Source organism: Rattus rattus, chromosome 12 (genome assembly GCF_011064425.1).
Source record: "Rattus rattus isolate New Zealand chromosome 12, Rrattus_CSIRO_v1, whole genome shotgun sequence".
Classification (NCBI taxonomy): Eukaryota; Metazoa; Chordata; class Mammalia; order Rodentia; family Muridae; genus Rattus; species Rattus rattus.
The window spans coordinates 71,955,438-72,025,225 of record NC_046165.1 but is presented as its reverse complement, the minus strand read 5'-3'; the positions used below and the strand labels follow the sequence as shown (position 1 = coordinate 72,025,225).

Below are 69,788 nucleotides of genomic sequence, written 5' to 3'. Positions count from 1 at the left end.
CCAGCACAAGGGTGAGTGGCATTACAGAGCGCTACTGGCTAAGAAGTGGCTTTAAAAGACAAAACTGCTACTGAAAAAAAATCACATTGGGATAATGGTGCCCTAATGTGGTCACATTTTTAACTGTTTTAAGGCAAATCAAGAATTCATATTTTCAAACTGAATAATGTCTTGGAAAGACTTATCCAGAAATCGTTTTGAAAAAGTTTCTTGAAAATAGCACTGTGGCCACAATATATAATTTCCCCCTGATATTATAAACATTTTCATAGACAGGCTTGATGGTTTACTTCTGAACTGGGAAGCGAAGGCAGGAGGATTGCCATGAGTTCAGTGCCAGCAAAGGTTATAAACTGAGATTCCTTCTCAAAAGAATAAGTGAAATAAACACTGGTATATTTCTTTCCATCTATTTAGCTCATAAGTAACCCAAGGTGGCTGCACCTCGTCCATCTCTATACCCCTGTGTTGTATAAAAGGCTTCCCACATCGCTTGGTCACTGAAGGAATCAAGTCATTCCGCAGAATAAGGTACCAAAGCTGGGTCTGTATTCAGGCCTATCTCGGTCAATATTTATGTCTATATCGATACGAATAGGAAGACATTTTCAGGTCACAAGGACAGAGAAAGAGGAGACAGAAAGATGGCTCAGTGGTTGAGATCATTGTTCTCTTACAGAGGACCCAGGTTTGGTACTCAGCACCTACATGGTGACTCAGAACCGTCTGCAACTCCAGTTCCAGGGGATTCCGTACATCCTGCTGACCTCCATGGTGTACAAGCATCTCTGCAGACAAAACAATCATACACAAAATAAAATAAAATAAGCAAGAAAAAATGTTTTCATCGTCTAGAGAACAAGGGCCAGCAAGATGGAGAAGCTGACTGCCACGTCTGACAGTGTGCGTTCAGTCCCTGGAACTCACTTGGTGGAGGGAAAGAACCGACTCTCACGGTTTGTCACAGGCACACCCTCTCCTTCTCCCCGCCTCACTCACACACGCACACACACTCACACACACACACACACACACACACACACACACACACACACACACACGCTCAGTTTATGTTAAAGAAGAGAGAGAAAGTAAAAATGTACATAGATTAGTTTTGCAGGAAGATGACACGGCCCCTCCCTCAAGGGTCTAATTTCAGTGTCTTATCTGGAATATGGAGCAGGGATTTCACAGGCTTTTAACTTCAGAACTCTGGAGAGCATGGGGATGGGAGATGCTGGTGAGGTGGAGAAGGTGGAGGTGGAGAAGGTGGAGGTGGAGGAGGTGGAGGTGGAGAAGGTGGAGGTGGAGAAGGTGGAGGAGGTGGAGGTGGAGGTGGAGGAAGGTGGAGGTGGAGGTGGAGGAGGTGGTGGTGGAGGAGGAGGAGGAGGTGGAGGAGGAGGAGGAGGAGGTGTAGGAGGAGGTGGAGGAGGAGGTGGAGGTGGAGGTGGAGAAGGTGGAGGTGGAGGTGGAGGAGGTGGAGGGGAGGTGGGAGGTGGGATGTGGAGGTGGAGGGGAGGTGGAGGGAGGTGGAGAAGGAGGAGGTGGAGGAGGTGGAGGTGGAGATGGAGGTGGAGATGGAGGAGGTGGAGGTGGAGGGGGAGAAGGTGGAGGTGGAGGTGGAGAAGGTGGAGGTGGGAAGGTGGAGGGGGGAGAAGGTGGAGGAGGAGGTGGAGAAGGTGGAGGGTGGAGATGGAGGTGGAGATGGAGGAGGTGGAGGTGGAGGTGGAGGTGGAGAAGGTGGAGGTGGAGGTGGGGAAGGTGGAGGAGGAGGTGGAGGTGGAGGTGGTCATGGAAATAGTGGGGTGGGTGATGGTGCAGAGATTGTAATGACAGTGGAGATGATGATGGTAGAGGTGATGATGGTGGTGGAGGCTGTAGGGGTGATGGACTGAGGTGATGGAGGGGGTGAGAGGGAGGGTGAAGGTGGTTGTAGGGGTGATGTTGGTGGAAGTGAAGGTGATAAAAGTGGTAGTCAGGATGGTGGGAGGTTACGGTGGTGCAGCGTTGGGGGTGGGGTGACTGTAGGGGTGACTGTGATGTGCTGGGGCGGGGTCTCACTCAACCCAAGCCTGGTTCTCTCTTCTTTTCACATTTCTTCCTTTTCTAGACAGTGTTCTCAGATGACAGTACTGATCACTTTAGGTGATTAATAAATATTGATAGATCCTTCCAGCCATTTCTCTGTTGTCTGTTTCTGTGCAGGACTGCGTATCGGGTCATCAGGTTTGACACTTAGGCATCTTGCGGGCTTCCTAACAATAACCATCTTCAGACATCTTTCCACCGCCGAGACTGTTTGGTCTCCAGGTCAGAATCTGTTCTCCAGGAGAGCCGTGGGAGACTCCCAGTGCTTGTCCACTACTCAGTTCTTCCTCTAGGACATGGATAGAACATCGTCCATGATGAGTGCCCACGACTGCTCCGAAGATCAGGGGTCAATTCATGCCATCTTAAGATGTCTCCCAGTCAACACTGGAGGGACAAAAGCGTGCGGTCTCTCGGGAATCTCTGGGGCAGGGAAGTTTTACTCTCTGTTCTCAATCCTCTCTAGACCAATAGAAAGCTCAGGACAAACTCCGATCCCCTCTTGCAAAAACATTGTAACCTCCAGTGTAATGGTATCAGAAACTCGGGACTTTGGGAAGTAAATTAGTCATGAAAGCGGAGCCTGCTAGCCCTTTCTACCAAGTGCAGGTAAAGCAAGTAGCTAGCTGTCTGCCGTGTCCGAGGGCCCTCACCAAACCTAGTCATGCTGGCATCAATTTCAGAATTTGGCAGTGTGTAACTATTACACATTACACGGTGAGGTTAGCATGAGTCTCTCTCTCCTCTCTTTCTTTCTCTCTCTGTATGTATGTATGTGTGTGTATGTATGTGTGTATGTATGTATTTATGTGTATGTATGTATGTGTGTATGTGTGTATGTATGTATGTATGTATGTATGTATGTATGTATGTATGTATGTGTATGCTGCTAGGACCTGAACCCAGAGTCTTGTCATCCTAGGCAAGCTCCCTCCAACAGAGCTATATCCAGCCCTCTTTTTTCTCCTTAACAAGTTTACAAATTGATCTATTCGTGACATAACCCATAGAAACCTTGCCACACAATGAAGATTTTCTTAAGTCAAAATTTCGTATCTTCCTGCTTAAAAGGAGGCACATTGTGGCTTCTGTCCATATCACCAGACAGTGATGTGTCACTAGGAATGTGACTTTTTTGATTTTTTTAAATACTTTTTTTTCTGCCTGTCTATGTGTAGGACCTCCATGTGCACATATCACAGCACACTTGTGGAGGGCAGAAGACAATCTGTGAGAACTGGTTCTCTCCTTCCACCAAATGCCTTTATCTCTGGACGGTCACAGATAAAGTCTCATGGCCCACTCATGAGTGGGAGCACCATTAACTGACACGAAAGTTATTCGGATCCTAACACAGTGAAGCCTTGGCAGCCGACCTGGTAAGGCTGACAGTCTGAATTAAGGAACTGGAGGGCAAGGGGTACAGACAGTGTGACACCCTGGAGGGGGGTGACTCATGACCCAGTGGAACTGGGGAAGACTGGGTAACACATGCATGACTTCAGCACATGGCCCAAAGCAGTGTGAAGTTTAAAGCTGACCAATTATTTATTCATCTATTTGATATTTTTCAGAACGTGTTTCCTATGCATAACTGAAACCACAAAAAGATGTAACTGTGGATAAGAGATAAGAAGGAGGTACTGTCCTCTGAAAATAGTAACATCCAGAATTCCTTATGGCCAATGACACAAGCCCATATGGGTGTCGCCAACCTCCAGCTTCCACCACTCACACATGGGAAGGCACTGTGCTGGCATGTACACACACACAGACACACAGACACACAGACACACACATACAGACACACACGCACACACACACACACACACACACACACACACACACACACCACTGGTCCTAACAAAGACCATGCATATACTTAAGCATGTTTATAGACACATGTGAAGGGCAGCAAACATACACCATGCATATACTTAAGCCTGTGAAGGGCAGCAAACATACTGCCTTTAGAAAACACTGGATCCTAAAAAACAAAGACCGGAGGATGTGGTCTGTGAATAAAGTTGCTTTCTTCTATCAGACACTTGCAACATGTCAATTCTGCCACAGCAACATATGTGGGGCTTCCTCTCCACGAGCAAACAATCCATCAGATCCATCAGATCCACTAGGAGCAGCCACTGACCGGCCTCACTATCATCCTCCCAAAGACAGCATCAAATCCCACAGTGTGAGAGCTCAGTCCCCAAAATTACCTCAACTGACTTTCTGGTGTGGTTGTGATTCCCCGGTCACTTTGGCTATGCTTCTGTCAAATAACTGGAAGTGACAGAAAGCCTTCCTCGAGCAATGAATTTACTAAGTGGCTCACAGAACTCAGGGAAGCACATCCACTGGTTTGTTATAAATACTGCAAAGACGGGGAGGTGCTTGGGGTGAGGCAGTCCTGCTGGCTTTCTCACAGGGATGTCATTCCATGGCCGTGACTGAAGCTCATGTAACAATGTATATGATTAGGCAAAAAGGTCATGATCTGATGATAAAAGCCTGCGGGGAGAAATCCACAGGGACCTGTCTGTCCACATTCCCAGCTATTCTCTACATCCCTTCCTCCTATCAGTGCAGCAGCAGCCATATCTCTCCTGAAGTAAATGGTCCTAACATATCGTATTATACAAGGTCATTCAGAAAATGGGTTATCTATCTACCTATTTATTTGAGACAAGGTCTCTCTGTGTAGTCCTGGCTGTCCTGGAACTTACTCTGTAGACCAGGCTGGCCTCAAACTCAAGAGATCCAACTGCCACTGTCTCCTGAGACCTGGGACCAAAGGTGTGCACCCCCACACTGGGCCAGAAATTTTCTTTATGGCCATCTCTAAGATAGAAAATGCAAGGAATTTGAGATCTGATGCCCCATTTTAGGAAAGAGAAATTGTAGTGCGTATGAACTGCCTTGGAAAGAAAATTTTAAGCCACGGATAACAAAAAAATGCATGTGTGTCTAAGTATCTGTGTGTCTGGATGTCTGTGTGTTTGTGTCTGGGTGTGAAAAACATTCGTTTCATTGTACACAATTAATTTACAGTATACGTGTAGTATTAAAAACATATAAAATGCCATGTATCTTTTTACTGTTTATACTTCCTTACTATATGCATGCACTATGTATGTATAAAATGGAAATAAAAACCCAACTGTTTTATACTCTCCCTCGAGCCTGCGAAGAGGGTCTGTGGTAACAGTAATCCCAAACCTGAAAAGCTTGTGAAACGAAATGTGATATTATCATGGTGAGCAGCACAGATCTGACCTTGCCCTCACCCCACCCCCAGCCATACCTCAGAGCCTCAGCTCTTCCACACAGCACGGTTCTCTGCACCACTCCCTTCCTCTTCTCCTCTCCTCTCCTTTCTTAGGTCCGCTCCACTGAGGTGGCTGACGATCACGAAACAAAGGAGGAGTCTTTCAGATCTGCCTGTCTTCTGGAGAACAGGATAAATTTCCTGGAGCGGTAGGCAGATTGAGCCTGAGGCCTAGGGACTGCGGAAGGACAGACAGCCCTGTACTTGACCCCGCAGTATCGATGATGAGCACAAGTTTCTCATGGGTTATTCCCACTCAGAGAGCAAGGAAACAGATTACAGCAAATGCTGGTGAGCGTGTACCAGAGGGATCCTCTGTATACTGCTGGTAGGAGTACAAGCTCCTGCAGATGCTATGCGAGTCAATACTGAGGGCTCTCAGACAGCTGTCAAGGAGATCCCATGACACAGGCGCTGAGAATGTGCCAACTTCTCCAGGACAACATCCACACCTACGGTGACAGGACTAGAACCCTGCTAAGAAAACCATGCATTGGTTACCCCGAGTTCTTTAGAGTAACCATTGTTCGTGGAAGGATTCGAAGATCTGGTAGGTGTGGTGTGCATGTCCTTTTCTCTCTTGTACTTGAAGGTGTTCGGGTGGGCTTGCAGACCCTGGAGACCCTTCTCCTACTCCTGATGACAGCACTGGTTGAAACTGTCCCAGATCCTGCATGCCAGTAGGCATGACAGTTAGTCAACTAAGAACCTCCCACACTCCAGAAAGAGTTGCTCCCCATCCCCCCACTCTCCCTTTAATGACTCAATGCCTACAACCCACCATCACTAATGACCAATGCAACAAGTTTCTACTGTCACCATCATTATATTGTCCCTAAGCCATGTTCCCCCACCTCCAACCCCCACCCTGACCCCTGCCCATAAATGACCTGGTCTGCCGCTGTCTCCATCACTGCTCAGCGGCGGCCATATTGTGCCTGCCCCCAATAAACCTCTTGCGTGAAGTCTGCCATGGACTGTGATTTTTGTGGTATCCAAGATACTCTCTCACTGCAAAACCCTCTCAGTGACCATGTCTGCACAAGGTTAGGGCTGAAGAAACACATGATCCAGCAGCAGAAGAAAGAGGAAGGTTGCTGTGCAAACTGTATTTTCTGTGAAAGTTGTGAAGTAAGGATTAGTCCCTGTCTCAGAGATACAGTGTCTCCTGCCAGTGCGATGCCTCAGTAGGTAAAGGGGCTTGCTATCTAGACCAATGACCTGAGTTTGGTCTCCAGGATATACATAGGGGAAGAAAAGAATCAACTCCCATATGTGTTCTGACATCCACACATGTGCTTGTGTATAGAGTGCTCTCTCTCTCTCTCTCTCTCTCTCTCTCTCTCTCTCTCTCTCACACACACACACACACACACACACACACACACACACACACACACAGATACACAATGAATGGATGTTTAAAAGATGTTTTAGGGGGTTGGGGATTTAGTTCAGGGGTAGAGCGCTTGCCTAGCAAGCGCAAGGCCCTGAGTTTGGTCCTCAGCTCCAAAAAAAAAAAGATAAGATGTTTTAAAGGAAAGAAAAATACCTTATACAAAATGGCTCTGCTAGAACTCCTCCCTCCCCAACCCCTTTCCAACTCTCTCTTCTCCATCTCAGAAAATGGCTTAGTCCCCACTTTTCCATCGCTTCTTCTGTGCACCCTCTTTGCTTCTGTGCCTCTATTCCACAGCATGGAATAGTTTTGTAAAAAGCAGTTCACACGTTTTCTTTATGATTTATTTACTTTTACTTTATGTCAGTGTTCTTCCTGCTTGTGTGCATGAAAGTGTCAGATCCGAGGGAACTGGGGCGTTACAGACGGGTGTGAGCTTTCATGTGGATGCTGGGAATTGAAGTCCGGTCTCCTGAAGGAGCAGCCCAGTGTTCATAACTGAGCTATGTCTGCAATCCTGGCCCAGAATATTCTTAGACACATTTCTTTAAAAGAAAGAAAGAAAGAAAGAAAGAAAGAAAGAAGAGAGAGAGAGAGAGAGAGAGAGAGAGAGAGAGAGAGGAGGAAGGAAGGAAGGAAGAAAGAAAGAAAGAAAGAAAGAAAGAAAGAAAGAAAGAAAGAAAGAAAGAAAGAAAGAAAAGAGAGAAAGAAAAGCGTCTCTTCAAGAGAGAGGGTGTGTGCATGTAACTGTAGGTGCTCACAGAGGCCAGAAGAGGGCATGGGATCCCTTGGAGCCACAGTTAGGGTTATTTCAAGTTGCCCATTGTGGGCCCTGGGAACTGAATTGCAGTCCTGTAAAAGAGCAAGTACTCTTAACTCTCTTAACGGCTGAGCCATCTCTGCGGCCTCTCCTAATCATGGCTCTTGCTTCCAGATCTGTTCAGAAAACTAGAGTGGATGGGGCTGCCCCCTAAGAAAAGGGCCACATCCTTGTAAAGAGAAGACAAGAGACTCCCCCATCCCAAAGGATACTTGATGCTCACCTGAATCACTCAACAAATACCAAATGTGCATTTGAAATTTGCTTGGGGGATTAGAAAGTTTTTTCTTTTAGGGTGGGGTTTGAATCGGGTTCTGTGGGGGAGATAATGGTGTTTCCCAGGCAGGAAATTCGGAATGCCAACAAATCCAGGATGGAACACAGAAATGGCTGCGGCCCTCCTGGACTTGTAGAGAACCGTTAGGTCCAGGGATGTTGCCGTGCTAAGAAGTCTTTCTGAAGAAGAGTAAGTAGCCTTGCTGTGCATTGTGTAAGCCTGAATGTGCTTGCCTGATTATTGGGGTTCCTTGCTGGAATGGGAATGCTTAGCTCTGTTATGGAAGGACCTGTTACGATAAAACGAGCCTCGTGTTGAACTTCGTACCTCTGTGCTCGCTTGCTTTCAATGTCCTGGTTTCCTGAGTCAAGCATCATTCAGGATAGATGATTTGACTGGCCACTTATACTTTTAAATCGGATCTCCCCCACATCCTTGTAAATTAAGGGAAGTATTTCCCAATCCCATCATATAAGGAGGTAACAGAGCCTCGGGATGTTTCAATGGCTTACCCATGGGCAGACAATGGTGAGCCTCTCAGATCTCCCACGAAATAAAGTGTGCTGGCATGTGCATTCAAAACGTACTTCATTCTGCTCAGCCTGCTGTGACACAGCCTGCAATCCCAGCTACTCTGGAGCCCAAGGCAAGGGGAGCACAGGTTCAAGGCCTGCCTTTCACAAACTTAGCAAGATTCTGTCTCAAAATCAAAAAAGATAAAAAATAAAAATTGCAGAGTTGTGATTCTGTGGTAGAGTACTTCTCAAGCAAAGGACAGGGAGGGATAAAAAATGGAAGTCGAGGAGAGGGAAAGGAGAAAAAACAAGAGACAAAGGGAAAGAGAAAAGGAATGGGGAGGGAGAGAGAGATGGCCTAACTCTATTTTCTAACTGCTCTCTCAGCCCCTTATCCAGCCCTGCCTTCTTCCTGCCCACTGTTCTCCTCAGGACCACAGCTCCATGGGACCCCACAGATGCCTCCAGTGAGAATTCCTCACACTCAGTATTAATGTCCTGCCCCCTTCTTTACCCTCTCAAGGTTGAGGATCGCACACGTGAAGAGCCAGGGATTCTGTATGTGGAGAGGCATTACGCCTGCGTCCTCCTGAGATGTATGTAATAGTTCCCAGCAGTGACGAGATGAGGAGCAGCCCAGGGTGAGGCTGCCTACTGATTTGTTATCTTTCAGGGAGATGAAACTGAATCCAGTGGTTGTGTGAGTTCTCCCGTGGTGTGTGGGAGATAGCACTGCTGAAACCTAGCAATCCAGGGGTGAGTCAGACACACATGCCTGTCAGGTGAGGGAAATAAGTAACCCTGGCACTGAGGTTCTCTATAGAACTGTCTCTGCTCCCTAATCCTGGCTTTCCTCATAGGTCATAGGGGAAAATGCCTCATTTACTGTTTGTTTTCTGTTGCTAATAACACAATACCACAGACTAGGTAGATTTAATTTAACTCACAGTTTGGAGGGGCTCCAAAGCTGAGGGACCATATCTGGTGGTAGCCATCTTGCTAGCAGACTCCTGAGGCAGAGGAAGATGGATCTCTAAATTCAAGGCCAGCCTGTTTTACAGAGTGAGCTCAAGGACAACCAGGGCTACACAGAGAAACCCTGTCTCAAAATAAAATAAAATAAAATAAAATAAAATAAAGCAAGCCATCAGGATTCAATCATGACATCATCTAATCCTTATCACTTTTCGGGTCTTGTACACCAGCGCCAATCACTCTCCCTGGTCAGTCTGTTAGCGCTATTTGGCTCTTTGAGATGGCCCACTCATCCCTGCCTGGCCTCCTTTTTCTAGGATTCAGAGTTTCTTTTATAATTAAGAAAGGTCCCAACCTGATCCGACAAAAGGTCAAGAAGGGGTTATTATTTTCCCCATTTCAAAAATTAATGCAAAAACTCATGTGACCTGTAAGTATCCATGCTGGTCCATAAGTATCGCAGCTATGCACTTCTTTTCTAGAAGAAATGAGGATGGTTCATGGAAAAAGGCTGTCTCGGTCCTTAAAGCAGATGTCTTCCTCGGTCTTCCAGCCTCTTGTCACATGGCAGAGTGATGGCAGTGCTATTGTGAGCTCTCCCACCTCCAAGATCCCTGTTTGATGTCCATGTGGCTCTTCTCTCTAAGCAAGCACTATTTTATTTTATTGTATATTTCATTTTATTTTGAGACAAGGTTTCTCTGTGTAGCCCTGGCTGTCCTGGGACTTACTCTGTAGACCAGGCTGGCCTTGAACTCAGAAATCTGCCTGCCTCTGCCTCCCGAGTGCTGGTTTTAACAGCGTACACCACCACCATCTGAGCAGCAAGCACTTCTTTTTAAACATACTCCTCTTCACCTGGAAGCCTTGTGACAATAGGACAACTGTAACATTCTTCAGTTTTTCAATTTTCAGAGGACATTTAAATATAAAAACAAACTCTATGTCCTCCTTTGGTGTGGCAGAACTGCCCTTCCTTCTCCAAAACTTTTTAAAATCCCTTTATAAAAATCATTCTGTTGGATTTGTAATTCTCAAACTATCAGTCATGTCCACAGTCCTTCTGAAAGGCACTCCTGCCCCATCAGGGCCTCGTCAGATAGGAAGGCCGTGGACGAGCTTCTGTCTCAGGCTTTGGGCTCCAGACGCCTGCCAGTCTTTCTTAGTGGAGCGGCCATCTCTGCTTCAGGCTCTCAGAGAGAGCAGAGGTCCTTTGTGGTACCAAGGAGCAATGGAATGCAACTCCTACCTGCCAGTCTACCCCAGGGAAGGATGTAGACGGGACAGAATTGGAACCAGTGGATCAAAGGAGCATGGGCACCCCTTTGGCTCATGAGAAGCTCACCCCTGCTCACAGTGCAGGGCAACGCTCCTGCACACTCGTGTTTAGCCTGCCTTGCCTCACCAGTCAGGCTGAGCAGTTTCCCATACTCTTTTCTGTATGCTGGTCTTAACAACACAGTAATTATTTCCCAACAACTTTCGAGGGCTAAAACCAAATTTCCTTTTCTTTTTTTTTTTTAAGATTTGTTTTATTTTAATTATATGAGAGGAGGCAATGTGCCCATATGAGTTCAGATGCCCGGAGAGGTGAGAGACATTGGACCCCTGGGCATGGAGTTACAAGCCGTTGTAAGCTGTCTTACGTGAGTGCTCAGAACTGAATACCAGTCTTTTGCTTTAAGCAAAACATCTCCCGTTCAAACCTGTAGCTACAGGAAGAGCTTTTCCCCAACCTTGGTAGAGCCCTGTCAGAGTTCTGCAGAACAGCACTGTCTTAGCCCGGCTTTCCACTGCTGTGATGAAAGCCGTAACCAATGAAACTTGGGGAGGAGAGGGTTTATTTTACCTCGAAGATGGCAGCCCATCCCAGAGGGCAGTCAAGGCAGGAACCCGAATGTGGGAAGTGAAACAGAAGCCATAGACGACTTAAGCATAGAGTGCTTAAGGGTGACACCAACCACAGTGGTGTCATCAACCATTAGTTAAGAAATACTCCCCCAGCCTTGGCACTCTATAGGGACATTTTTTTCAGCCAAAGGTTCCCTCTTCTAAAATGATCCTAGCTTGTGTCAAGCTCTGTCAAGTCAAAAACAAAACAAACAAACAAACAAAAAACCACCCTAGCATAAGCAGTAAGCACATAATCTATATAGCACCTAGGTAGCCAAGCTGTCCCCAGCAGGCTCCATTTTCTTGATATGAAATCTCAGTCATTATATTGCCTTTAGGGCTAGAGAGAGAGACACGGCTCAGTCCTTCAAGGCTAGGTTGACAACCAAACAAAGTGCTAGTAATTCCAGCACTTGGAGGAACTCGGGAGGCGGAAGCTTTCAGATCTCTGTGAGTTACCTGATATCACCTACTAGGTCATTAGCAGGAAAAAGGAAGGCACATGTCTATTATGTTTGACAGGGAAAAGAGGAATGTCCTTCACAGACACCAGCAAGTCTCTGACCTCATCCCACTCCCCAGTGCTCAGTCTCACTTGGCCCCCAAACTGCTGCTCTTTCTTGTCTGGTTTGTTTTTTTTTTTTTTAATGATATGGATGAAGAATATCAATTTAAATATATAGTCATGTCTCTTCGAATCCCAAGAGTACATATAAAAATAGCAACATAGGTTTATTGAAGGTTTACTTTGACCCAGACATCATCATATTGAATCATTATGACAATCCTTTAAAGGCATCCACTGTCACTGCTCTAGAATCTCACTACCAAATGCCAGACCCCAGAAGGTTCTCCATATCCTATGTTCTGACACCTGCCTACGACTACAACGACAAAACCAACCCAATCCATCTTCCATCAGGGTAGACCTGTAAGTGGCAGTGATATCTTACTGTTTCAGCATAAGCCAGTAATTTAACATGAAACAAAAAGTATAAAAACTGCAAAACGTAGGCTGGGCATTGGTGGCACAGGCCTTTAAACTCAGCACTTGGGTGGCAGAGGTTGGTGGGTCTCTGTAGTTCTAGGCCAGCCTGGTGTAGGCTGTGGTGCGGCAAGGGAAAGGATAGAGGTGAGGGGGTAGGGGGCGGGGAGGGGGGTGAGGGGGACTTGCAAAAGACTGCAGTAGGTAGCACATTTTCCACAGCTGTCATGCACATTCCAGCTAGTCTCCAGAGACTCGTTTGATAAAATCAAACCTCTACTACCCACATGCAAACCAGTCATCTAAGTATCCAGCTCATACAGTTGCCCATATGTGGTCCTGTAATTATTCCATTTGGACTGAAGACTGTAGATTACTCTTTGTCCTGTCAGCAGACTTCTGCCCCCAGGAGGCTAAGTACGAAACCACAGCAAGGTAAAGTACTGCTGCCAGGACCCGAGGATTTACAAAAAGGCATTTTTTTTTTAATGCCATCAGTTAACCCTTCGGAACGTTTAGCATAAAATTCTCCATTTGTATTTCAAGGACCAACACTACCCAATTTGGTGCATTGTTTAAAGGTTTAACTCGGATTTTCAATTCCCTAGCTGTCACCTAATATGTTCATGAACTTGGGTAAATTAACCACGGGAAAAATTAATTAAGTCGGCAACAGAGGTTTGTGGAGACAGGATTGTGGGAATTCGGTGTACTATGCGGAAGCTCTTAACGGAAAACCTGGAGCAATTTCGCAGACGACAGCTAACAAGTGTAAAAAAAAAAAGTTTTATATTTATTAAACTGCAAACTATAATAATTACTAGCTCTCATTACCGATGGTCGCTTTAATCTGACTTTTGTTATTGGTATTGTCCGGCTTCATAAAGGGAAACTAGCCAAGGCTCAGAATTCTGCAGCACCAAGCGAAAACAAAGAAAGTCAACAACACTTTGCTTTTCACCTGCCTACCCTACGCTCAGCTTCACTCTTGCACCCGCCCCTATGTCGGCCACTGCTCCGCTGGTCCCCACCCCCTGCCCAGCCCAGAACCCCCCAGCCCAGCCCAGCCCCCCCCCAGCCCAGCTTAGCCCACACACCCCTGGCCCAGCCCTACCCCCACTCTCCCAACCCCCACACCCTGCCACCACCACCACCCCCCAGCCCTCTACCCCATCTCCACCCCCAGTGAGACTGCTCCCTCCCCAACCCCTCACAAAACACGCTCCAGCCTAGTCCGGTTGGCCCGGCCCCAAGCTACGCGCAGCACTGAGGTCACGCCCCTTCTGGAGACTAAGCCCCTCCCACATACAGCTTCCGTCGCAGAGAGGTACATAGAGGTTGCTTATTGGCTGCTAGCAAAAACTCTCCTCTTTTCATTAGTAGATACCGTCCGGGTCGAAGTTCCACGGAAGATGCACTTAGCAGCTTGGGCTGAGGGTCACAGGCACGTGTACTTCCGTTTCCGGTGTGTCCTGCAGCCATGGCCACCGCCAGGGCACCGAGATTTCTGCTGCTGTTCTGCAGATCGTGCCGCAGCCTTCGAGGACCCCAGTCCCGAGTAAGTGCATCTTCCTCTGCTAGCGGAGAACTGGGTTTCCAGAGACATCTCTCGGAGGAGCAGCGACCTCGGCGATGCCTCGGACAGCAAGCACCTGTAACCTTTCTGTTTCTTTCGCTGTCTGCAGGCATTCGCTGCCCTTGTGCCCGGTGTGTCCCAGGTAGACAACAGGTCCGATTTCCTGGGGAAGAAGCCCCATCGTAAGCATCCCGGCATCCTGCATCTTCCGCACGTACATCTGCCGCAAGCACTGACTGACGCCGCGCAGTTACTGCTTCTTGGTGAGAAACTGCGGGAAGGGGAAACCAGGAAAACAAAACGAGGTCAGCACGATGCGGTGACTCTTTCCATCTGTGACCGCAGAGAGACCCAAGCGCAGTGTAGAGAAGCAGGTGCAAGCACTCACCAACTATCTCTGGAGCCGACATTTACCAGTAGAGCCGGAGGAGTTGCAAAAACGGGCCGCCTATCTTGAGAAGAAATTTCTGAAAAAACAAGGTAGGGGCTTAAGGCTAAAAGTAAACCAGATAGAAATGTCAATGAGAAGTTAGGATTAAGGACTAATTTAAATCTCTCAGATGAATGCTGCCGTTTCTTATTTGATGCTGTAGTAACAGCCCTACTAAATGATGCCCTCCTAGAAGGCAGATAGAGCCACAGGTTGGGGAAAGAGATTCGGGAAAGGTCAGAAGTTTAGGTCTTTGGATTTTCTTGATTTTTTTTTCCCCCACCTCTGCAAGTAAAATAGATTACCACTATATTTTGAGTCAGGCGACTAAAGGCCATATGGCTGTCCAGTAAGTGCGAAACACACTTCAGGGACAGAAAATGATTACATTTCAGATTAATTTTTAAGACTATGAACTTATTGCAAATTTGCCCTTTACTAACCCTGTACTCCCTGCACTCCCCACAGTACTTGGTTCAGGGTAGTGTCTTAGTGTTCTGGTTTTTTGTTTGTTTGTTTTATTATTTACTTATTATATATGAGTACACTGAAGCTGTCTTCAGACACACCAGAAGAGTGCACCGGATTCCATTATAGATGGTTGTGAGACACCATGTGGTTGCTGGGATTTGAACTCAGGACCTCTGGAAGAGGAGTCAGTGTTCTTAACCACTGAGCCATCTCTCCAGCCCGTGTTCTGTTGTTGAAGAGCCACAACCATCACGGCAACTCTTAGAAAAGAAAGCGTTTGACTGGGGCTGGCTTACAGTTTCAGAGGTTTAGTCCATTGTCGGCGTGACAGCATGCAGGCAGACGTGGTGCTGGAGAAGTAACTGAGACTTCTACGGGATCTGTAGGAACAGACAGTCTCTGGGCTTGCCATGGCCTTTTGAAACCTCAAAGCCCACCTCCTAATCCTTTTAAATAGTGCCACTCCCTGGTGACCTAGTATTCCAATCCACGAGCCAATGGGGAGACAATGGGGACCAAATCGGGGCCATTCTCATTCAAACCACCACAGTAGGTGTTTGTAGAACTTTGCCCAGTGGTATAGATCTCCACACAGTCACGAACGAGACTTGGATTTTCAAGCCCCTCTCTATGGTAATAATCGAAGATGTCTCACTCCTAAGTGTAAGGGGGCGGAAAAGTCCATAAAGGCGCCCTTATCGTAGCTTTTAAATTTTTACCACATGGGCAGGAGAGGTGATACAGAGTGGAAAAGTATTCACCACCAAGCCTGATAATGACCTTCTCTGCCAAGTGGGTGGACGTGAGAACCGAACCAGACTTCTACTCACACAATAAATAAATATAAAGAATGTTTTCATTTTTATCAGGCTTCTGCCTGCTGTGAAGCAAAACTCGGAAGGGTTAAGTTGGGTAAACTAGTATTCTAGCAGTCCGGATACTATTAGGTAGGTACTGCGTAGGCCAGATACTGTTGGATACACTCTGACGGTGGTGGCCCTCAGTCTTACCACTCTTCCCTGAAGTTTTGGCCTCTCTCTCAGACTTTGAGCATTTTCTTGGGGCGGGGAGGTGTGCACCACATGAGATCTGAGCGGTTCTCTGAGGTCCTCACCTCCAGTCCTTTTCGCCCCAGACTCAACTCAGACAGAGGAAAAACTTCGTGAGGCGGTACTGCACGCCCTGCGCAAAACTACCTACCACTGGCAGGAACTCAGGTAAGGACTTACAGGAAGGGTACAAAGAAGACATGTTTTGAGCAGAGCTGAAGAACCCGTCACCTCTCTGTTTGAGAAAACTGTTAGTGTTCTGTACTGACCGGAAGAGTCCTTGACATGTACTTTGTTTCATAAACTTTAGAGGGTATCTGGGGCTGGGTTATTTCCTAGGGAGGATTGACACTCTGACATTATTATTATTATTATTATTATTATTATTATTATTATTATTATTATTATTATTATTTTGGCAGCTACAATGAAGAACTGAGTCTGATCTATATGGCAGCAAGATTGGATGGTGGTTTTGCTGCAGTTTTCAGGGCGTTCCATGAGGTAAAAAATCTCTCAGCGTCCAACCTGACCCCCCTTTATCATTGGTTTTGTTTTCTGTAAATTAGTCTTCTGTGGTAGGAGTTCTTAAACACATTAATGGTTCTATTTATCCTTTGGGAAAAAAAAAATCCTGCAGCCCAAGAAAGGTTAGAATCACACAGGTGTTTCCTAACTGAGAGTATGTTTTAGCGAATCTCACAAGTACGTTCATCTCTCACCTCTGTCACAGTTCCCTGATAGTCGCTAAAGCCCTAATTGCTGTTCTGTGTCTCCTTCAGATCCAGGCTCGAATCCCAGAGTTCCAGCCACAGACGTTGATGGACTTCGGGTCTGGCACTGGTTCTGTTGCCTGGTAAATAACTTTGTTAACCCTTAGCCCTGTCAGGTCCAACTCTAGAGCAGTAGTTCTCAACCTGTGGGTCGCAACCCCCTTTGGCAGTTTGACTACCCTTTCATGGGGGTTGCATAACAGATACCCTGCATATCAGATACTTCCACTGTGATTCATAACAGTAGCAAAATTACAGTTCTGAAGTAGCCACGAGAATAATGTTATGGTTCAGGGGCGGGGTGTCACCACAATGTGAGGAACTGTATTAAAGAGCTGAAGCATCAGGAAGGCTGAGAACTACTGCCCTATGAGTCAGATTTCATATTCCACCTCATTGTCAGGAAACTGGGATACTACAAGAACAAAACAGTTGGACCTAAAACTGTCGCTGCCCTCAGATTAGAAGGCGGCATTTGGGTTAAGGTCAGAAGGAGCACAGGAAAAAGGTTCAGTACTTGAGTTAAAAGAGAAATAAATTTAGGGGAAGGAATGGACTTTTTTTATATACCATCAGAATCTTTACGTCTACAGATCAGTTTTTGAATCATCGCCCTTCTATTTCAGAAGTTGTAAATCCCTTCAGGAAGTAAAGTCATACTATTAGATGATCTGTTTTAAAGTAAAGCCATGATTCCACAGAGGTTAGATGGTCCAATGATCTGTTGTAACGCCATGATTCCCGAGGGTAGGGTTGAGGACAAGCGAGACTCTTGGAGGAATGAGTCTGACATAAGAACTGGTATTTTTCACCTTGCCCACCTCAGGGCTGCTCATAGTACTTGGGGCCAGAGCCTACGTGAATACGTCTGTGTGGACCGTTCAGCTGCCATGTTGGGTCTAGCTGAAAAGCTCCTTAAAGGTGAGCCAAGCTGTAACCCAGGACTTTCCAAAGCTAAGGGGGGAGAGGGAAGCGTTTCATTGGGACACTGAGAACACCGTGGATTAAGACAATCAGGTCTCCTTGCATTGCTATAGTGGACCAGTGCTAGAGTCCTTTGTGGGACCGCACCGCGGTTGGATGGCGTCTGTAGATCGCCCGTTTTTAGTGATGCTCCCTTCCAGCCCTGCACCTCTCGTCCCAGGCATGTATCTTAATGGAGTCTGAACTTGTGGCTGTAAAGTCCATGTTCACTCTTGGCTTCCATCTTTCTTCCATAGGTGGTTCAGAATCAGGGAAGCCCTGTATCCCAGGTGTCTTTTTCAGACAGTTTCTACCTGTGTCACCCAAGGCAAGTAGCAAGTAGGCTGTTGTCAGATACACTGTGACAGACAGACAGCTATGGCTTCTGCCTCGAAATCCTTCTGTGTTAGAAGATAAAAGAAGCAATAGAAGACATTTAAAACCCACATGCACGGCTGTAATCGCAGCACTCGGGAGATGAGTCAGGAAGATTGCTGGGAGTTCAAGTCCAGCACGGTTACGTAATACAGACACCAGGGTCAGGAGGATTTAGAGGCCAGGACTTTGCTGTACTTTTGGATAGGGGGATATCAGGTCTGAGTGTCCCTCGTCTTGGTCCTCAGGTCCAGTTTGACGTAGTAGTATCAGCCTTCGCCCTCAGTGAACTACCCAGCAGGGCCGATCGCACTGAGGTACTTCAGAACTTGTGGCGTAAGACAAGCCATTTTCTGGTGAGTTGAAATCCCTCCGCCACATGTTTTTAAAGCGTCTTTGTGGTCCTGTGCCTTTTCCTCTCGCCATCATCTAGTGTCTTTCCCTTTATAGATGTGTGCGCTTCCTTATGGTATCCGTCCCCCTTTCACACAGTGCCAGTGCCCCCTTTCACACATTCCCTCTGCCAGTGCCCTGTCCAAGCCACTGACAACTGTTTCATGGGATGCCGAGTGGCTGCTTATTTTCTGTCTTTTTAAACAGGTATTGGTGGAGAACGGAACAAAAGCTGGGCACCGACTTCTCATGGACGCCAGGAACCTGATCCTCGGGGTAAGGTCCCTTGTGTTCAGTCCTTACCTTTCTGACATGTTACTCTTACTCCCTGGCGAGCTGGCGACTGTCACACACTTACACTGATGACTCAAGGATGAGACACACAAAGTCATGATTCAGCAAGTAGTTGGCAAATGAGGGTTTCTGGGTCAAATGCAGCCCAGAACCTGTTGCCTTAGGAGCTGTACATGTTCATGAATGGGATAACTTTCACACAGCAGGCCGCAGCGCGGAGCACCTTAGAAACAGGTGTTGCTTGCTCTCTGGACGACTTAAAAACTACTTTGCTGACTACTGACTGAAGGTGTTGGTGAACCTTGTCTCAGGGAATCAGTGTGAGCCAATATGGAATCCTAAATGTAGTTGTGCCAGAGTGAGAGTGTTTCGGCTGGAGGCTGCTGATGAGAGAGTAGGTCCGTGTGTCAGCTTACCTCAGTGAACACGGTTTGTCAATATTGGAATTACTGTGAGGCGGCTTCAGTTCGCCAGCCACATAGGGTGGACTGTGAAGACAGATCCCACAGGTTCAGCAGCACTTCTTGATTTCAGGACAAAGAGAAGTCGCCCTGGACCCTCGACCTAGCTTTGTCTTTGCCCCAGTAAGTACTGCTTCCCCCTGTCCTGCTGCCCAGATCCAGGCTTCATTGTAGTCCGTGAAGAGCACTCTACACCCCCTCCAATGGTTCCCTCTGCCTTCCCAGCCCCTTGTCCCCCTTGCTCCCTCCCTCCTGACCCCTCTTGACTTTAAATGTATTTAATTTTACTTTTCGCTGGTGCATGAGGTGTATGGGGGTGCGTGTGAGTCATGTGGAGGTTAGACAGCTTTCAAGAGTGCTCTTTCCTTCCTCTGGAATTTGAGGGGGTCAGATCCAGATGAGCCTTCTCCCCAGCCTGTTACATTACTGATGGATCTTACATGTGTTTGCAGTGTCCCCATGAACTTCCTTGTCCTCAGCTGAACGCCGCCAAGTCCCTGGCCTGTAGCTTCTCCCAGGCCTATCAGCCTATCCCCTTTCACTGGGTATGTATCCCTGGAGTGCTGTGACAGGTGAGATGGCCTAACCTAGGCAAACAGAATAACCTGGAGCTCTGTGTGACTTATAGTATGAGGAAGGACTTCAGGCATGCAGAGGGAAGGGAGATACGGTTCATTCCCTCTGAACAGCTCCATATTCTTCTTGTAGAATAAGAAACCAAAGGAGGAAACGTTCTCCATGGTAATCCTTGCCAGGGGTTCTCCAAAGGAAGCTAACCGCTGGCCCCGAATCACGCAGCCTGTCCTTAAACGGCCTCGCCATGTGCATTGTCACCTCTGTTGTCCAGATGGGCACATGCAGCACGCTGTGGTCACAGCCCGTCGGCACGGCAGGTAGAGGAGATACGGCCATCTGAGTGAGTGTAGCAAGAGTCCGCAGCCCACTGAACGCCTCTCTCTCTCTCACGCCGCAGGGATTTATATCGCTGTGCCCGCGTCAGCTCCTGGGGAGACCTTTTACCTGTGATCTCTCCATCCGAGTTTCCTCCTCCATCCCCAGCTGAAGAGCCCCCTGAGAGTTGACAAGGATGGTCCTCCGTCACACCTGCCAAGGGCAAAGCTACCTGGTCCAGGAAGACAGCTCTGGTACCCCTGTGCTTGTATTTGTTTGAAATTTTAATAATAAATGTTTTTAAAGAACAGAGGTGGATTTTATGACTGCTTAAAGATATAGGGTCGGTTGTCCTGGCCTGTCTGTAATGAAGAGAGTGCAATGTCAGTGTGGAGAGACCTCACTGCTTCAAAGAGACACTTCCTTGAAAGACATGGAGGATGGTGGGGAAAGACACACTGGCCCTGTGAGAAGCGGCTCAGCAGGGCTCACCCACTGGTCATGTGGGCCTCCTAAGAGGGAACTAGCAGTTAGCTGACTCCTTTGCTGGTTTCTTTCCCTGGACTTTGCCTCATATTTCCCTCAAGGTTAATCTAGTCAGACACTTCTGTTTGTTTGGTTTGTTTCCATTTCCTGTTTCCATGCTAGAACAACTCCAGTTCACAACAAGAAACGTTAAGCCCCAAAACAAGAGGCTACCTACCAGCGAGGCAAGGGCACCTCAAGTCTGCCCCTGCACAGCAAGCATAATTCCGAGCTATAAGGGAAGGCACGGAAGAGGGCTGGGGGCAAGCAGATAATATCACAGGCTTTGATAAAGGTCAAGGCTTTTAGATCTCTTGGCACTGAGGGACATCTGGTAGACCATTCAGGTCCAGCAATCTGAGGTCCAGCACGTAAAGCTTGTAAATTTTCTTGTATGATGAAAGTGACAAGATTAACAGTTGATAATTCTAGGACTAGATGTCAACAGGGGCATGGCAGAGCTTACCTTGACTGAAACAAAGAATGTGTTGTTTATTTGAAGTTTGTGGGTTTCCTCAAACTTTAAAGATTTAAAAAAAAAGTGTTTAAGTTTTTATATAAGAGAAAAAAGCAATTGACTGATTTCACTGGGGGATATGGGGAGGGCTTCATCACAGAAACAGAAGTGACAGGTAGGGCATAGTAGCCCAAGGCTTTGGAGAAGCAGAGGCAGGTAAATCTCAGTTTATCAAGGCTAGCCTGGTCTACATAGTTCCAGGCTGGCCAGGGCTACAGTGAGACCCTGTGTCAAAAAAAAAAAAAAAAAAAGTGACAGTATCCATGTTGTAACAGTAGGGAAGAGAGAGAGAGAGAGGGAGGGAGGGAGGGAGGGAGGGGAGGGGAGGGGGAGGGGGAGGGAGAGGAGAGGAGGGAGGAGAGAGAGAGAGAGAGAGAGAGAGAACAGCTCCCTGGGAATTTCCATGCCTGGAGCTATTTTTCTAGAGTTAGAGGAGAGGGGACTCTCTTTGCTTGCTAATTCACACAGAAGAGTAGCAACTCCACCCCCTTTACCCTCAGGTGGCCCCAAATCCTCTCTGAAAGGGTTCAGTTCAAGTATCAGCAGAGCAACCTGTAAGACTTAGGATGGGATAGAGCAAGCCTATGGAAGGCTTATATTAAATGTCCTGACCATGGCAGGACCAAATTAACATAACTGGGACCTAACTACCATAGGTTGTTACACTTGAGGTCAGATCAACCCCAGACATGAACTAAGAGTCCTCAGAGCGCTTGGATTAGTCACAGCATAGAAGAGAAAACTTCTCTGAGCTGTACCTGGCAGGGAGTCTGGAGTTTCTGGTTTGGAAGCTCAGGAAGGTGTGAGGCAGGGGAGGGGCCTCCAGATAGTGGGAGGGTTGGTGGCTGGGGCTGAGCCCTTGTCAGCTATGCGGCTGAGGGCTGTGTAAACCCAGACAGTCCAGGGACAAGAGGGTTAGCAACAGTCCTGAAATTCACGCAAGGGAATACTCCACTTTGGCTGCTTCAACCGTTCCTCGCTGCTTTTGCCTTTCTGAGGTCTCTGCTTACCCTACACCCCAAAGATGGAGGTGCTACTAGGAGTTAAAATTGGCTGTCTGCTTGCCCTTCTGGTCTTCACACTGGGCTGTGGCCTTACTCCCATCTACGTCAAATGGTTCCAGATGGATGCAGCAACAGGTATAGCCCCCACTCTGACTCTGTCCCTCACACTGTCTTACTTCAGACCTCTCCTAACATCTGGCTCTGATTCTCTCACATTCCTCCAAAGACGGCGGGGAGCGCTGTCTGTTGCTCTTCATTCATTCCCATGGACCTCGTTGCTAGCTGGAGAATAACCTCGGCTCTTTTATTAGGTCACCACCACAGGGTTCTCAGCCTTCTGGGCTGCACCTCTGCCGGTGTCTTCCTGGGAGCAGGGTTGATGCATATGACTGCTGAAGCCCTGGAGGGAATTGAGTCAGAAATTCAGAAATTCGTGGTGCAGGTGGGTAGCACAGAAATCAAGTATCAGGGTTATGGAGCCGGGCTGATAGACAGAAGCTGGAGACATCGGGACCGCTTAGAGCGCAGCCCACGGGTGGGACAGCAGCTGTTGGGTAGGAATGGGAGCGGTGGTCGGGGTGAGCATCCAAGGAAAGCTTGGTGCTTGAAAGGGCAGGCAGGACAAGGACTAGAGCTGCCTCAGACTCAGTCTAATTTCTGTTTCTGCCTTCCTAGAATAGTACAGGAAGTAAGGGGAATTCTTCTCGTGATGCTGCTGCCAGTTACGTAAGTATCTATTAGCCCCCGTCCGGAGAGTGAGGAGAGCCTGGACTTTTCATGCCCCCTTTGATAAGTGAAGGATACCAGGACTCTCTTCTCTCAGCTCAAATAATTTAGAGAAAGCCAGTGCCGGGCCTAATCCCTTGTTCGTGGACCTTAGAAAAGGCTCTTGCTTGACTCCACCCTTCCTACCCAGGACACTCTGATGGGCTGCCCTCAGCCCCCTGGGTCTCTCTCTCTCCTCCGTACGTCTATTCTCGGGCTCCGTGCGCCTTTTTGTCCTTTTGCCATTTTTTTCCATTCTCCTCTCTCTCCTGGTCCCGTGTCCACTCCGCGTATTGTCTCCTTCCGCCCCTGGCTTATGGTCCCTCTCTCTGTTCCTAGGTGGAGTACCCCTACGGAGAACTTGTCATCTCCCTGGGCTTTTTCTTTGTCTTCCTTTTGGAGACGCTGGCCTTGCAGTGCTGTCACGGTGCTGCTGGAGGATCGACAGTACAGGAGGAGGAATGGGGAGGGACTCATGCCTTCGGATTCCACAAGCATCCACCCCTACCCTCACCCTCACGGGGGCCCCTCCGCGCCCTCATCCTTCTGCTCTCGCTGTCCTTTCATTCCGTATTCGAAGGCCTAGCTGTGGGACTGCAGGCAACCGTGGCGGCTACTGTACAGCTCTGCGTTGCTGTGCTGGCTCATAAGGGGCTTGTGGTGTTCAGCGTGGGCCTGAGGCTGGTGAAGATCGGCACTGGACCACGATGGGCCACGTTCTGCATACTGTCCTTAGCTCTCATGTCTCCTGGGGGCCTAGCCCTAGGGCTGACCGTGGCTGGCGGAGCCTCGGGACAAGGACAGGAATTAGCCCAGGCGATATTAGAGGGCATAGCAGCTGGCACGTTTTTATATGTCACCTTCCTAGAAATTTTGCCCCGGGAGCTAGCTTGTCCCGAGGCCCCTCTGGCCAAGTATGGCTGTGTGGCCGCCGGGTTTGCCTTCATGGCCCTTATTGCTTTGTGGGCCTGAAACATTCCTCACTGCCCTGATAGACCTAGGATAACTCCTCCTGAGGACACTCCCTCAATAACTTCAGTCCTCAGACATTATTTTCAGTGAGACTAAACATTTACTAGGCACGGACTAACCCAGATTTTATATACGTGAGATCCCGTCCTTGCTTGGGACTTAGAAAGAATGTTTTGGTTACATGCCTATTTAACTGGAAAATTGGTATCAAGACCATCACTCCAGATTTGTTATTGTGTGTAATAAAATTCCCATTTTACCCGTTGTTCCCTTCAATCTCACTGTAATCCTGTCTCTGGTAGAGGAAAGGGGGGTGGAATAGAATTGGGACCATAGTCATTTTAGTGGCTATAGGCCATTTCCCCCCCAAACATAGGACTGCTAAAAATAAATGTCAACAACCTTTTACTCCCTTACCCATGATAGCTGAGAAGCAAACCAGCATTTAGAGGAAAATGGACGTTTAGAAACAGAAACTAGGGGAGAGATATTTTTCCTTCATGAACTACTTCACCCGACTCTCAGTGTCTGCTGTCAACCCCAGTGAGTTTCTATTTTCACACTGAGTCTTGTGTAGCCTCCGGGACACTACTGCTACCCTCTGAGCTTCTCTCTTTCTGGCTGCCACGGGCTGAAGGATTAAAAACCAGTGTTTGCAGAAGGGGACCGGCGCCAGATAAATACCTAGTGTGATTATCTGAGGTGTAACCACCTAGTGACTTTTCTTCTGTCTCCCTGACCAACTGCTACTAAAGATAGTGCAGAAGCCAGCTACCCCTGAATCAAGGACAGACGGGAGGACGGCTCCTCTGCCCTCGCCTGGTTGGAGTATCTCACGTAGGGAAGAATTGGGGAAGGACAAACGGATTCTGCAGCTCAATAGCCCTCACCAGTTTGCCCTTTCTTGTGATTTTCAATATGATGGCCCAGACAGTCTTCGCATGAAAAACTCTCCTGAGTTCATTCATGTCAGTCTTCTCTCTGCCGTGTTCCCCTCCTGGAAAAGTAAGAAATCTAAACCCAGTCTCCACACAACCAGGGATCAATGGGAAACCAAATAGGTGGGCAATGATAGGAGAGAGAAGAGGGGAATATTTTCCCTAGAGCACAGTCTGTCCCGTTGTGTGTGTGAGCATTAGATGCACTGGAGTAAGGTCCCCGAGAGAGGCTGGTGTGTGCCAATAGCACGGGCTCTGGCAGAGAACACCTGTGATGTGACAGGTGCTGCACTGCTGTTTGTACACAGACTGCCTTGCTGGCACAGCTCCAGCAGTGCCATTATCCCGGTAGTAACCTAGGAAAACCGGCATCCAGAAAAGTTAAAGAACTTGATCTCTCAGCCAGTGGGGCCTCAAAGCTCATTTTCCTATAACTATAAAAAGCTCGCATAGAGTCTCTTCTTCCTTGTGCTTCCTCTTCCAAACGTCCATTTGTGTTAGAATCCCAGAGCGGAGCAGAGAGTGTGGGGCATAATTGAGGAAGCTGAATGGGAGGGTATTCGGTAAGATGTGTGTGGGCAGGGTTTAAACAAAGCAAGAAGCCTGCAATCCCCTGAGCTGAGTAATAGCACGCTCTCCCGTAGAAACTAGAAAGGACCAGCCCTGAGAGCTGTGTCCTCCATCTAGGGAGGCCCAACCAGGAAGGCGCTAGAATAATCTTATTTCCCTGCTCTGATGTGCTAACGTCTTACTGAGTAAAGCCAAACAGAAGCCTGGGGATAGAAATGGCTGTTAGTGCTCTATAAAGACGGGTCAGCCTGCGGGGACACAGATCTGTCCCCTGCATGGCATCCAGAACTCTGGCGGGATAAGTTGTGTGGAAGCTAGAGAACTGTACCCATCACAGGAATGCGTGTAACTAAGAAAGGAACCTGATACGGAAGTGCCCTGGCCTGCCTTGGCTCCCTCCATGTTTCTGGATCGCTGGTGCCATTAGCATTGGAGGCAGAGGAGGTGGGGTTTGTTACCTCAACTGGCTGATGAGGCGTGAATTCTTTGTGCCATCCCAGAAATCCTGGATTCCCCTTTGGCCTCCGCTCCAAAGCCACCAATACTTTCCTTTCCTCGCCTTCTTTTTCCCCAAATTCTTACCAACCGGGGCCAGACATGTGTTTAGTGTAAAGGATCTTGTGTCAAGAACAGACAATAAAGCTAGAGGGCGGGCCCATCTGGAGAGCACCAGGGAGAGAGTGTCTGGACCAGGAGAAGGACTGGGTGCTTTCTGAAGGCACAAATTAAAGCAACACTGGGAACAGGGGCAGGCATAAGAACCAGGGTGGGAAAGAACTGAGGCAGCTCTGCCTGCTCGGCCTGACGGAGCTTGTAACAGAAGATGACTAGGAAGAACAATGAGTCTTAAAGACAAAGAGGAGAGGTGATTCAAGCTGGAATAAAGTGTGTGTGTGTGTGTGTGTGTGTGTGTGTGTGTGTGTGTGGTGTGTGGCAATTTTCATGTCTTCCTGTGATGATGTAAAATACAGAGGGAGTTGGGAGTTTTCTCTGGGGCCACATAGGCGTGGCTGTGTCCCAGAAAAGATTGAGGTCACCTCACATTCCGTGTTCCACCATGGTGACATCCGCATGGAGTTTGTTGCTGCTTTTGGGTTGGTTGATGGTTTGGTTTGGTTTGGTTCTTGTTTCGACGCAGAGACTCTCTATGTAGCCTTGGCTATCCTGGGACTCACTCTGTAGACCAGGCTGACCTCAAACTCATAGAGATCCACCTGCCTCTGCCTCCCAAGTGCTGGGTTTAAAGGTGTGCAAAACCATGCCAGAAATCAGTGTGTTTTAATAGTGACAGGACAGAGTCATAAATCAAAACTTCAAAGGCTTCAGTTACTGTCTGATGACATTCTTAACCCTGTTGACATCCAGGGTGAGCGAAAGCCAATGGTCTATTAATTCATCCCAGAAGATTTTACCTGATAGAAAGATGTCAAGGTGAGTAATGAATGGCTATTTGGGAGGGGAAGGGGCTAACGATAGCCTAAAATAAACTGTAATTAAGCACCAGACCTGCAACATTCCAACTTCTCCACAGTCATTTAAGTTCTAATCAGTCAATCAGCCTGCTAGAATGTTCAGTGTGTGAACGTCTTTCCAGGAACTGTTGCTTATGCCCTAGGTCACCTTTCCCATCTCTTACAGCCACTTCCTCGGATATTTTGTATCTTATTCTGCCAAGCACCAGCCTCGGCTTGGAGAGGGCTTCAAGGGGTGGCCGGGAGCAGGGAAAACAAACCACGTGAAGTCAAATGGTGGGTCCATGCTGGTGGCCTACGTTCTTTCAGCTTGAGACAGCTCTCTCTGCTAGTAAAAAATTCTAAAAGCTCTCTGGATGGCTCATGGGTTTTTTTCGACCAAAGTCAGAGAAGCTGCTGTAAGAAATTCTTGAATGTTCCAACCAAGTCAGGAATCCTGTTAGGAAAGTTCTACAAGTAATGCTTGGGTTTTCTGATCAAAATCAGAAAGCCAGAGAAAATTCTTCAAGAGCCGTGTTCTCTCTTCAGATAGCCTTCTCTGGTTAGCTGCTAACAGGCATCCTGAAAGGTCTGTCATCTCTCTAAGTAGTTATTTATCCCAGGTTCCCTCTGGACCAGCCCACCAATCAGCATTCCGGGACTTCAGCCCCTTGACTCTTAGGAAGAGACAACAAGCACAACACACGCAATAAAATGGCTGGGTAGGACCCCACCCTGGAGTCACCACCTCCTGAGTTCCCTCTGTCCCAGGCTGATCTAGAACTCGGGAATCTTCCTGACTTTGTATCCGCCTGACTTTGTATCTTTCTGACAAACTGGCTTGCTCACAGTGTAGCTGCCTCTGTTCCTTTAGATCTGTGAAGCCCCTTATACAATTCATATTGCCTCCTTACATTTTTGCAAAGTTGAAAAATTATGTATTTTTGAACTCATATCTTTGGAGTTCCTTTCCACAGCCTTAAGGGCTGTCCTGAAGGTCCCAGTGTTTACCGTTTGGCTGAGACATTGGCCACACCTTTGCCTCCTGGACGCATGCTGTCTCTGATTATCATGGAGTCATTAACATTAGCAGGAAGAACATTCCTCGGAAGAATGTGAAAATATGTACATTATTATATAAACAAACCTTACGCCCATAGCAGCCATCAACACTCTTGGAGGCCCACACCTGCTGGCCCTGTCCCAGGGGAGGGGACCAGTCTTTCTGTCTCTTCCAAGATCATGTCAGTCTCAGCAATATATGCCTAAGAAGAAAAATCAAGAATTAGGCTTCCAACCAACGTCCTTCAGAGAGCTGGCTTTATGTTTCTGGTACCAATAAGCTGTTGTCTGAAGTAACCTTTCTGGGACCTTTCCTGCCTCTGCTTTAAGGCTGAGGGACTGGTTTGATTTGGTTTCCACATTGCAATCGCAAGAAGACCGTTTGCGAGGAATGGGAGAGAAACTTGAGTTCAGAGAGTTTACTGGAGCAGAGCAGGTCCTCAGGCAGAGATCACCATTTGACAGCTCCTTGCTTAGTACTCATGAGGACTTGGGTTTGATCTCCAGTACCAAAGAAAGAGAGGGATGAGCTAAAACCCCAGATTCACTCTGCTGGGGTAACCTGTGCCTCTTGGTCTTTCCTAAAGAAATGGTGACTCATCCTGCTGGGGTAACCTGTGCCTCTTGGTCCTCCCCTGAGGAAGTTGTGGAGTGTCTTGCCTCCCTCACAGCAGAAAATAGACCCTGGTTTTGGATACAAAGGACAGTGCTGGAGCTTAGAAGGATGGGAGTGTGTACAGACCCCCTAGGCAACCTGAGGAGATGCCCATTGCCCTTAGCAAGAGGAAGCAGAAATAGATTATGTATCAGGGATAATCTGTCAGGATGCTATAGAATATGGTTTGGGGTTTTGGGTTTTTTTCTCTCTGTGTGTGTGTGTGTGTGTGTGTGTGTGTGTGTGTGTGTGTGTGTGTGTGCCTTTGTTGACTCTCCATGGTCATATCAGAGTGTACCCTATATCTTCTATGAACTCAACATTATGAGGGAGAATCTGCAGGCAGACAGATCTGGTAAAACTAAGCTATATTGCTCTGGGCACCGCATATCCTGGCTAAACCCTGAGCCTCGGGTCAGAAATCATTCCTCTCTTCAGGCTACTCCTGGCTTACATCTCAAAAGTTCTGTTTCCCACTCTGACCTTTCTTCTAACCATGGTTTTACTTCTGCCTACTGTAAAGCCACTGTTCTGTTGGTATCATATATTGCTCAAAGACAGGGCTATGTTCTGAGAAACATATACTAGGTAATGTTTTTCTGTCATTGAGCAAACCTTGAAGAGTGTGCTACACTACCCAAGAAACCCTTGGTCTCTGTAAGAGAACACTGTGAGTCTATTGTCACGTATGTGGTGCTATATGTTGGGCTGGCCGAAATGTCATTGCGAAGCTCATAAGAACAATCCTTCGTGATTTTCCAAACTGAAACTGTAAGGCCCTTTTTCACTCTGTTCTGATTTCTCGTTCTCTGGAGCTGTCTCTCACCTCACCTGCCCCTAATGTCTGAAAGACTCTCACATTCCTTAGGGGCAAAACAAGATTCAAAGCAGGGCTTGGTTTCAGGACTGCCTTATGTTCAACTTTGACGAACAATAGGGCTGTAAGACTGGGATCTGACCACAGGGCGGTGCTGTGTCTCCATGGATAAACTAGACCATGTAAGACCAAAAACTAGGGTCAACCGGGGACAGCAAATGTTCTCCCCCCAAGTTCCTGTAAAATACCTTTTCTCCTGCCTTAGATTCTGGAGCAGAAACACCTATAGTTGTATACACATACGTGTACACTTAAGTGAAATTTGTTCCCAGTTGTGAAAATTTCTCTGCTAACAGTACAACCTTTGTAACCAATAAAAGCTGGTTAAGGTCTTGGTCTTCACTTTTTCCTTTTGTTCCACTAAGTGACCCCAGTGATTACAGCCGTGCTTTGCTTTTGTTCTGTGTGCCATTTCAGCCATCTTTATTGTCTGACCCAACACCCATCCAACAGCTAACCCCAACCCGCTAACACCCTCTTCTGACACTGGCCTACAACATCTAAACAGGCTTAGGGGTAGGGCTGTAGCTCAGTAGTGGACCACTTGCCTAGCATGCACAAGGTCCTGGGTTCAATCCCTAGTACAAGAAAGAAAAGGAAAAAGGGGAAAGCCTCAGCATCGAGGACGTAGCTTGGCTCGCTACCATGTAGGAATGTGAGCACTTGATGCCAAGGGGCTCAATCTGCCACCCACTGCCACTGAAGAAATGGTACAATTGGGACTTCCATAAAGCAAGCTTTAATGACTGCAAATATCCTCTCCACATTATTCATAAAGTGCTTTCTCCTTTATAGTTGTGTGGGTGGGTGAGTGCGTGTGTGCACACACATGCGCATGTTTGCAGTGCACTAAGTGTTTATGTTCACATACCTACATGTGAAGGCAGAGGTGGACTTTGGATTGATTCCTCCATCATTCTACACCTAATTTTCTGAGACTGGGTGTTGTCTGTCACAACCCTGTAAGTCAAACAGCCACCATTGTCCTGCCTGCTTGTAAAAGATCGCCATAGCTAGGCTTGTTGACATGTAGGAAGGAAGCAGGGTCATAGGATCCTGACCTGAGAACTCAACCCTATGTGCCCACATCCCATGAGGCCTTGGATCTCAGAGAGGAGCTAGGATACATAGCCCAGGGAAGACTAGAAGGGAGCTGTGCCTGCATTGGGGAGTCACCACCTATGCTGGGTACAGACCTTCCAGTGCGCCTGCCTTAAAGCTGCCCACAATCTCTAAGGAAGCTTAATTGGACTCATTAGCTTTGTTACTGGGGCCTCCTGAGGGGGAGACACACATTGCTTAGTTCCACACCCTCAGGAAGAAAGTACTCTCAATACTAGGTCCCAGTGGCATCCACTGATTGGCCAGACCGGACAGCTAGTGATGTCCACCGATTGGCTAGACTGACCAGCTAGTGATGTCCACCGATTGGCTAGGCTGGCCAGCTAGTGATGTCCACCAATTGGCTAGACTGGCCAGCTAGTGGTGTCCACCGATTGGCTAGACTGGCCAGCTAGTGATGTCCACCGATTGGCTAGACTAGGCCAGCTAGTGGTGTCCACCGATTGGCTAGACTGGCCAGCTAGTGATGTCCACCGATTGGCTAGACTGGCCACCCGATTGGCTAGACTGGCCAGCTAGTGATGTCCACCGATTGGCTAGACTGGCCAGCTAGTGAGCTCAGGGAGCTCCTGCCTCTGCCTCCCAGTACTGGGATTATAAGTGCACAGCCAAACCCAGACTTTTTAGTGTGCTAGGGATCAGAACACAGGTCTTCATGGCTGCATAAGGACTTTACATGCTGGGCCATCTCCCCAGCTCCTCCTTTCCTCTCAAGAGTCCAAGAAGGAACCTGCATCAACTACAAGACATCTGAATCCCCATGGCTGTTACACATATTTGGCTGACAGCCTCTTACAGAACCATAGCTTTGCTCCCAGATGCCCTGGAACCCATCAATGAATAAAATCCTCAAAGGAAGTCCCTTTTGCTGTGACCTTCTTGAATCACAAATGAAGTTATAAGCAGCACATCCCCTGTAGTAAAGTCGCATTCCAAGTCTGGGTTTACTACTTTGCTGAATGATCCATCTAAAATGTTCTCTGGGCAACTCAAGGAGGATCCTGAAAGATGAGTCTTTAGGGAGTTCCATTCCTTTGTCTTTTTTTTTTTTTTTAATTTTAGTTCATGTATGTGTATGATTTCTCTGCATGTTTGTCCGTGGTACACAGACATGGCCTTTAGTGCTCCTCCAGGACTAGAAAAAGGCACGCATCCCTGGGGACTAGAGTTATGGATGGTTGTGAGCTGCCATGTGGGTGCTGGGAATTGAACCCAGGTCCTCTGGAAGTATCAATTGAGCCATCTTTTAGATTAGGATGACCTCGAACTCAGAGATCCTCCTGCCTCTGCCTCCCAGGTGCTGGAATTAAAGGTGTGTGCCACCATCACCCAGCTTTCTTTCTTTCTCTTATTTAAGGTATGTAAGTACACTGCAGCTGTCTTCAGACCCACCAGAAGAGGGCATCAGATCTCATTACAGGTGGTTGTGAGCCACCATGTGGTTGCTGGGAATTGAACTCAGGACCTCTGGAAGAGCAGTCAGTGCTCTTAACCACTGAGCCATCTTTCCAGCCCCTCAGTCAGTTTTCTTAAAGGGCACGATATTGATGACATCTCTGAAATCCTACAGTCTTTCTCAATGACCCACAAACAACAAGAAAGCCTTCTACGATCTACAACAGCTCCTCTTTCCCAAGCTTAAAAATGCTATTAGTAAAAAGAACGACACTGTTTTCTTGGCTCCCATGGTCACACTCTGTGAAGCTTATATACCCTGCCAGCCATCCCAGGTTATCGTTGCTTTAGGAGGAACCGGGGAAGGGTAAGAAAGGGGTGGGGTACAGGCACATTCAGACCTGGATTAACAACGGTGTTCAGTTTCCTCTATCTTTTATTGTCACAGCAGAAATTGTGTGAGACAGGAGGTCACGCCCCTACACACAAGAGTATGGTCAGAGCCTGAGGTAGCCCTTCCCACCCTGATGCCAAGCCCCAAGCAGTCGGACCTAAGTTCTTTCCCCCAGTCCCACTTTAGGTGCACACTGACAGCTATTAAAGTTAGTGCGGCCAAAGGACCCGGGCCCCTCCCTACTGCCCCTGCTTCAATGTGTTTACCATTGTTCTTCACTGGCCACCATCTCCCATTCTGACTTTCTTTTTACATGCTGGATATGTCTATCATGTTAAGGATCAGTAACACACCAGCAAATATTCCCCTGAGAGACATCCATTTAGGAGCATTGCCTTCAGAGGCCTCACACGTCAAGGCACTGTGTCAGCTTTGGGGAATGGAGTTCCTCATATCCCACCACCAACCCTACACATACACACACTCTCCTACCCTTGCAAATATGGGCTAAAGAGGGGGAGTGATGGCATCCCCGTGACAGCTAAAACAACTTATTGTTCCTCATCTATAGAACCCAGGTCAGAGAGTGAACATAAAAGCCTTCTCAAGACCAAAACGGGAGGAGGAGATGACTTAGGGGGCCTGGATCTCTAAGAGATATTAGGACACCTCACCGAGGAGCTAGAGGATATCACAGGTTAAAGGTCAAGGTTAGGGTAGCAATTAAAGATCAAGGTCATCATCTCCCTGCACAATCTGCCCATTTTCCTTGCTGACTCTGGCCCATTGCCCTGAAAACACCTCTTAAGTTAGTGCTGCGGGAGGTGAGGGCTGGGTTCCACACCAAGGCAAAGAGGGTCGCTCAACAGGAGACTTCCATGGTGTGCCCCGGGGGTCCAGAAGGGAGAGTCCCAGACTCGCTACTCTGCGACAGGGTGCGGGATCGGGACCGACTGCCATCGATGGATGCCGCACTGGTCAGAGATGCTGTGCGAGACCTCGACAGGCGAGTCATACAGGATGAGGCCACTGTAGATACAGAATCATAAGCCATCAGAGAGGAGTGGGGAAGGCGGCCGGTAACTTCCGGTGATGCCTAGGTGAAGACAAGCTGCGGCCAGAGAATCAGCGAGCTTGCCTTGTAAGACAACGAGTCCAAGGATTAGCCTAAAATAGGTCCACCCCATAGTGCTCTTATCAGCCTCTGTCCCAGTACTCACTGTAGCCCATGCCTTGCACGAAGTACTTGAAGGCTTCTGTCAGCTTGCCTGGCTGTGGGGGCAAGGAAAGAGGAGAGATGGTTGGGCACCGTAAAAGACACAGCAGTGGCGAAGGGCACTGCTCAGCAACCCTAATGAGCCGTCCAGTTTCCTCATCCCAGGACCAGCAGGGTGCTCGCTCACCTGAGTCAGCTGCGGCTGACCTCCAGAGTCCGCCATCTGCTCAGGAAAGAAACGCCCAGAAAAGAAGGATCCATGGAGATATCAAAAGATTCATGCAGAAGGAGAGGGGCTCGCTCCTCCCTGCTCCCTCTCTCTGTTCTTCTCTTCCTTGACCCATAATGAACCCACAAAGCTTAGACGCTGGAATTTAGAGTATGTATGCCCCTGCCCTGGGGGCCGGGGAGCAAGTGAGGCTTAGAGGAGGCCCACTAACCTTGAGGAATGAGGTCTGTGTGGGGTCCAGTTTTGAGTTACATTCCACCTGGAATAAGTAGGAGGCGGAGTGAATGAGGTCGCCCTCTCCACAACCCTCCAAGGGGCCCTGATCTTTTCCCCTCTCCTTGTCAGCCCCCACCCAATTACTTCTTAACAGAAGTCAAATTCCTAAGGCCCTAGAGTTGCTCCTCCTGTCCCGGAGTTTTCGAGTCTGTAGCTCGCCAAGACCCACTGCTTGGGTGGACCCAGTGTTGGCAAGACCCCAACATCCCCGAAAGCCACTACTGACCACGGCATCTTCATGAGGTGCTTGGTCTCCTACCACCAGCATCACGGGGCACCTAGAGGCACAGGGTCAGGAAGAAGACAGTGAGCCTTGTACCCTCTCACCCACACTTCCCAGAAAAGCAACCAAACAGGTGTCTGGTTCCAAGGAGGAACCAGTTGCCTTCGTCCTGCTGACTCAGCAAGGCGATCAACGAGGGAAGCCCCAGAGGGAGCCAACTTGTTACACAAGATGGGATAAGGGAGACCGGTAACTTCTCTACAAAGGTTAAGGGATGTTGGTACCCAGGGGCAGTGCAGAGACAGGACAAAGCCGCATCTACCAACGTCTTACTTGAGGGTCATCTCACCACCTCGCTCAAAGTTCAGGTCTCGGCGGCTGCGGAGGGTTCAAAGAGAAGTTGTTTTTGACAGGCATGGTTGTCTACCCAGATAAGCTACCTCCTCCGTAGGAAGCTAGCTCCTATCTATAGTCAGCTGTTGGTGATTAAAAGTAAATACCAGGGGGAGGATTTATAACTTGGTAGGGTTCCTGCTTAGCTAGGAACCAGGTTTGAGCCCCGCAGCAGTCAAAAAGGGAGGAGGGGATACCATAAAAAATGGCAGGCGCAGGCCAAGAGCACACCACCTGTAATCGCCTGTGCCCTAGATCTCTGGTCAGAGGCAGCTAAGGGAGAAGAAGGGCCCAAGAATGAGAGATGCCCTTACCCCTGCCCTGAAGCTGCCCAGCCAACCCTGCCCGCAGCGCACACTGCTCACGGCCCACTCACTTGTTGTAACTGTTCCAGTACAGTTCGATGTTCTCCAGGTTGGGCGCGTGTGTGATGAGACTTCTGTACTTCTGTATCAATTCAGAATTTCCAGAAAGCTCTTCCTGCACCACCGAAGGGATGAATCAGGGTGGGAAAAAGAAGCCAACGGTGACGGAAACGGTCTTAACACCCTCAGGGTCTTGTGCCGGCTGAGGAAGTCCTCCCAAAGCATTCGTGTCCCCGCTGTCCACCTCTACTTCTTCCACCTCCCACAACCAATTACCTGGCTGAAAAGGTGCCCAAGAATCATCTCCGGAATGGAAGACGTCAGGCCGGTTAACTGCGAGGACAGGTGAACAAGTTCAGGATATTGTGGAGAAAGAGACCCAGGCAAAGCAACACAACTTCATTTTTGGGCCCCACCATTCCCCCTTTGAAGGTCCAAATCTATTCAGTTAAACCGGTAGTGCCCTCCAAGGAAGAGTCCCCACCCTAGACGTCAGCACACAAGGCCCTCCGAACCTTGTGGGCTGCCCAATCCATCCAGCCCTTGGCGTTGGGATCAATGTTGATGAGAACAAGACCTTCAACGGTGTCCGGGTGGTTCAGCTAAGGATGACATAAAGGAGATCAGAACCGGCCACTTTGTCCCCACTTATCTCCCCAGACTCCTATATGACCCTGCTCCCTACTTCCTTCCAAAATTCTGGGGTGACAGGAATGTGGACCATTCATTCCTGCAATATTCCATCTAATATGGGGGACCCACCACTCCCCAGTCTAGCAGTTTTCGCTTCTTACAGCGTATCGTGACAGAATGTAGGCTCCGGCTCCAACGCCAACCCCGATTATCGTAGAGAAACTGTAAAAGGTAAATGTGCATGTCACGGGTTCTAGCAGCCAAAAATCTGTCACAGCCCAATTTCCTCAAACTCATCATCTTCCTGAGGTCATAACCACAGAAGAGGACAGCGAAGGACGTTCAGTTCGGGGTGTAAAACGGCACCAAGAATGCCTGATACTTGGTGTAGATGCCTGAAGTCTACCCTCAGCTTCCTCCCGGAGAACTAGTGTCTTGAAAAGACATCCCTGCCTACACACACAGCTTATCGATTCTCAACTCTCTCAACCCTGGCTCTACAGAGGAACTGGGATTATGGACCTTAGAGCAAACTATGAAACAAGTGAGGTGTTAGTCATTTGGGAGAAATGGAGGAGGCAGGAAAGGAAGAAAACCAGAGTTGCTGAGAGCTGTGGTGCCCAGGAAAAGCTAGACCAAGAAAAGATCCCAGGAACCCGGGGCTGACCAGACAGCTCAGCAGTCAAGAGCACTTGCTTCTCTTGCAGAGGCCCCAGGTTCAGTTCCCAGCACCTCCTTGGTGGCCCTCAACCACCGATTATTCAAGTTCCAGAGGTTCCAATGCCCTCTTCTGGCCCCTGTGGTCACCAGACATATGTGGTAGTGCCCATATATGTATGCAGCAAACACTCTCAGATAATAAATAAAATCAATGAAGTAAATAAAGTCTATAAAATAAAAGTAAATAAATCCGAGAAAGAGAAAACGCCCAAGAATCAGCATTTTCCTCCGCATGCCTGTGAGGCTCATCTTCCTTCTCCCACTGCCTTACACACCTGTCTCCTGGTGACCAATGTGATCATGGGAGACAGGAATGGGGACCAAGACAGGTCTATCTAGTTCCTCAGGGATGAGGTCACCCGCACCTCCTCTTGCCTAACTTCCAAGTCGGAGAAGCTTCCCCTAAGCCCGAGACGGGGACAAGTACAAACCCTTTCATTCTCTTTCTCCCGATGAGTAGTAAGATTACTTTGATCATTGCAGTCAATAGTCCAAGCCCACTGCCCTTTCTAACAATCAAGGTGAAAATCCATGGAAGAGGAAGATGGACTGAGACCAAAATTAGCCCAGAAACCATGGTGACCACACTCTAGGGCCTTCTTTGTGCTGAAAAGAAAATTTGAAGGACTCTCACTTTAAGTACTGCAGGATGCAAGGAATCATGTCTGCAAGCTGGTCCAGAGATGGGTACTGGTACCTGGAAAAGAAAAAAATGTTAGCTGCCAGTCTGTACCCATAGACCTCTTCCCTGTCGTAATCTCTGTATTCTCTGCCAGAGCCTTCTATGCCTCCTTCACATTCATCCTCTCTGGTACACTGTGCACTATCTTGCTTCTTCCTACATACACACACACACACACACACACACACACACACACACACACACACAGAGAGACAGAGACAGAGACAGAGACAGAGACAGAGAGAGACCTGCCTGGTAAGGAACTAATTCTTACCCCAGAGGAAACACAGGTGCCCCCTCTTCCATTCCAGGGGCATCCACATGGACCCGCACGAAGTTCTGTATGATCTCTTGCATATCCCGAACTGAAACAGTGGCTGGAAGCAAGATTTATCTAAAGAGAACCCACATTCCCCACCCAACAACAAAATCAGAGGGAAAAAGCACCCTAGTGTCAGAACCCACCCTCTTGCTTTGATGCTACCCCACATTAGCGGGGAATCTCTCTCTGGTGTGCTGCTGGGTTCCCTGCCTGACCATCCTGACTATGCCCCTGTACACATGGACTTTCCCCTTCCCTGCCTCTTCCCAGAAAGAGGTAGGAAAAGAAATGAAGGTCTTACAGTTGAGTCCTACATCATGGTAGGTGAATATCGCTGGACGTTTGGGTTTGGGGGTGCCATACACGGTAAAAGTGACGGAGCCATAAGGCGTCTCCACAGAATGAGTCTGTAAGAAAAAAAAGCATACCTTCAGGGAGGAAAAATACTAAAAGGTTTCCAAAGGGGGAAAGGCAAAAATAAGTGAACCATCTATTAAAATCAGGATCGGGGTTGGGGATTTAGCGCAGTGGTAGAGCGCTTGCCTAGGAAGCGCAAGGCCCTGGGTTCGGTCCCCAGCCCCGAAAAAAAGAACCAAAAAAAAAAAAAAAAACAGGATCAATGGGTCTCTAGGGAAATATGATGGAATTGGGTCTGAGGGTAGAAAAATCATAAAAAAAAAAAATCAGAGATTAAGGAACTCAAAGAGAAAAAAAAGGAGAGAAAAGAGGAGAAATGTGAGAAATAGGAAAAAAATACAGAGGGCCAGATTGGGGGCCTCTCAATTGGGGGACAGAAGAGCTCCTCTCCCACCCCGGCACAGTCCCCCAGTTACCTGTCCCTGGTCCAGGAGGATTCGGGCAGCTAACTCGGCCTCCTGAAGAGACACACACAGACATACACACGGACAGAGACACACAACCGATGGAGAGATGGACACAAAGAGGTAAAGAGAGACCAACAGACACCAAATACAGAGAGAGTGACAAAAAACAAGACAGGAGAGGGTGAAGGTTAGTGTAGTGAGGAGACGAGGTTTGGTGGGCTCCCTTTTACAGTGTCTAGGATGAGAGATGGGAGGAGATGGGTAAAGGAGGGGTGTGCATTAGAATGAGTGCCGTTGGCCTGGGGAGTCGAGGAGCAGGGGGTGGGGATCTTTCAGAGCATGGGCTTAAGGCAGGGAAGTCAGAGAGTCTCTACAAACCTTGGCAGCCTCAGGCGTCTGTCCTGGCAACAGTGGCTTCTCCTCAGTGATCTGCACCTCCTGAAGCTCTGCCATGGTGGCCTGGAAGGATAAGAAAACTGTAAACCAGCCAGGCGGTTACGGCGCACACCAGGCAGCGGGCGCACACCTCTGATCCCAGCACTCGGGAGGCAGAGGCAGGCGGATCTCTGAGTTAGAGGCCAGCCTGGTCTACAGAGAGAGATCCAGGGCAGCCAGGGGTACACAGAGAAACCCTGTCCCTAAAACCGATACAAAACATTAAGTCCGGGGGTGGGGGCTGGGGCTTGGGGGTGTACTCTCTGCCCACGGTAATGCAAGGTGCAGAAGGACCCCAGCACTGAAAACTCCAAGACACACAAAGGGCTTTTCTGGCTCCCCTACCCCACTTCCAGGGTAATAACAAACAGGAGAGCACATCTCTTCAGACCGGCAGTCCCATGGCTGCCCCTCAACCCCAACACTCGAACCTCAGGATGCTCTCTCTCTCCAATCCTGGAGGAAGACACCAGGGTGGAGAAGCAATGTGGCTCCAGTTTCTTAAGCTATATTTAGGGGACACCCCACACTCCCTGTTGTAGCGCACTGGCTGGGTGCACAGGGTTAGGGTTGTAAGAGTTCACTATTCACTGTGACCTTCAACTATACCCCCAATGTCAGCATCTTGACTAAGGCAGTGACCATTTCAAGTACTCAACAGAGGGACCTAGATATCCAATCCGACCAACATCTCCCTCTCTCTGGCGACTCAAGACTCACTCTCTCCCAAGTACACAAATGAGCGTACATCAACACTGGTAGGTCTAGAGAGCAGCAGAGCCCCCTTGCGCAGACTTGGGGGAAAAAAGGGGGGGCGGCGCCAGTAGCATAGGGTGGGTGGGGTCAATTTACTGAGCTCTTATTGGCTGGATACAGTGAGCAAGGAGGTCAGGGTTCTTAGTCCTGACTCTGGGGTCTGAGAAAACACAGGAACAAGGTGAATGACATGGGAAACAGACTTGGGTCTTTTAGGGACATACAGCCACAGCCAAGACCCAGAATTCCAGGGTCACTAACCCTTCCTAATCTCTCCTGAGTCCAGAGAACGCGCCCTCTCTAGGTTCCAATCAATACAAGCCGCAGGGGCCTGCGGGGCAACACAAGCAAGTCCAGGCTGGGTAGGGTATGAAGCGAAAGGAGAGCTGACAAGGCGATAGAGCATGACTGTGTCAAAACCTCTGGTCCTACCCTACTGCCACCACTATGTGACCTTGTCCGGTTAGTTAGTACTCAGTTTTGACAGTTCCCAGTTGATATGTAGGTATTACAGCCTGACCTTTTCCTCACCATTTAAAAACAAACAAGTTTCTCGCCTTCATCTCTCCGCTCCACCCAGTCTAATTGCATGTCGGGTGGAGAAAGAGGAGGGAGAATAGGGTGGTCCCGTAACCTCTGCACTTTCCCGGACTGCCAGCCAGCTGGTGCCAGTGGGAAAAGGATGGGTAGGGCTTGACTGGCTGCTCCCAGAACACGAAACCTGACCCTATGAGTCCCTAGCTGTCGGTCCTCATCCAGACCAACACCCTCTCACGGCGGACTCGTAGTGCCCAGGACATCATCCCAAGAGACTCCCGAACACGCCCTGCACTTTGCAGCGCCTCTGCCTTTGTGCCCAGCAGCAGAGAGCCTCGCTTAGCCAGCTCCTTCCCCAGAACTGCAGCCCGGGGACCAGAACCACGATGCCCACCCTCCAGGCCCGCGCTTTCCCGGCCCAGGGGCGCGCTTGCCCCTCCCCCTACCTGCTGCAGCCGCCGCGGTCGCTGCCACCTTCACTTGCCTTTGACTTAGGTCCGCCCTAGCTCAGGCTCCCCACAGACCCGCCCAGGGCCCGCCCCCGGGCCATCTCCCTGCAGATCCGCCCCGACCCCCCATAAACACGCCTCGTAACTTGCCGGGGCCACCGGGGGAGGGGCGAGAGGGTGCGGCTAGGGAGCACACAGAGGTGATGCTTGTAGGCTTTCCGAGTGCTCCCCACAACCCCGAGCGGCGTGAAATGGGGTGTGCTTGGGGACCCCTTAAGCCTCCAAATGATCCCCACGCCCACCTCAACGGCGCCCCCTACTGTGACCTGGCTCTGCCAGGCTCACTTCTGGCTCTCTTCCTAGCCCCCCAGATTGAGTGGCAGCGACGGATAGAGTGGGGAAGCCAACCCAAGGTGCCCACGTCCCACGATTTCAGCTCCGCCCGCCCGGAAGCAGAGAGCTAGGTCAAGGAAGAGGGAGGTGGGCGAGGGCTACAGCTCAGACCGGGTTTCGGGGCAGGTAGGGGTAGTGGTGCCAGCGTGTCTGGGGACGGGGCGTCGAGGGAGCAGGAATTCCGAACAATTGGGGTGCTGGTACCTCCTCAGCCGAGTCCTGCCGCTTGCTCTCCGGCTGCTCCGTGAGAAGTTGGACAACAAGCAGGGGGTTGGGGGGGGGCGGGAAATGCTGGGGGCCGCTATAAATAGAGGATGAACGAAGGAGGGGAAAGATGATGGCCAACAGCGACTCCCGGGTCAAGGCCCCAACGAGGGGGGCGGGTAGAGGAGGGGCTGGGGACCCCCCAAGGGCTCCGACTCCTGTGTAAACAGGCGCGGAGGCGGAGCTAACTTTGCAAGGGTGGAGTAAAGGGTTTGAGGAGGACTCGATGTCCTGGGCTGAGACCCAAGAGACCCTGTGGCTGAGGCGCTAACCCCTCCTAGTCCAACCCCGAAAAGGAGGGCGAGATCAGCTCTGAAAAGCTGAGTGGTAGTGCCCTGTTGCCGAGCTCCTGAGCTGCTGTCTCCTGGGCCCGACCCGCGGTGCCTGGGTGGGTTTACTCTCCTATCCTAGACTTCTACAAGATCCACATCTGAGACACGTCCTCCCTGAGCTCTTTAAGGACTTGCTGAAGTGGAATGGTTGATGGGCTACGGGGATTGAAAGTTGTGTTGAGCAACCAGATTGTATTTCCCCACATGCCCTCGTTCTCGCACCCTGCTCCCAGAGTCAACCCTGCCCCATCCCCCTTCAGCCTAGTTCCAGACTTGCCATTTAGGGGGCTGGGCGCCAGGCCAGTTGAAAACAATGTCCAATGGAACCGGAGCTGCCAACTGCAACACCAGAGCAGACTGCTCCCCCCAAGACCCCCAGATTGCCCTCCCCCCTGCCTGGGAACTACCCTCACCACCCACAACCCCCCTCCCCAAGGAACATCAATGCTCCTTTCATCCCCACTTGGCAGGTCTGTTGGAAAGGAGGAGAGGCCAAGAGGGAGGAGGAGGAGACCTGGGTAGGCTCAGACCCAGCTTAAAAAAAAATCCCACCCTAGACCTAAAGAGCTTCCTATATCCCCCAAACAGAGCCCCAAGTTTTCCTCTGTTCTTTTCTCCTACTCCCTTCATAAGAATTGCCCTAGAAACTGGCACAGAAACCTGGCATTCTAGCTTTCTGCCTAGCCTCTGGGTACACAGGTTTAACGCTCTCCTAGACAAGAAGTTTGCTGGAATTAAGAGAAGAGCTACAGATGGGTAAGATAAGAGAGCTCTCCACAGCCCCCGTGACTTGGAGAAAGCCAGGGAACCTGGACTGAGCACTTGAGCCTGCCGGCTTCTTTCACGTGTCTAAAGTAGCCGTACTTGGAGAGGGGGAGGGAGAGACTGGAAGGTTCCAGCATCTAAATCCGTCTCTGGGTCAGGATGACTCAGGGGGAACCTGATAAGGGGGCAGACACAGGGGCTTGGGGAGGGCAGGAGGTGGGAAATTTCCACTGAGATCTCCTTACTTCCTAGACCTACGGGGTCTCTAGGAAGCTCCTGAGGACACACACACACACACACACACACACACACACACACACACACACACACGCGTGCACAAAACTGGTTCTTCCTCATTGTTCCTTACTGTCCTGACAGGTTCAAGGCCGACCTGAGTACAAGTGACCCAACATGGACAGTATCTAACCTTTCTCTGGGTCAAAAGCAGTTTCAAACTGTGCTTTTGGCTAAGTGACAGTTTCAAGCATATTCAGCGTGCAAACCACCGGATAGATGAAATTCAAAGAAGTGATACGGTTTTGGTCAGTTTCGTGATCCAGTGATTGAAGAAGCGTATAAATACAGAAAGGGCTAGGGAAATTAATCATTAAGATCAATGTATAGAGGACGTCTTGTAGCAGTCCCCACCGGTCTCCGGTGGGAAAGAAGGGCTTTTCATTTTCCCCCAGAACGATTTTAATAACCCCTGATGAAGAAAGCACAAATTGGAAATTCAGAAATACCTAAAAGTAGTTTTTACAATACCCTAGCCATCATACATGCATTTGCAAAGCGTATTATTTAGCGTTCATGCTGAATCTTGTTTGTACCAAAAGATTTCAGGGTCTCTAAGCAATACTTCTGAAAACCCCCACCCCCCCAAAGGCTAGAGACTACAGGCTAAGAGGCACATGTTTCTATGATTTGGAGGAAAGGAGTTTTGTTTCTAGGGTGAACTGCCCAGATGAGAAGTGGAACGTTTGAGTGGGAGAGAAGGGGTGTTTTCACCTCAGCAGAGAGCAGAAGAGAAAGTATAAGCAGAAACGCGAGAGCTCCTCTGAAGAATTGAAGAGTAGGAAGTGTGTGTGACCCCCAAATCTGTGTCATTATCCTTAACTACACAGATGTGGAAACAGAAGCCCAGGAACATTAAGGACTTGCCCATGGCCACCAACTGATCGGACATCAGGGTGTGAATCCGCATCAGATTCATTCCCCTCCAGGGTCTATTCTCTTTCCACCAGGTAACCTTTTGAACATATAACTATGCCATTAGGGCCCCCCTTGTGGGTAAGAGCAATGTTAGTGAGAGGCGGGTGACACTTGGTGAGACAGACTGGGGCCGAGTTGTGTCCTTGAATGCTAGGCAGAATGATTTGGCAGTAAAAACCATAGATTATACTTCTCTTTTTCAAGGTGTTTTATTTTAACTTATGTGTCCGAGTGTGAGTCCATGCATGTGAGAGCAATGCCCATCAATGCCGGAGACATCAGATCTCTCTGGACCTGAAGTCACTGGCGTCTAAGAGCTGCCTGACGTAGGTGCTAGAGTTAAACCCAGGTGCCATGTTCTAAACCACTGAACTCTCTCTCCAGTCCCAACTACTCTTGAGTCATAGCATAGTCATTCTGTGAGACAGGGTATCGGGTGTTCCTCAGACTGGCCATGTGTCTAAGGCTGGCCTTGAACTCCTCATCTTCCTGCCTTGGCCTCCAGAGTTCTGCGATTATAGGCATGTGTTCCTGTAGTCAGGCACCATAATCTGTTCTCCAGCAGGAATAGTGGATAGAAAATCACGGTTGGGGACCAAGACACTAATGGGGAAGGGTAACAGAGCTGGTCCGTGGGCTAGAAAGGAGTAAAGAACTGAACCTAGAAAAATGACAGTTCAGAAGCCTCAGAGAAGAGCCCCCAGATAATCGGAGGGATGTGAAGTACAAAAGACTTGGGCCTGGAGAGAAAGCTTAGTGGTTAGAGCCTAACTGCTCTTCCAGAGGACCTGGGGGCTCCAACTCCAGCACTCGCATGTCAGCTCTCCACCATAACTCTGGTTCCGGGAGATCTGACACTTCTTGACACTTTTCTTCCGGCCTCCATGGGCACCAGACCCACTCCATGATACACAGACACAGATGCTGGCAACACACCGTACACATTAAAATGAATTAATTGGATAAAGACTTGAAAAGGATGCAAGAATAGGAATGGAAAGGATTTTTTTTTTTCTGAGACAGGGTTTCTTTGTGTAGCCCTGGCTGTGCTGAAACTGCAGTCTATACAGACCAGGCTGGTCTTGAACTCAGAGATCTACCTGCCTCTGCCTCCCAAGTACTGGGAGTTGAGGTGTGCACTGTCGCCACCCAGCAGGAATGAACTCATAAAATTACAAACTGCTTATAGGAATTGGTACCTGATTAGGTAGCTAAGACTAGAAAGTAACCAACCTCCAATGTGAGATCCCTAAAGCTCATCTCTCTCAGAGGGCTTTTGTCCAGAAAGAAAACATTAAGGGGTATTTGGAACTGCTTAGAATCGTCTCTGGGGATTTTCAGAGTTTGAGACTTACTCTGACACACTTCACTCTACTTTATATGGATCTGTTACACTGCAGATCCTCTGCTTTTCCCGTCTCGAGTCAACAGCAGAAGCTCTTTAAAATCCCTGCTGCAGCCGTTTTTCCACGGCCAGAGGGATTCTCCATCTGGTGGTCAGTACGCCTGGACTGGGAGATCAGACCAGAGGGGCAGTGTCCCACTCAAGCCAGCCCTGTTCTCCTCAATCCCAAATGCTTCAGTGATTGGGTCTCCCCAAAATGTACATGCTAAAGTTCTCCCTTCCAACATGGCGGTATCAAGGAGCGGGATTTGGACGAGTCATGATGAGGTTTTGGGAGGGTAAAAAGATGAAATTTCAGGAATGAGATTTATAAGCCAAGGGAGCTCTACTGTGGGAGGGCATAGTGAGGCCGGAAGCCGTAAGATTGGTAAACTGGGACAAAGCGATTAGGGGGCTTTGATCATCAGCTGAAGATGCTAACAGACATTACTCAATCCAAAGGGCATGTCTTGCTATCCATGACTCCACAGTCTTTACCCGGCTTGAAGTTCTTGCTGATTTCAGTGCCGTGACTGGACCACTCGCTGCCCAGAGATGAGAAATTGATGAATCTCTGCTTCAGATCCTGGAAGGGAAGACAGTAGAGAGACCAAGCCAGAGCCAGAAGTGATGTCATGTAACACTGTGACATCACAGTGTTTCTTTTCTGCTTTCTTCACCCATTTTTGTCTCCCTGTTGCCACACCTTCTCCCCAGTCATCTGACTGCCACATAGCTGCACACACTTGTATACAAAGGCACAGACACCGCCTGGGCTCCCAGGTATATGACAGTGGTGGCTAAGGAGGTTTCCTAATGCATAGGAGTTTAAGCTTGACCCAGTGCTGGGAGGGGAAGGAAGCTCAGCGGTGGGTGGAAAGGTCGGGGAGAGAGCAATTGTTCCTGGTGCTGCTGAAGTTTACTCCTTACCCTTCCATCATCTCCTCCTCCCCTCACTCCCCAGCCCCATCCCCCCCCCCACCCCCACCCCATCCCCATTCCCAGCAATTGACCATGGCCTCAGAAGCAGAGAAGACGTTCCATCGATTTGCTGTCTTTGGAGAATCATCCAGCAGTGGCAATGAAATTACCAACAAGAACTTCTCCAAACTCTGTAAAGACTGTGGCATCATGGATGGCAAGGCAGTGACCTCCACAGATGTGGACATTGTGTTCAGTAAAGTGAAGTAAGGGGCCAGAGGTGGGGGCTAATGGGAAAAGGTAATTTTTTTTTCTTCTTTCCGGAGCTGGGGACCGAACCCAGGGCCTTGTGCTTGCTAGGCAAGCGCTCTACCACTGGCTAAATCCCCAACCCCGGGAAAAGGTAATTTAATTGGTCACAACACATGTTTTGTTTTGTTTTGTCTTATCGAGACAAGAGTTTCTCTGTGGGGCTGGAGAGATTGCTCAGTGGTTAAGAGCACTGACCCCTCTTCCAGAGGTCATGAGTTCAATTCCCAGCGACCACATGGTGGCTCACAACCATCTGTAAAAAGATCCGATGCCCTCTTCTGGTGTATCTGAAGACAGCTACAGTGTACTTATATATAATAAATGAATAAATCTTTAAAAAAAAAAAAAAAGAAGAGTTTCTCTGTGTAGCCTTGGCTATCCTGAAACTCTCTGTAGACCAGGCTGACCTAGAACTCACAGAGATCCACCAGCCTCTGTCTCCTGAGTACTGGGACTAAAGGTGTGCCCCACCAGCCTGGCACAGCCTGGCATAGTTCTTAAGATGGAAGATTTATAAGGAGGATCTGGCAGGTGCTGGGAACTGTCCCAGCCCCTATTCTCAAGATCCATTGGCAGGATAAAATAGGCCATTCCTCACTAAGAAAAAGGTAGATGTTGGGAGGTGATGACTTCACCCTCCACAGTTACTGGGTTTCTGTCTGACTGACCAGGGCCAAGAACGCCAGAACCATCAACTTTCAACAGTTTCAAGAGGCTATGAAGGAGCTGGGCCAAAAGCGCTTCAAGGGGAAGAACCCAGATGAGGCATTGGAAGATGTTTTTAAACTCATGGAAGGCAAGGACCCTGCCACCACCGGTGCTACTGTGAGTCATGCTCTTACTTTTCGTCTACCTCTTCCTTCTTTTGGATGTTTCTTTCCTTCCTGTCCATCTGACCATCTGTCTGTCCATTCTATCTAGCAGGCCCATACTCTGTTAGACTATCCTGGAACTGGTTATGTTGACCCAGGAAGGTCTTCATTCTTCTGCCTCCCAAGTGCTAGGATTGTACGTGTGTGCCACCACGCTGACCTCAGTGATAATGTTCACCTCAAGCCCAGAACCTTACTACTTCCCAAATCTTGCCCCAAATCTTGTTGGCAGTGTAACTCAGGAGACGGGGTAGGTAGCCTGTGGTACATTGCCTGTGCTGGGAGATTTTAGAGATGTTTGCTCCCAGTGTAGTTGGATCTCCAGCTACATCCTTAGCCACAAGCTGTTCACTTGAGGAAATTAGACTCGTTCTCAAGTCTCATGTCTAGCCAGGACACCTGAGCCTTCTGTGGCTTGAGAGATATACTAACATTGGAGGACTTGGTGCCTGCTTCCCCAATACCCCTCCTACATAAATTAAGGTTTAATCTCAGACCTTCTGCCTCTCACCCCTCTCCTTCCTAAATCTTCCCTCTGTAGACACAGTGCCCTCAACTCTGCACAATGTGGGTGTGGCTTGGAACTGAAGCCCTCTGCCAGTATCCTGATCAGAATGATTTCTCTGGATAGGGAAAAAAAAAATCCACAGTCCTTTCCCACAGCTGTGTCTAGGCCTCAGGAAGCAGCACCATGCCCAGGCAGAACAAGCTCTCTCAGCATGTGTCCTAAGGCTCTAAGACCATTTGTGGGGAAGGGCTGTGAGAGCCAGGGAAGTGAAGGTTTCAAATTCACCCTCTGCCTTTGCAGAAAGCGACCACGGTGGGTGGAGTAGACCGGTTGACAGACACCAGTAAGTACACCGGAACCCACAAGGAGCGCTTCGATGAGAGTGGTAAGGGAAAAGGTATCGAAGGACGGGAAGAGACCACTGACAACTCAGGCTATGTGAGTGGCTACAAGGGGGCTGGCACCTATGACAAGAAAAGCCAGTAGAGGGGAAGCCATCTTCACCTGCTAGTTCCTTGACCCTGTGTTTTTAGCACCAGGAAATGTAGGAAATAATAAACAATGTGTGTGCAGCACTTAGCGAATTCCATCTCATGAGTATGAGGAACAGATTGGCCCACAGACAAAGGGAGAGGAGAAAGCCCACAGAGCCAGGACTTCAGGCATGGACCCTTTACCCTGCTAAACCTCGTGCATACCAGCCATAGGATAGCAGTCTCCTTGGCAACCGCTCCTGAGACCAGGACCGGAGAGTACATTTAGAGATAAGAGTTAAATCAGATGCAGAAGAAAAAATATTTACTTACTGTGTTCACACGGGAGTGTCTTCTCTTTTACCTCCCCAAAGGGAGTCATAGTTCTTGATTTGACATCCCATGAGTCAGATAATCATTTATGATCTCGAATGTGTCTCCCAACTTCCTAATCTGTTAGAATCCAAGTTTTGTTGGGAGATAGAGACCCGGAAGGGAAGCCTGACACCTACTACAAATCACCAATTTATTTTCAGGCTGGAGAAAGATAGAATCTCTTTGGTTGGTTGGTTTTTGAGACGGGGCTTTCACTGTGCAGTTCTGGATGGCCTGGAACTCTAGGTCAGGCTGGCCTTGAACTCCCAGAGATCTGTCTGCCTCTGCCTCCCAGATGCTGGCATTAAAGTCTTCCATCCACCCCACCTCCATCCTCGTGGCCACAGAGCAGAAGACATTTCCGACAGCTAAGAAGGTCAAGGGTTGGGGGGGTCACCAGGACACCCAAAGCAAGGAAGGGAACTCAATCATAATTAAATTTGAATGTGTTTTTAACTTTTTATTTTGAAATTACTACAGATTCACAGGAAGTCTATATAGAAAAGGGCTCATGGACCTCCTGCCCGGTTTCCCCCGATGGTTTTTACTCCTTACATGACTGGGCCTGAGACTGCTTCTTACCCTGCCACCTGAGTGAAACAGAGATAAGGGGGGGGGGGAGGACCGAGGGACCTTGGGAAGGACAGGAAAGATCATTTGAAATTGTGGTGGGCCAAGGTGAGAGCCGTGGAAGACAGGGTTTGGGAACAGCCGGGCAGCATTGATTGGGAGAGTCGAGAAAACAGCACCAGGCTCCATAGTGGAAGGAGGTGGGGAAGGATAGGTTCTGTGAAGGGAAAGGGGAAATCACAGATCAGTGCAGACTGGAGACTGAGGGGGCTGAGGGGAAAGGAGGCAATAGGGCCTGAGGGTGATAGGGAGGTTCTTATTACCGCAACGTGGCAGGAATTAGAAGGGAACTTGGGGTGACGGGAGGTGTAGTGGGGGGTGGAGGACTGACTGACACTAAAAACAGGCCTAGGGAGAGATCTGGAGCTGGGTGCCTGTTGCCATGGTGTGAGCTGCGGCCTGGGCCTCTCTCCAGGAGTCGGGATCTGGCCCAGCAGATACACAAGCACTGCCAGCTGGACACAGTCTGCTTCTTGGGTGGGTTTTACTGTCGCTGGGAGAGGAAGGCTCATGGGGGGCTGGGGGTGGGGGGGATGAGAAGGCAAAAGAGCCTGAAGGAGGGCGGGGCTCTGCTTCAGATGTCAGAGGAAGACTTAAAGGCAGACTCAGAGTTTGGGAACGGGCCTCGGTGCGGCATGTAGAGGCCTGTCGTAGATGGGACTGGTTTGGGAACTAAGTCCCTAGTAGAGGCCGATGACACCTATTGGCTCAGCATCGTGCTTGCGGGAGCAGAGCAAGTACAGCCTTTGGTTGGTCAGAGTGCTGTTGTAGCTACAGCTGGTTGGGGCCTGCTTATGATCCAGGGTACAGACAGTGATGGGGAAGGAGTTCTGAGTGAGGGTGCAGTACTCGTTGTAGTTCTCACAGAAGCTCTCGCTGTATTTGCAGAACTTCTGGATGCTTTCAAAGGGGGCATGGACCACATAGTGGATCTTAGGGCAGTACCAGTCCTGGAGTTTGCCTCTCACGTAGGCCATGAGGCCATTACAGTATCCGTGGAAACCCTTCGGGTAGTTAACCATGGGGTAGTCGACGTGTAAGATCCGGAAGTTCTTGATGGCCGTCTGTATCGTGATGCCTGTCACCAGAGTTGGCTGTAAGACAAGCTGGAGGACAAGGAGCCAGGCCACATCTGATGCCATTGCCTTCTGCCGGCAGAGTTAAATTAGAGGTCCATTAGGCGAAAGAGACTGTCCACCCTTCCCAGACTCTCCAGCCTTCTCCGGCTTCCCCTCTGTGCCTCTCCTAACCTCTGAAAATTGCTCAGCGCCTTACAAATCCTGACACTCCAAAAAGGCAAAGCACTTTGCTCAAGGTCACCCCTCAGACCAGCTATCTGGAGCCAACCCTCCTCCTGTGGTTCACCACCGAGACTCAGTCTCACCCAGGCTCTGGGCTGTGCAGCACAGAATCAGAGGTCCAGCTGGTCCTTGGGGGAAGACGCTTCTGAAGGCCCCCTGTTTGCTGGCACTCCTTATGGTAGATACAGAAGGAATGGAGAACAAGCTGCCTTGGTAGTCTGACAGCTCTGCAGGAAGAAACTGAAGGCAGCCAGGGTGGAGAGGAGTGGGTTTGAGCCTGGGTTTGAGGAGCACCCTGCTAATGGAGTTAGATGGGTAGGAGGAAAGAGACATTGCTATGCTGGTATCCTCGGGACACTCAGATCCAACCTCCTGGCCTGAAATCCCGGAAGTTCCTGGGCCTTTGATGTTTGCTCCGGCTCACTGGTCCTGCTTTTAGCTAAGTGGGAAGGAAAGAACCACCTTTTGTATGAAGAACAAAGTGTTTACCTTTGATCAGGGGTTCGCCGATGTCTCATCCCACTTATAAGCCCTGGGGGGGCCATGCACAATGGCACTTCCCACCAGAGCGGTAGGCTGAGAACAAAGAGCTTCCAGGTCTTCCCTCAGTCCTCATCACCAAGGCCCAGCCGAGCATGCCAACACCTTCTACCCTAGGCCTGTCGGTTCAGAGCATTGCTAGGAGTCGCTGCACTCTGCCACGGAAGCCCCACGCAAGCATGGCAGGCTGCTTGGCCCTTGAGAGAATGTGAACCACCAGGCTTGATTAGATTCTTGGTATTGGCTGGTATGTGACAGTTCGTCCTACTGAGGCAAGGGCTAAGTTACTCAGCTTTGTATCAAGTATCTGGATCTTCATCAAGGTCAACGAGCTAGTTTCAAGGAACTCGCCAGCTCTAACCTTTGACCCCACGGGCCTTTCAGCCTTGCCTCCCTGTGGACATTCTCCACATTGACACATTTTGGGGGCTTGACTTGTGACAGGCTGTCACTGGATATGCCAGGCTGGCCTCAAATGGCTTATTGCGATTGCACATTGTTTGGAGTGCCCAAAACAAAGCTATGTATCACCCTCCCCAGCCCCCTGGGATGCTCTTAGGAGAAACTTTTCACCTTCAGCAGCAGAAGTGGGAGTCAGAAGGGAGACCCCCAGGTGCTCTGGGGGTCACTGTGGAGCTCCCGGGAAGGAGGAGTTGGTCTCAAGAGACATATTGGTATTCTCACTGCGGTCTTTCATTTGCAGCCTCCACTGGGCTCATTCTTTCTGGCTGCCCAAACTACAGCCCAAAATTAAATCTACTCTCAGACTCCATCCTCTGGTGCTTTTATCTTTATTTTCCTGTCGTTATGCTAAAAAGCTTTGACTAGAGCAGCTTTAAGGGGAGAAGGTTTATTCTGGCTTACACCTCAAGGAGCCCATCCAAGTGTGGAAGTCAACAAAGGACCCTGAAGCAGCTGGTCCCGTGGAATCCGTAGGGAGCAGATATGAGTGAACACACGTCAAACTGCTCAGTTCCTTTGCCCCATCCATAGGATCCGGGGTCCCAGCCAGGAAACAGCAGCTGGGTTTTCCTACCTCTATAGCCTCGAGGATCATGCCCCAAAGGTATTTTATCTCACAGGTGATTCTAGATCCTAAATTGGCATTAGCACTAACCATCGTGGCTGTGTGTCTGCTTCCTCAGTTTTCCAGGATAGGGTCCTCCATCTCCCTACCCGTCAAGCACAAGGCATGATGGTAAAAGACAAGGCTTGAGTCTTGGCTTTAAATGGCGTGTGCCGTCACTTTGCATTTTCCAGACTTCTGCTTTAACTGCTCGAGAGGATAGTACATTATTCCTCACAGAGGTATCAGGACTCATTACCATGTAAATCACAAGCTCTTGCCACAGTGCCTGACTCATGGTGTCTACTCAGTATGCAACTCGTCCCTAAGTCATGCAGCCCTCAGAATCTTATTTAGAACTCTCCCCCAATTAGTCCCTTCCTTGCCTCTTTCCCAGCTCAGCCTCTCCTCTTAACCTGGACACCACACCCTCGACTCCACTAAATCTCCGTCATCTTTCATTCAAGTACTGAGAAGGAAATTAGTTCCCAGAGGGCAGGAGAGATGGCTCAGTGGTTACGAGGACCCACCCGCTGCTCTCCCAGAGGATTCAGTTCAGTTCTCAACACTCGCATGATGGCTCACAAGCACCTACAACTCCAGTTCCAGGGGATCTGATACACTCTTCTGCACTCTGTGGGCACAAGGCATGCAGGTAATAAACAGACATTCATGCTAGCAAAGTACTTGTACACATTAAAAATTTTTAAATTAACTTCCCTGTTTTGTTTAGCCCTTACGACAGTTCCTTGTTTCTTACATTATATAATCTAGTCAACATGCCATGGGACATGAGACTCATGCTCTCCCTCTTGTCTGTGTCTGTATCTGCATTTCTACCCCTGCTAGCTCCCCACCTTGTATTGCATCGCGCCCCGGCGTCCCCAGGCTGTCTCCTTGGAAAGCTGCTAAGGCTCTCCCTTGCCTTCTTGCCCCATCCTTTCCCTGATTAGTTTGTGCGAAGACAGTCCTGAGGTCTCATTACCAAAGCCTCTGCTTAGAAGACCTGCCCTGAGGATTGTGCACAATTCAGACAAATGACAAATTCAGACCCACGGAGGCAAGTGGCTGTCACTGGGCTGCAGGACGGTGCCCTGGCCTGGCTGATTGAATCTGTGCTTTGAGAACATCAACCCACAACGTCTAGGATGCCAGTTTCAGTCTTGCCTTCTCACCCCCAGTCCAACCAGGTTGCGGTTGGAGTTTTTGGTGGCTCTCTCCATCTCACACAGCGCTGCTCTCCCCAGCCCCTCCGTTCGCTACCACTCACGTGTGCACACAAGATCCCAAACCCAAAAGCCTGTGAGAGAGGAAAGGGTCTCCTCGCTGGCTCTTGTCTCACTCTCTGTAAGACGATTTTAAATAAGTGGCATGCAGATGGGTAGCTGTCTACGCCTTTCCTAGGTTCTACACTAATTCACTTGTCAGCTCTAGAGTCTCATTTATTCCCTACGCAGACCTAATGACAAATCTGCATCCCCGTGTCACCAACCCAGAGCCTCCTCTAAACTCGGTCCCTGTCTGAGATTCCTCTCCACAAAGATTCCAGTGATGATACTATGACAGAATGTTTAAAAGTATGTTGTGATTTATTCTTTGAAAATTTTGTTAGGGTCCAAGAATCCCTGAGGAATGATACCCGAGACCCAAGTAGTATGTCAAAGCAGAGTGTTTATTAAGCTGCGTGTAGGGGTCTCCCCATTTGGGAATGGAAACCTCCAGAAGACTCGAAGGCCCAGCTTTTATTGTCGGGAATTTTAGGGAGGGGTGTGTGCCTTTTACCTTGGTTGGTCCGCTCTACCTCCAGGGGTCTGACTGAGTCTACAGTTGGTTGGGCTCTGGAGACTTCCCAGGGGGTCCCTTACTCACTTAAGCAATCTATTCTCACTTTAGGCCAGATGACAAGGTGTCCTCAGATTGGCTGACCACAGATTCCTGGATCTGGGTTCTCGTGTCTGGGGAATAGAAACTGAGGTCGAGACTCCCAAATTGTCAGTTTGCAACCTGTCGTGGAGTCAGCCTGGCAGCCTGGCTCTGGCTAACTCAGTCCCCTCAATTTCATGCTCGTAATTCAGACCATCCTCACCCCCATTGCCCACTCCAACTGCTCCCAGACTGCTGCTACTCCTATCTCAACATCATGTCCTAGAAAAAAAAAATTCCAAAACTATTAAGTTCAATTAGTACCATTCACACACAGTTGTAGGGACAATTAGGAATGTGGTCCTCTACCAGGGACTACACCCCTGAAGAGAACCGACTCTCCCCCAGCAACTAGCAACTGCCATAGCTCTTTAGTAAGGGATGGGTCTCTGGAACTCTCTTCTCCATCCATGATGGACGTTTGGCTGACTTGCTCTTGTGTAAGCAACCATGGCTGCTATGAGTTCCTGAGAGCAACAGCCCTGTCCCATGCAGAAGACGACGGTTTACAGCAGTCCTCCCTGACATCCGGCTCTTATAACACACCCACCCGTGTTCCTTGATGTTCCCTGAGCCTTGCAGGGAGGAGGTTAGGATACAGATGAGGGATTTGGGGCTGAGCTTTTCACCCTCGCTTATTCCTTGCACTTGGATGAGTCGGGAGTCTGTATTGACCATCGTTCACCACAAAGGGAAGATTCTCTGGTGAGATCTGAGATTTGCACAAACATTCCTGTAGGTATAAAGGGACGTGTTTGGAAGGTAGATTGATGTGTCCATTTAGTAAGATTACTAGTAAGTTCTCCCCTAAGGTCTATGACCTCCCAGCCATGGGTCCTTGGTCAGGTTGACAGACAGTAGCAGGCATGAGTACTGCATCCTGTGGAGCAGGCCTTAAATACAATCAGAAAGCTGTTGGTTCTGCCTGTAACATCCGTGTCATTGTTGCACCGACGGGCATACCCCTCCCAAGCTGTTCATTGCTGTCGCTTGTAGGATCCACGGCTGGGTAAGACTGCTGATGATTTTTTCGTCTCCCAGCAGGCTTTGTAGCACTTTCCGGCACTATAAAAGCTAGCCAATAGGAATAGCTCTGGCAGATCAGTACCAGCTTGATTTCTCCCTGACCTACGATCATCCAAGTATGTGATACCTTCAACAACTAGGTCTCACCTCCAAGCGCTAGTGAGTAAGCAGCAGCATGGCAATGTCCTGTATCCCACCGCCCCAGCCTCCTGAGTACTAGATCTACACTGTACCCCTGCTGCGTGTCTGTATGTTATAGCATTCTGCTACGTTTAATGCAAGGCACAAAAGAACCATTGTTAATGGATTGATCTAGTCTTCTGATGACTGACCATCTAAGTTATATGGAAAATTATAATTATAATTAATAATTATTATTATTATTATTATTATTATTATTGATCCTTTGAGACATCATCTTTCTATTATGTAGCTCTGGCTGTACTGGAACTTGCTATGTAAACCAGGCTGGCCTCAAACTCACAGAAATCTACCCACCTCTGCCTCCCGAGTGTTGGTATAAAAGGTGTGTGCCCCCATGCCAGGCATAGTTTCTTTCTTTCTTTTTCCTTAGGTTTATCTTTACCATTTGTTTAAATTATGTGTAGGTATGTGTGTGTGTGTGTGTGTGTGTGCACGTAGGTATGTGTGTGTTTGCATGTAGGTATGTATGTGTGTGCATGTAGGTATGTGTGTGTGCATGTAGGTATGTGTGTGTCTGCATGTAGGTATATATGTGTGTGTGCATGTAGGTATGTGTGTGTGTGCATGTAGGTATGTGTGTGTCTGCATGTAGGTATATATGTGTGTGCATGTAGGTATGTGTGTGTGCATGTAGGTGTGTGTGTGTCTGCATGTAGGTGTATGTGTGTGTGTGCATGTAGGTATGTGTGTGTCTGCATGTAGGTTTATATTTGTGTCTGAATGTAGTTATGTGTGTGTGTGCAGGTAGGTATGTGTTTGTCTGAATGTAGGGATGTGTGGCAGCATTAGGTATGTGTGTGTGCATGTAGGTATGTGTGTGTGCATGTAGGTATGTGTGTCTGCATGTAGGTATGTGTGTCTGCATGTAGGTATGTGCGTATGTGCACAGGTCCCTTAGAGGCCAGAGATATAGGAGCGCCTGGAGCTAGAGTTACAGACAGTTGTTAGCTCTTCGATATGGGTGCTAAGAACTAAACTCAGGTCCTCTGGAAGAGCACCAAGTGCCTTTAGCCACTAAGCCATCTCTAATCCCCCATCCACCCCCAAACTCACATTTCTTGAAGACAGAAAATGCCATAGGAATGCAGAGATGAGAGAGAGGTCATCTCTGCCAGCTAGAGTATAGCTCAGTTGTGGGGTTTTCACGTAGACGACAAAGTCCAACACTTGATCCTGAGCGGCGGCTGCAATAGGACACACCGGAAATCCCAGTACTAGGGCGGTGGGAGCAGGAGAATCAGGAGTTCAGGGGCCATCCTCAACTACATAGCCAGTTCCAAGCCAGCCTGGGGACCCTGGGACCAGTCTCACTGGGCAGGCAGAAGTTAAATGGCATGAAAAAGTATGAGAACCATGTCTGTCTGTGGCTGAGACACTGAGTGGGGAGGACAGTCACAGATAAAGTTAGAAAGATGGTCTACCAGATGACGGTAGGCCTGGGTATGATCTGTACATACATAAGGAGTGTGGAGCTGGAAAGGGTTAGAGCACAGATAAACCTGGAGAGCCCCTTACCCTAAGACCTGCCCTTCTCTCCTGTGTCTTAGCTTGTCTAAAGGTTGGAAGCCAAGGATTCTAACCTTTGGTCAGGGCTGCCTCCTCCAAGCTCACAGCTGTTCCAGGAAAGGTCATGGGAATTCAAAGGCCTGAAGAGAATCCCACAGCTGATCCCAACTTTGCCGAGTTTCACTTTCTCCAAATATAAAAATGAACCTATTGCCCTTATTTATCCAAGATCTACATTAGGCTGACAGAACTTGGATCGGCCCTAGTATGGAGGGAAACACTCTCCCATGGGCTTCCCATTGGTATCTGGAGGCTGTGTGGAACTCTGGAAGAAAGGCTTGGCTCTGAAGGGTAGGCACCAATCCAGGCCTAGCCTCTCTCTCCACCCCCTTGCTCCCTCCCACTGCAGGCGCGAAGAAGAAGCAACAGCTGTTGTACTGTGGGGAACACAGGCTGTGATCCACCTGGCACTGGCAGAATTTTCACAACACCCACCCCAACTTTAACAACACACGCGTGCGCACGCACGCACGCACACACACACGGATACACATGTGGATGGCAGGGGGAAAAGTTGGGCCAACAGCAACGACAAGTGATGGAGAAACAAGGAAGCCAGAGCGCATGCTTTCCTCCTCCGGTGGTCTCCTGCGCCACCGTCTTTCCTTCCCAACGTTTCCCTCTTTCTCTCAGCTTTTCCTCCTTTTGCCATAAGGGCTATGAATATAAAGTGTCAACATTGTCCTAGCAAGTGCAAACTGAAGCCAATACGGGAAGTCAGACCATTTAGGCTAATGAAATCCAATGCAAAGGTGTCAAACTGAATTGTATAGACTGTGGGTTTCGATTTTTGTGTACAAACTTGAAGCTCCACTTCTTTTCCCTTTGCCCCGAGAGACAGAGCTTTGTTTATCTCGTTTGCACGCAGTAGGCAAGCAGCCTCTGGAAAGGCCAGTATAGTAGAGTTAGGAGCGAATAGGATAACAACGACAGGAAAATGCAACGTAGATCACGGCTTAGAACCATCACACTTTGGGAGAACGGGAATTGCAAAGGACGCTAAGACTTTTAAACAGCTTACAGCCCCCGCCCCCTCCTCTCACCCCAACCTGGACTTCAGGGACAAGACTGGACTAAGCTGTTATCAATTTGGTCCACTGCCTCCTTTAAAACATAGGTTCTGGTGCCGAGAGGATGGCTCAATGGGTAAAGGCATTTGTCACCAAGCAAGGCGACCTGAGTTCAGTCCCTGGCACCCACACGGACAGAATACTGACTGCAGCAACTTGTCATCCTACCACATCACCTCCTCTCTTTCTCCTTCCCCTCTCTCCCTGTTTTCTCTTTCTCCCTCTCTTTCCCCTTCCCTCTTTTTCAATAAATAAGTAAAATGAGGATTCTAGACGCGTGTGTGCGTGTGTGCGTGTGTGTGTGTGCGCGCCTATGAATCTACAGCAACGTGACATAATACTCGCTGGAGAAGTTCTGACACCTTAACAAAGAACAAACCAGTGCTCCTCAGGGCCAAACCTCTCCAGGGAAAGCACCCTGAGGAGTGAGAGGCCTGTGTGAACTTGTCCTTAGTGCTGTTTTGCCACCTAGTGGCCTTGTCCTCCAACACCACTTATTCTGACAGAAATCCATCTTTGCCCACAGCGGTGCTGTCTACCAAAGCGACTTCTCGAAGCATACGCCACCTCTTTGCTCAAAACCCCAACCTCTGTAAGGAGGTAGACGGAGAGTGGACATGATCGGAATACACTGTATCCATGCATGACATTCGCAGAGGTTCTATATTTCTAAGAATATCCCAAATATATAAAAAATAAAGTATATTTTAAAAAAAACCCTAACTTCTGGATCAAAACCCAAAGTTCATAATCAACATGGTTTGTGTGATTTGATCACGGCTATAATGCACATGGGTTAGGTGACATTTTGAAGAGGCCCTTTACTCCTCAGAGTGAAGTCACAGCTCTTCTGTGGTTCCTAAGGTCTCCTCCATGTGGTTCTCTGAATGCCCTATGCACACGATCCAATGGCACAGCTCACCTTGCTGTTACTCACCAGCACCCCAGGCGTCTGTGACCCTTAATGGCGTTTCAGTGCTCTTCTCTCACCTGGGGACACCCAGACAAGCACAACTTTGCCCTCTCATCCTTATGTCTCTGTCCTAAAGTCATCTACTTCGATAACCTATTCAATAATCTCCACCCATCCTATCCTGTTCAACTTTTTCTTTTCCTCCTCAGCAATTATCACTTTGAGCAACGTTATATGGTCTTACTCTTTCCCCAGTGTAAGGTAAACCCTGTAAAGATTGGGGTTCTTGTCTTATTCATCAGTACGTATTGGGTATACCACGGCACAAAATGGCTGCTTTTTATAATATGTTCATTGTGGGGGGGGGTAGGGTTGGGGTAACAGACCTGAACCCAAGATTTTGAGATCACTTGTTCACATGTGAATTCCGAAAACATAAAACAGCATTCACCTCTTTTCTGGGTGTTCCTATCCTGCTAGAGGTGCTTCTTGACTCTGAGCACCTCATTCCAAGCTCTCGGGAGCTCCCAAAGCATCACAAACACAAGCTGTACCCACCACAGAAGCAGGAAATAAAAAACCAAGGACAGGCTGAGGCCAGACGTTGATAATGTCTCAAATGTAAACACTTGGGTAATGTTTAAGCTCTGCAACTTTCTATAAAACAGGCAAGGCTGGAGAAGAAACAGGAGGGGTTAGGGCCATCTCTTAGTAAAGGAAGTGGCCTTGACCAGTACCTGGAACTAGAGAGGCTTGGAGAAACGAATCTTAGAACAGCTGAGCCACTGCCGAAGGTACTGGGCATGGTGACTGATGGTTCATTTCTGTTCCTTGCTTCCTCCAAGTCCTCCAGGAGACCAGTCCTGCTTGTATACTTACCTGGATGACAGAAGTTGTGCGAACTAACTTTCTGGACTGCTCTGTCTGTACCACAAGTCAGAAAAAAAGCAATCCTTAACACCACAGTGATTGGCTTTTCTCCAGATAATAAGCTGGAGGTCCGCGTAGAAGATTAATGTCAATTCTCTCTGAAATTCAGTTGAGTTGACACCTGTGTCAGATGTCTTAATAAGAGTCACTAAAACCATGTGGCCAGGGGCCAAATACAGTACAGTTTTGAAGGTGAGGATTAACAATTCCTTATTGCTAAATATGTCTAGGCAGGCTCACTAGCTCCATAGGCATCTACTTACCTGGTACACGTAAGTAGACAGGCATGGAGCTGGTCCATTTCCTGACATACAGGCTTGCCCCCAGCCTTCCCCAAGCTCATGCCTGCCTCTAAAGAATTAGGCCGTACGCAAAAGTCCTCAGAGGACCCAAGGCTCCTGAACCAGTCATGGCACCAGGACAGAAAAAGATGAAGGCTGGCAGTGAGAGAACAGAGGAGGACCCCAGTGTAAGGTAAGCTCTGTGAAGATTGGGATTCTTGTCTTATTCATCAGTACATACTGGGTCTACCACTGTTGCTTTTTATAATGTGTTCATGAGGGTGGGGGGACAGACCTGAACCTAAGATTTTGAGACCACTTGTTTACATGTGAATTCTGAAAACATAAAATAACAAAATGGTTCTGACCAGATGGAATATGTCAGCAATAAGATGGACAAAGGGGGGGACAGCTTTAGGGCATGATGGTGCTCTTGTGAGCAGGGGAGGGGGAGGGGGAGAGGTGTTTGGAAGAGAGGGCGGTGATGTTGGAGAGAGAAAAGGTAAAGATGAACTGGAGATGGGGAGGTGAAACACAGACTTAAGACATGGGGAGTTGAAGGGAGTCTCATCCTGCCAATGGAGATGAGAGATTGAAGAAAGGACAGACATACGTCCTGAAATCTGGGCTCAGGTGGGCTGTGTGCACTCAGACGGGATCGCACTAACTACTGCAACAATCCAGCAGGGGAGAGTGTCTCGAGTCACTTTTCTGTTGCTGTGGCTGCTTTTTTTTTTTTAAACATTTAATTGGGCTTACTGTCTCAGAGAGTTAAAGTCCATGATGTTGGAGTGAAGGCCTGGCGACAGGAATGGTGGGGAGCTCACGTCTTGATCCAAAAGCAGGAGGCAGAGAGAGCATGCATTAACAGGGAATCCTGTGTGCCTTCTGAAACCTCAGAGCCTAGTGACATGTCTCTTACAACAAGGTCACTGTCTTAGTTACTCTTCGGTTGCTGTGAGGAGGCACCGTGACTAAGACAACTCTTATGAAGGAAAGCATTTCACTGGAGAGCTGTTTAGTTACAGTTTTAAGGGGTTAGTCTGAGACCATCATGGTGGGAAACAAAGTCATGAAACTAGAGGAGCAGCTGTGGGATGCTGTTGCTGTTGTTGTTGTTGTTGCTGCTGCTGCTGCTGCTGTTGTTGTTAAAAACAGGGTCTTTCTACATAGCTCTGACTGTCCTGGAACTCACTATGTAGACCAGACTGGCTCGAACTCTGGAACTCACAGAGATCCACTTGCCTCTGCCTCCCCAGTGCTGGGATTAAGGGAGTGCACCACCGTGTCTGGCCCAGTAGCTGAGGACTTTACACCCTGATCTGTAAACAGTTAATAGACACTGAGTCTAGAACAGACTTCTGAAACCTCAAAGCCCACCCTCAGTAACGCACCTACTCTGACAGTGCCACACTTTCTCCAACAAGGCCACACCCACTCAAGCACAGCCACATCTGCTCATCCTTCCCAAACAGTTCCATTAACTGAGAACTAAGCATTCCAACATAGGAGCCCCTGGTGGCTATGACCTGGCCCCATAGCCTTGTAGCTATATCACAATGCGAAATGCGTTTAGTCCCACTCCAAAAGTCAACCAGTCTTTTGGTCTCAACACTGCTCAAAGTCTCTTTTGAGTCTTAAAGCAATTTCTTCACCCTCATTAAATAAAAAAGTAGATCACACGCTTCCAACATACATACAGTACAGAACCATGTGTCACCACTCCTAAAGGGAAAAAAGAGGTCATAGTAATGAAATACTGGACCAAAATGAAACTGAAACCCAGAAGGCAAACTCCAAATTCTGTCTTAGATGGCTTGCTCAGTCAGTCTCCCACTCCCCGCAAGATTGTTGACTGCAACACACTTCTCTCTTTTGAGCTGTTCCCATACCCTGACTGCGGCTCTCTCTGGCAGGTATCTCATGGCTCTGGCATCTCCAAATATCTTGGGGTCTCCAAAGCAAGCCAGGTTTCACTTCACAGCTTCATGAAATGACCTCTCTGGACCACCCTGCAGGGACTCCCTTTGCCACATGCCTGGCTTCACCAGCTTTCCTTAACTGTAGAGGAGATGTTACAACTACTTTCCTGTATCTTTGTTGACTCTAAATCCAGAACCACATGGCCAAGCTGCCGAGATCTTCTGGCTCTTGGGGTTGGAACTTGGCCCCCTCCTTGACTTTCATTTGCATAAATTTCAGTTGTTGGTGGTTTCTAGGTTTAGGAAGCCCCTTCAGGTTACCCCTCTCACAGGTTGCAGGATTGTCTGGGTGGTGTCTTATCCTGAGGGTGTCACTCCTTTTACCCCATTTTGAATCAGGTCTTTCTTTTAATGTCTCATCTCTTTCAGCACAAGTCCCTTTTCTCCTCGAACTGTGTTTTGTATTTCTTCTTGCCTTGCTTGTTCTATTTCATTGTAGATCCAATTAAGAGTGATCACTTATAGGGGTTATTTAGCTCAGTGGTAGAGTGCTTGCCTATTAAAGGCCCTAGGTTGGTCCCCAGCTCGAAAAAAAAAAAAAAAAAAAGATAAAACAAAAAAAAAAAAAAAAAAAAAAAAAAAAAAAAAGTGATCACTTATAACCATGTTATTCTGATCCAGTCAGCCAAAAGAACTTGATAGCTTGGCCATAGGGTTCCCAACTTAGAGTCAACAGAGATACAGGAAAGGTGTATGGCATCTTCCTCCACAGTTAAGGAAAGCTGACAAAGCCAGGTATATGGCAGGAAGAGTCCCAGCATGGTGGACCAGAGAGGTCATTCTAATCCATAGTCAATGCTACGATGTCTTCAAATCTTTTCTGTCGATGGCATTCATCCAAACCTCTTCAATTTGGCTTCCAACAACAACAAAAACAATTTTTTTGGACAAGGGCATAAGGTAGCCACATTCTTTACTCAAATACCACAAGAAGGTTTGTGGCCACTGACTAATATTCCTTCCCCCTGAAACTTGTAAAGCTGAGCCTCCATAGATCAAGTCACCCCCCCACTGTGTTCCCACTTGGATGGCCCAATAAACCTCACTTAAAATGTTAAGCCGGTTTTCTCGTCCAAAGTCCTAGAGTCTTCCACATTTCTCCAAACAGCAGCATGGTCAGGCCTGTCACAGGAATACCCCAGTCCCCAGTACCACCTTATGTCTTTGTCATTGTTCTGTTGCTGTGAAGAGATACCATGACAAAGATAACTTATAAAAGAAAGCATTTCACTGGGAGCTTGCTTATGGTTTCAGAGAGTTAGTCCATGATCATCATGGTGGGAAGCAGACAGCCATAGCTGTAGAGCACAACTGAGAGCTTAACATTCTGATCCACAGGCAGCAGGCAGTGAGAAAGACACTGGGCCTAACATGGCCTTTCGAAACCTTAAAGATCACTCCCAGTGACATACCTGCTCCAACAAGACCACACCTCCTAATCCTTCCCAAACAGGCTTCTCGTTGATCTTTTCAAACTCTTTCAGCACAAGCCTTGGCTCTAAGCTGAAGACATGGCTCAACAGTTAAGAGAACTGTCTGCTCTTCCAGGGGTCCCGGGTTTAATTCCCAGCAACCACATTGTGGCTCACGACCATTTGTAATCTGTAATCTGTGATCCGATGCCCTCTTCTGACATGTAGGTGTACATAGAGATAGAATGTGCATATACATAAAATAAATTAATAAATCTAAAAAAAATTGGCCCAAGTATTCAAATACATGAGCTTATGGAGGTGATTCTCATTTAAACTAACACAGTCTATTCCCTGGCCACCTAGACTCATGGCTATATTATGATGTAAGATGCATTTAGTCCAGTTTCAAAACCCCCCATACATTTTCACATTCTCAACACAGTTTAAGAGTCCAAACTTGCTTCTGAGACTCAAGGAAACCTATCACTTGCAACCCTCTGTGAAATCAAAAATCAAGTTACATGCTTCCAATACACAATGTCATAGAATATATGAGGTCATTCTAAAGCAGTAATAAATTAGGGGTACAGTGAGGAAATACTGAGCCGAAGCAAGACAGATACCCAGAAGAGAAAATTCCAAATCCTATCGCTCTAGAGTCAGATAGCTTACAACGTTCCATCCTTCCAGCCTTGTTTTCTGCAATGCACTTCTCCCTTTTGGGCTGGTTCCACTCCCTGTCTGCAGTTCTCATAGATCTGGCATCACCAACATCAGGGTCACTAACAAAATCCAGACTTAACTCTCACGGATTCACTCAAGGCCCTCTGTTCAGGGATTCCTCTGCCATATGACTCGCCAGCTCTCCTTTAAAATAGAAGAATATTTCACAATCCCCTATTCATCTATCCTTCATGACTAATGCCAGAACCACAAGAATGATGCTACCCATTTGGGTTGGAGCCTTGGCCCCTCATTGAATCATATTTGCATAAGGTTTGATTTGTTCTTGGGCTTGTTTTGTTTTATTTTGTTTAAAGCAGGAAATTCCTTAGGCCCTTTGTGTTTTACAAGTTGGAAACTTAGCTCCATGAGGCCTTGCCCTGGGGACTCTATCCCTTTTCCATTTTTCTTCAGACCTCTCTTTTAATCTTTTCATCTCTTTCAGCACAAGTCTTGGTTCCAATATTAAACTTCCCGGTGCTATCTTTCTCCTCAAACTGAACGTTTGGTATTTCTGCTTCCCCTGCTTGCTAATCTTCATTGCAGACCTGCATGAGAGTGATTACTAAGAACCAGTGTCACACTAGAGTCGATTATTAGGCTGTCTTGAAATGTCCTCCGCCAAAGAGATTTGTCCACTGCTTTTCACATTTAGTCTCAGGCAAGTTCTTAAGACAAAGGCAAAAAGTGGCTACTTCTTTGCCAAAATATCACAAAAATGGTCTCTCTCCCAGGTCCTAAACTGTACCACTCTGGAAATTTCTTAAGTTTGGCCTCCACAGACCATGTTCTCTGCACTATCGTCTTCCAAGCTCCTCCGAGGCTGAATATGTAAGTTCTTCGTACACGTTTGACCGCTGTATACTTGGAAGTCCCAGTCTTCCACATTCATTCAAACAACCACATGGTCAGGCCTGTCACAGCAACACTCCATTCCTGCTACCAACTTCTGTGTTAGTTATTTTTCTATTGATATGACACTAAAACCTAGGTAGCAGATAAAAGAAAATATTTGACTGGGCTTACTGTTTCAGAGGGTCCATGTTGTCAGAGCAAAGGCATGGCTGCAAGAATGGCTGAGAGCTCATATCTTGATCTGCAAATAAGAGGGGTGTGTGTGTGTGTGTGTGTGTGTGTGTGTGAGAGAGAGAGAGAGAGAGAGAGAGAACAGGAAATGCTATGGACTATTTTGGAAGTTTCAGAGCCTCCTCTCAGCAACACACCTCCTCCAACAAGGCCACTCCTCTTAGTCCTTCCAAAATAGTTCCACCAACTTGCAATCAAGTATTCAAACATATGAGTGTGAAGGGAGGCATTCTCATTTAAACCACCACAGACAGGTTAGTTAGACCCAGTAGTAGGTCTTCTTAGGCTACCAGTCTCAAAGTGCAAACATTCTTAAGGGTGACGCTGCAGTTGCTACTCAGACCACCTAGAGAAGGCTTGGCCATTGCTCTGAACCTCATGCAGAGAAGGCTTTGCCACTCCTGTGTGGCTGAGGCATTGGGGCTTTTGACATAGCCATGAGCACGTCAACAGTATCCATTCACTTGGGACTTCATTCTCTCAGGGCTTCCTCCATTCCCTAGGCAAGAAAATGGGGACTCAAGGAGACAGGGCAAAGAGTAAAAGGTAACAGAATTATGCAAGGAGTACGAGGTCAGGATGCTGATTGATGAATGGTATCACAGTAGCTGTGAGCACCTGGGTAGTGGTGAGTTAAAACAGCAGCGAAAAAAGAGAAACAAATAAGGTAGGGAGGTTGGTTGATTAGCCAGAATAAAGTACAGGAAGTCGTGCCTTAACTGAGTAGTCTCTGTTCTGTGTGCCAAGCAGCCCCAGCCTCAATCTTGACTCCTCCGTCTAAGGGAGATGGTACCAACCAGAATAAGATTCTGTCTGTCTCCTGCTCCAGACACTGTGGGTAGCTGAAGTCCCAGTCAACACTGAGCCTAGTCATATGACCTCACCTCAGAATTTAACTCAGAACATGTAGCTCAGCCCTCAAGCAACTCAGCCATGTACACACACACACACACACACACACACACACACACACACACACACACACTGTAAAAAACCCCAACATCTTTGTGTATCAGTCCTATCCTAGTGTCACCACCACCTGCCAGATCCTGGACATAGCCTACAAGAATGGCCAGAAGAACTACCACCAAGTCAAGAGCACACGTCCCTGACCGTGTGCGAACGCTCCTCAGGGAAGCTCAGGGACTACAGGTATCATCTGAGTGTATCTCACACAGTAGCCGGCCACCCTCCTCAAGAAGGAGCTCTGGAGAATCCCTGCTGGTTCCTGTGCACTTGGACCAAGTTCTCTAGGTTTCCAGAATTCTTACTCTTTGTCCAACTCCTAAACCCACCCTCTGACTCTGCTGTGTCCCCTTCCACCAGTGCTTTCTCCTTCCCTCATCTCTTGGGTCCTTCCTGCCTCAAGCTCTTCAGCCAGGACCTAGGGCTGACACTTTGTTGACCCAATCTCCAAGGAGAATGTCCTTATTTTTTGTGGTTTTTTGTTTTTGTTTTGTTTTGTGTTTGTTTGTTTGTTTATGTTAAGATAATTTCCAGTTCTACTCTAGAGGGAGAAATAATGCCTTCTTCGGTCCAGGTGACAGGGAGATGACAGTCTCCTACCTCAACCCCTCAGGCCCAGCAAACTGCCAGTGTGGAGAGCCACGGGGTCTCCAAGAGAGGAGCAAATCCCAGGGGGACAGGCTTCCTGGTTTATGCCTTTAACTGTTTCTCCCCTTCTCTGTCTAATGAAAATACGACAAGTGGTAGGAAGGGATGGAGAGGGGGTGTATGCAAGTCAAAAGCTGTTTCCATTCCTAAATTAGAACTCTGACCTGGTGACTTCTTAGGGGACAGTGAAGGAGAGAAGACAAAGAAATTCTACATCCTATTTATCCAGCACCGGACAAATCGTCTAATCCCTGCGAATATGAATCTGGCAGGGTTCACTTGCTTCCTTTATGGATGAGAAACAGATTTCAGAAAGCATAATTCAGGGCTGGAGAGATGGCTCAGTGGTTAAGAGCACTGGCTGCTCTTCCAGAGGACCCAGGTTTAATTCCCAGCACGTACACGACAGCTCACAACTGTCTGTAACTCTAGTTTCAGAGGATCCAACACCCTCACACAGACATACATGCAGCCAAGACCATAATGCACACGAAATAAAAATAAATAAGAAAAATCAAGGGGAAAAAAAGCTTAATTTAAATAGAGCTTCTCTAGTTGGCAGAACCTTGCTGCGAAAATAGGTGTCTAATCACTGCGCTGTCTACCCTTTCAGTTGGGCAAGAAAGGAAAACATTACAGATAGGAGAAATAGGTAAAAGTTCGCTCATGGAAGAGACCCTGAGAGTTCTGTAGAGCCGCGTACCCTGTGCTAGCCACTGCTATCTATGTCGCCAAGAAACTGTTTACCAGGTGTGCTGGGATCTTATTCATTCCTTTCCCCTCCTGGTTCTCTAGCCCACTGTGTTACCAACCTGGGCTCCAGGCTGACTGCTGCTGGATCCACTTGGCCTAATGGCTAAGGGGAGTGTCCCCATTCCATTCCATTTCTTCAGATCACATTTCCCCTGACCTTAAGGAACTTCCGCGGCCCACAGTCTGCTTGTCAGAAACAGACTGGGGAAGCTGACAGGGTTTCCTTCCTTGCTTTCACTCTCCCTTGCCCCTTTACACTGGCAGTTTGCCTGAGCCTGAGGGGTTGAGGTAGGGGCCTGTCATCTCCCTGTCACCTGAACTGCAGGCATTATGTCCCCTCTATCTATCGGGTAGAGCTGGAAAGTCTCGGCATTATCTGACCGTTGCCACGCCTTCTCTTCCTTTGTCTCAGTCCCTAAGTGCACGTGCGCCGGGCCGGGCGGGTGCACTCTAGGTCAAACCAGCCCGGTTGTAGACCTCCCCCGCCTCGCTGAGTGGTTTACTCTACCCCCGCCCCCCAATAGTGTACCCCTAGCTGGAGCCAAATGAACTTTTGAGCCACGGGGAATTTCATAATCCTGGCTCCTGACTCAGATGTTTAGTGACCTTGAACACTGTTCCTGCACCTTTTAAGGTCAATTCCTTAAAGCAAAATAAAAATAATCCTACCTAAAAACAGGATTGTAGGAAGTCTTAAAATTAAAAATTAAAGGCCAGGCACATACCTTTAATTCTAGCACCCAAGAGGCAGAGGCAAGTGGATCTCCAAGTTTGAGGTCTACAGAGTGAGTTTCTGGGCAGCCAGGGTTACACACACACACACACACACACACACACACACACACACACACACACACAGAGCAACAAGAAATAAAATTATAAAATTTAGGAAGCTCCAACCAGCTCCAGGTGCTAGAAGACTCCAGATGTTGGCGAATGGTAGTGAGGCACAACAGATCACAACAGTAAGTGCCCCACCAAGTGTCCCAGGGACATTGCTCGGCTCCTGTGGCTCTCCTGGGAAAAAGTAGGGGGGTGGGTGGATACTCTGAGGACGCAGCTCAGTGGCACGGTACTCCCCCTACATGTGTGAGAACCTGGGTTCAATCCCCGGTTACTGTCTGAAGAGAAAAAGCGAAAGTATTAGGGAAGGAGCTACAACAGAGAAAGTGACAACTCAAACAGGATGTGGTCGGGCAAGTAGATGAGTTGGCCCTTAGGAGGCTGGAGTAGACACTCACTAAACACACACCGCCCGAACACCAAATGACAGACACTACTTCCTGAAGACAGAACATCGCCATCATAGCGTGACTTACAGAATACTCAAAAAATGCAAACTTTTACCCAAAACCTTAATTAATAACTTAATTCTCCTATGGTCGCCATACTCGACATTTGTGCATTTTTTATGCATGTATGTACATGTGTGTTGCTCCTGGGAACTGGACCTAGAGATTCATACCTGCTAGGCAAGCATTCTACCGCTGAGTTATATACGTTCCGGCCCTTTGTACACTTATTCTAAATGAATGTTTTTTTAACTGACATGCACAGCAAGGTAAACACTTCAGGGGCACATGATTTTTTTTCCTCACAATTCTTGGTATTTTTTTATTTGCAAAGTGTTTTAAAAACTTCCCGAGCGTGGTGGTTTGGGCATGCCGCGCATGCGCACGTGGAGATCAAAAGTCAAGTTGCAGTAGGTTCTCCCCTCCCACGGTGTCTGAGCCAAAGATTATTGAACTCGGGTCACCAGGCTTAGCCATTTCTGCCCCACCGCTGGTGAGTTCCAACGGCTGTTGGAGTTTTGGAGAGAAACACCTTCCCCACAACAATTTAAAGTGACTAAAATTACACTGTAGCGGTAAATATTTAAAGGGTCCATTCTACGTTCCCAGAAGGTGCATGCGTGACTCTACACCCACCCAAGAGCTCTGGAGTCTCTCTCTCTCTCTCTCTCTCTCTCTCTCTCTCTCTCTCTCTCTCTCTCTCTCTCTCACACACACACACACACACACACACACACACACACACACACACACACACACACACAGAGCATTGTTTTTAATATACCTTGCTATCTTAATGCCTGGGCTTCTCCCTATCTCCACATGGCTAACCTACTTTCCCCCTCGATATTCCTGAATTAACACATTTTAAAATCTGTATTTCATCTTTGCTACCCCAGACCCAGTGGGGGAGGGGGAGTGGCACTTCCCTGGATTCTTATATGTCAGCGGCTCTTAAGTCTGATCTCTCTGCTTCCCCATCATGGCGACTCTGCTCCTTCTCTTCCTTGAGTATCTTGCCCAGGAATCCTGAAAGTCCGGCTTCTGTACTCCTGCCCAGCCATTGGCCATTGGCAACTTTATTTCCCGGTCATAGCCAATTGGGGGCAGGCTTCCTTTAGCCTGACTGCTGGGCATTGCAAACAGGTTTTGGGTACACAATTATCATAAGAACTTGAGCTACTACACTGCGCCTTTCTTCCCAAAATGAAACAAATTCCTAGTTGTTTTTTGTTTCTGTATTCTAAGAAGACCAGCTAAGTCGAGTTAAAACTAAGACGTTCTGCCAGATAGTGGTGGTGTATATCGTCAGTCCCAGCACTCGAGGCAGGGGCAGAGGCAGAGGCAGAGGCAGAGGCAGGGGCAGAGGCAGAGGCAGAGGCAGAGAGACAGAGACAGA

At 48.4% G+C, this 69,788-nt stretch overlaps 5 protein-coding genes across 6 annotated transcripts; 3 read left to right on the top strand and 2 right to left on the bottom strand.

Annotated features, from left to right (window-relative positions):
- The first annotated feature begins 13,713 nt into the window (after positions 1-13,713).
- Positions 13,714-20,266, top strand: Mettl17 (methyltransferase like 17). Its single transcript, XM_032918031.1, is given in 15 exon segments — positions 13,714-13,838; positions 13,966-14,119; positions 14,202-14,336; positions 15,893-15,974; positions 16,229-16,310; positions 16,589-16,662; positions 17,406-17,500; positions 17,800-17,870; positions 18,166-18,273; positions 18,518-18,586; positions 19,139-19,154; positions 19,157-19,188; positions 19,518-19,610; positions 19,774-19,958; positions 20,039-20,266. Coding segments are annotated over 15 exon segments (1,383 nt in total). The 5' UTR covers positions 13,714-13,760; the 3' UTR covers positions 20,148-20,266.
- A 1,633-nt stretch (positions 20,267-21,899) lies between these two features.
- On the top strand, positions 21,900-24,014 carry Slc39a2 (solute carrier family 39 member 2). The gene is made up of 4 exons (XM_032918194.1): positions 21,900-22,137; positions 22,314-22,444; positions 22,678-22,728; positions 23,107-24,014. The coding sequence occupies exons 1-4, from the start codon at positions 22,023-22,025 to the stop codon at positions 23,737-23,739; spliced, it is 930 nt and encodes a 309-aa protein (XP_032774085.1). The 5' UTR covers positions 21,900-22,022; the 3' UTR covers positions 23,740-24,014.
- An 8,213-nt stretch (positions 24,015-32,227) lies between these two features.
- Ndrg2 (NDRG family member 2) lies at positions 32,228-41,075 on the bottom strand. Its single transcript, XM_032917660.1, is given in 17 exon segments — positions 32,228-33,232; positions 33,424-33,475; positions 33,607-33,642; positions 33,860-33,907; positions 34,151-34,202; positions 34,481-34,525; positions 34,917-35,020; positions 35,182-35,238; positions 35,421-35,507; positions 35,700-35,760; positions 36,893-36,955; positions 37,215-37,302; positions 37,305-37,334; positions 37,564-37,669; positions 38,096-38,137; positions 38,465-38,545; positions 40,861-41,075. Coding segments are annotated over 16 exon segments (1,113 nt in total). The 5' UTR covers positions 38,540-38,545; positions 40,861-41,075; the 3' UTR covers positions 32,228-33,065.
- A 2,420-nt stretch (positions 41,076-43,495) lies between these two features.
- Positions 43,496-47,801, top strand: Tppp2 (tubulin polymerization promoting protein family member 2). Of its 2 annotated transcripts, XM_032918102.1 has the most exons (4): positions 43,496-43,528; positions 45,646-45,800; positions 46,518-46,671; positions 47,527-47,801. In XM_032918102.1, the coding sequence occupies exons 1-4, from the start codon at positions 43,496-43,498 to the stop codon at positions 47,710-47,712; spliced, it is 528 nt and encodes a 175-aa protein (XP_032773993.1). In that variant the 3' UTR covers positions 47,713-47,801. The 2 variants fall into 2 exon arrangements, with proteins under 2 accessions (XP_032773993.1, XP_032773992.1); XM_032918101.1 differs by lacking the exon at positions 43,496-43,528 and having other exon boundaries at positions 45,628-45,800.
- A 1,509-nt stretch (positions 47,802-49,310) lies between these two features.
- On the bottom strand, positions 49,311-49,909 carry Rnase13 (ribonuclease A family member 13 (inactive)). Its single transcript, XM_032918249.1, has one exon. It carries the CDS (start codon positions 49,844-49,846, stop codon positions 49,385-49,387), a length of 462 nt encoding a protein of 153 aa, XP_032774140.1. The 5' UTR covers positions 49,847-49,909; the 3' UTR covers positions 49,311-49,384.
- Between the last annotated feature and the right edge of the window lie 19,879 nt (positions 49,910-69,788).

Excerpts from the sequence above, each read along its gene's own strand:
- Slc39a2 (XM_032918194.1), top strand. The coding sequence starts at position 22,023 with ATGGAGGTGCTACTAGGAGTTAAAATTGGCTGTCTGCTTGCCCTTCTG. Across the intron at positions 22,445-22,677 it reads TTCAGAAATTCGTGGTGCAG|AATAGTACAGGAAGTAAGGG; the intron begins GTGGGTAGCACA and ends CTGCCTTCCTAG. Across the intron at positions 22,729-23,106 it reads GTGATGCTGCTGCCAGTTAC|GTGGAGTACCCCTACGGAGA; the intron begins GTAAGTATCTAT and ends CTCTGTTCCTAG.
- Tppp2 (XM_032918102.1), top strand. The coding sequence starts at position 43,496 with ATGCCGGAGACATCAGATCTCTCTGGACCTGAA. Across the intron at positions 43,529-45,645 it reads CAGATCTCTCTGGACCTGAA|AAGACGTTCCATCGATTTGC; the intron begins GTCACTGGCGTC and ends TCAGAAGCAGAG. Across the intron at positions 46,672-47,526 it reads CTGCCACCACCGGTGCTACT|AAAGCGACCACGGTGGGTGG; the intron begins GTGAGTCATGCT and ends CTGCCTTTGCAG.
- Rnase13 (XM_032918249.1), bottom strand. The coding sequence starts at position 49,846 with ATGGCATCAGATGTGGCCTGGCTCCTTGTCCTCCAGCTTGTCTTACAG.